A 70,839-nucleotide genomic window follows, 5' to 3' on the forward strand; every position below is an offset into this window, starting at 1 on the left:
AGAATTGGAGTTTGCACTTGGATAATGTTATCACGTTACCTCATTCAGACCTGCAGGTGTTAAGACTAGAAAAATTTTGGAGCCTTGTGACAAGAATTACAAAACAGAAGTAAGCAGAGCATCTCTAGGTGGGTATGGGAAGAAAGAAACGTCTCCATCCCATCTGGAGGCAGATTCTGCCAGGCATCATTCCAAATGACTGCACGTGCAGGGGAGTGAAAATAAAATATTGTCAGATTAAGATCTGTGCTTCGGGCCAGACCGAGATACAGAGATCTGATGGAAAGGTGGCAGAATCCCATGACGCTATTGAACTCTTTTGGTTTTTCTCAAACTAGCACCTTAAACATATGTGGTTGCTGGACAGCAGGACACGGCATTCAACTTCTTCTCTACAACCCTACCTCCCAAATCAGAGCCAAAAAGCCTAGAACCAGGGCAATAAAGCGTTACAACACAAAAAGCAATTTTCTACTCATTTTGTTTTTTAATTCAGTTTTGTCCTTTTCCAGCTAAGTTAGATTCCTTGGAGCAAAACCAGTAACGCTCTAAGGATAATCAGAAGAGAGTCCTGTAGTCCTGGCCATAGAGCTGTGTCAGTACACGAACAGGAGCCCAAGCGCTGCAAGTCCCCCAGCAGGCAGAGTGCTAACCCACGGTCCTAGGGTGGGAACAAGCATGTGTCGGGGTAGGGGCAGAGTTTAGGGCTCGTTTGTCTGTTTGCTTTTTGTCAATATCTACAAGGCTAAAATAACAGAAAAAACAACCCCAAGCACAAACAAACAAACAAACAAAAACCAAACAAAAGCCCACAAAAAGAATACCTGGAAACAGAACATCTGTTCCAGATTGAAATGTTCAAACCTGCGGTCATGTCCTAAAGTTATTGACAGGCCAGCCGTACAACACAGGTAGATCTTTACTGCCTTTTTGGCAGATGCTGCACTTACGTTCTTCTTAATTTGCACTTGTTACATAGTTCTGACAGCTAAATGCCATTGAAATCTTAAGAGACGTGCACCTTTACATTCTTTTCGCAAGCTTCAGCACAAGGCATAAACCCACCCTCTGCACATGTCCAAACAGCTGGGAACATCCACCCTGAGGAAGACTTTGCTAGCATAGATCCATGTTTAGTTTGAACGATCACAAACTCGAACATGGTTCAAGAAGATAAAAAGCCATTCCTGCCTCAACCTGCTTTCAGTGCAGTTCAGGTCACATTCAGGTTCATCGTGATGGCACCTGAAATCCTGCAGCTACTAAATATCGACAGAAGATGCTGCTGCCCTAAGTGTTCCATCAGAGGAGCAGATGAGTCCCAAGTCCTGACAGGACGTTACTGAAAGCAGACCGTATCAAAATACCCTCTAACCACCCGCATGCTCAAGCTCAGGAATGTCTGTGTGGCAGAAAAGATAAGCCAAGACAAACATCCCTTTTTGCGTCATATTTTAAGGCACATCTGATTATAAAAAAGCATACATTATTTAAGAAAAGGGAAAAAATACATGTGTATGCATACCTGCTGTCAAATACACAAACACAAGTAGAAATACATGCTATGAGATATTTAGATCCAAATCACCCCTTTCCACTCACACTTTTTAAGCAATCGTGTTTTTCCCTCAGTTTGTACCCAATGCAACAGAGTCAGAAGTAAAATGTCATGATTGCCGTAACGTGGGTTTTGAAATACTGGAGCCAGCTCCTAGCCTTTCTCTGAGGAAATCCTTCCAGCGCCCTGGAGGTCCCAACTGGAAGCTGTGGATACTTTTGAAGAGGACAGGATGCCAGGCAATGGATAAAACACTGACATCTGTTCATCTAATTAATCCAACCCCCCGACAGTAATCCAGATGGGCAGAACACAGAGTGATTTTGGGGGACAGGAGAATAAGAACCCTAGTACTCCTGAACCACAGATTTCAAACGGCTTTTAGCTTTGCTGCTTTTATACGAGTAAGCTGTTTCCTTATGAACCAGCTCGTTAGCAGGTCCCAGCTGCTCCATTAACCAGTACGGGGAGATTTGGTATCACCCTAAGAAAACAATAAACTGCTACAGAAAGAGCTTTCTGGACCAACGGAGCAGCCTCACTGGCCTCTTCCAGAAGGAAACCTACCTCTCAGACTTCTCCGCAGGAAGGTTTAAAGCATTACAAAGTTCACAGCAGAGTTGAATATGTACATAAATACACGTTCAGATGTATTCACTAAAGCAAGAAGGACTAAAAATAAGCTTACTACACAGTTGAGGCTGCAGTGGTCAGGCTCTGTTCTAAAAAGCAAAAAACCAGTTCCATCTGCAATGCCTTTGATAGTTCACTAATTGATGATCAAAAATGCACGTGCTTCAGCATCATTTTATGCTTTTATATGGATATCTTATTTCATTATAATTATCACAGACCATAGAAGTCTATCAGGGCCAATCATTTCTTAATGCAATTAAATTCCCAGGGGAACAATATGAAGTAGTTTATATTGGGGAAATCTAGGAGAGCTTATAACCAAATGGGAGCCTACTAGTCTACTGCAATTATTCCAAACTAGAAAAGTAAAACGAACTGCATGAATTTTTAACAGATTTTCTGGAATACTTGAATTAAAACAATCAGTAGGTGTCAGAAGTTGCAATATGAGCTCATCTTCAGACTCCTCCTACATCCTCTAGCACTCACCTCTTCGGGGAAAGGATTATGCAGCCGCCTTCTCCTCCTGGATGAAATCCCCCACTCTCAAAAGAGCTCTCTGGGCTATTCGTCTGCTTCCCAGTCCTGTTAACACAACACCTTTAACTCTTGCTCTTTCACAACGCCATGACAATTCCTATTAAAACGAGCCTTGAAAACCACTCCTCTACAACGCAAATAATTATTAGTTCTTTCACCCAAAGGTATTAACATGAAGATTGGAGCAGAGAAACAATAAGAAGTCTCTAGGGATGGATTCTATCTACATACATCTTACCCTGTTCTTTTAGTCATTTTTAGAACACCTCCATCCTGGAGCTGGTAAAACAAATTATTCTCTTTCCCATTCTTTCACTCCCTCTCTGCTGACATCCTGACGGTGATGCTTTTCTTCCTCTGCCCACACAAGAACCTTTCAGGCTTTAGTATGCTCTTTACCCCAAGACCTGCTTAAGAAAAGCGATACATAGCACGCTGATGGGGGCCGGAATGTGATTTATTTCCCATTTCATGGTTTCCCCCGAGGACCCAAGTAATCACTGTGAGAACATCTCGTCGCTGCCACTGTTTTAGTTCCATTTGCTCCCCCTCGTAAGAGCCATGTTTGATTTAACATCTTGCATTTATCCAAGATAATACTGAGGTGTTCTAAAAAATGTTGAATTTTGAGAAATAAATCTTCAGCACATCAATCTACATTGGGCAGCAGTTTGCACAGCTCTTTCCAAACAACACACAGTTCCACTATTCCTTACATCATTTGCTTGTCTAAGCATTTTGTAGTTCCATTGAATAAAGCCCAGTACCTGTTATGACGTACAAGGCTAACTTCATAAAGGAACTTCAAAGACAACTTAGTCCTAAAGAAGATATCTTACCTCTTCTTAACAAACACAGACCTAAGAAAATTGTCTGTAGAAGAAGAAAAGGCAGATTAAGAAAACACCAGCCAGCATTAGCTGAAGTGAATAGCCTCTTTCTCCAGGCACCTACGCCAAGTGCAGAAAGCAGCACACCTCTGCTGGGATATTTTCACCAGGGAAGATTTTATAGCAGGAGTTCAGGAGAGCAGGGGCAGACAGTGGGCACTTGGAGCCAGGAGAGCTTCGCTGCTGTCAGCTGCCAAGCGGGAACAGAGTAGGAGAATCACCAGAGAGACGGAGCAGAAAAAGGTTGGCTTCAATAGAACTCAGCCTTCTCTGATTGTTCCTATGAATTACAGAAGAGAAATATCATAACAGTAAATCATGACTGGCAGTGAACTATTTTCCTAAGTACACTGAAGAGCACAGAATATAAGAATTTCTTCTTGCGTCAATATTCCACGGCAATAGCTTTTCTCCCGAGGCTTAGAGAAATCCTTCCTCCTCTAATCCTGTTTTCCAGTGACAACTTAACAACCGAAATGGCAACAATTACCCCTTTCTAGTGCTAATTAACAAATTGCCAAGATTTCGTGAGTGGCCCCCCCCCTGCCCCACAGACCCCCCCTGCCCCATAGATCCCCCCCCCAGCCCCACGGATGCCCCCTAAGTGACCCCCCCCCCCCTTCTTAGACCTTCAGCCTCCTTCTCACCTTCGTCTTTGCCTTCGATGCCTTCGTCACCTGCCGAGCCAAGATGGCACCCGCCGGGGGGCAGGGTGGGTGTGGGGGGGGATCTATGGGGCAGGGAGGGGTCTATGGGGCAGAGGGAGGGATCTATGGGGCAGAGGGAGGGATCTATGGGGCACACCACCCCCTTTCTCCCCCAGATGCCGACTCCTCCTGAGGCGACGGCCCTGCCCCACGGCGCTGCCCCATAACCAGCCACCCCCCACCCCCCGGCCCAGCCCCATAAGTGTGGGGCGAGCGTCAAGATCTCAAAGCTTCTCCGCGGTCGTGGTCTGTGTGGGGATCTATGGGGCTGGGGAGGGATCTATGGGGCAGAGGGAGGGATCTATGGGGCAGAGAGGAGGGATCTATGGGGCAGGGGGCTCGCAGGCCGCCGTCTGCCCCCCAATTAAGAGCCCGGGCGCCACTTGTGGGGCAGAGGCCTTTATTGGGGGGCGCCTTCCTCCTCCTCCTCCTCCTCCTCGTCCTCTTCTGCTTGGGGGCTGCGGTAGCCCCAGAGGCGCACGGTGCCGTCCCACTGTGGGGCAGAGCCAGAGGGCCTGCCCCACACATCCCAGCCCTGCCCCATAGATCCTCCCCCTGCCCCATAGATCCTCCCCCTGCCCCATAGGGACCCATAGAACCCAATAGAACCCAATGGGGACCCATAGAACTCAATAGGGACCCATAGAACCCAATGGGGACCCCAATAGGGACCCATAGAACCCAATGGGGACCCCACAGAACCCAATGGGGACCCAATAGAACCCAATGGGGACCCCATAGAACCCAATAGAACCCAATGGGGACCCAATAGAGACCCATAGAACCCAATGGGGACCCCAATAGGGACCCATAGAACCCAATGGGGACCCATAGAACCCAATGGGGACCCCATAGAAACCAACAGAACCCAATGGGGACCCACAGAACCCAATGGGGACCCATAGAGACCCCAATAGGGACCCATAGAACCCAACAGAACTCAATGGGGACCCATAGAACCCAATGGGGACCCTACAGAGCCCAATGGGGACCCAATAGAACCCAATGGGGACCCAATAGAACCCAATGGGGACCCACAGAACCTAATGGGAACCCATAGAACCCAATAGGAACCAATAGAACCTAATGGGGAACACATAGAACCCAATGGGGACTCAATGGGGACCCATAGAAGCCAATAGGGACCCATAGAACCCAATGGGGACCCATAGACCCCAACGGAGACCCATAGAACCCAATGGAGACCCATAGAACCCAATGGAGACCCCATAGAACCCAATGGAGACCCCATAGAGACCCCAATGGGGACCCATAGAAACCCCAATAGGAACCCCATAGAACCCAATGGGGACCCATATAACCCTATAGAACACAATGGGGACCCATAGAACCCTATAGAACACAATGGGGACCCAATAAAGACCCATAGAACCCAATGGGGACCCCAATAGGGACCCATAGAAACCAATGGGGACCCATAGAACCCAATAGGGACCCAATAGAACCCAATAGAACCCAATGGGGACCCCATAGAACCCAATGGGGACCCCATAGAACCCAACGGAAAGCACCGGAAGCCGATGGGGCCCCCCAGCTGCCCCATAGCTGCCCCATGGCGCCCCCCCAGGTGCGCACCGAGGCGCTGGCGAGGCGTCAGGGCTGGGGTCCCCAGCAGACGTCGCGCACGCAGCCACGGTGCCGGCTGAGCCGCCGCAGCACCCGCCCCGTCAGCACGTCGTACACTGCGGGGGGGGGACGGGGGGGGGAACGAGGGGGTCAGGGGGTGCCCTCTGCCCCATAGATCCACCCCCTGGACCCATAGAGACCCACCCGGACCCATAGAGACACGCCCCCGCCACCCCTCCATTTTATGCCTTTGCTGCGCTGCGGTCACGTCCTCTGCCCCACAGATTCCCTCCCTCTGCCCCATAGATCCCTCCTTCTGCCCCACAGACCCCTCTTCTGCCCCATAGATCCCTCCCTCTGACCCATAGATCCAATCTGTGACCCATAGACCCCTCTCTTTGCCCCACAGATCCCTCTCTCTGCCCCATAGAACCCTCCCTGCCCCATAGAACCCTCTGTCTGCCCCATAGACCCCTCCCTGCCCCATAGACCCCTCTCTCTGCCCCATAGATCCCTCTCTCTGCCCCACAGACCCCTCTCTCTGCCCCACAGACCCCTCCCTCTGCCCCACAGACGCCTCCCTCTGCCCCACAGACCCCTCCCTCTGCCCCACAGACGCCTCCCTCTGCCCCACAGACCCCTCCCTCTGCCCCACAGACCCTCTCTCTCTGCCCCACAGACCCTCTCTCTGCCCCATAGACCCCTCTCTCTGCCCCATAGACCCCTCTCTCTGCCCCATAGACCCCTCTCTCTGCCCCATAGATCCATCCTTGTGCCCCATAGATTCAATCTCTGCCCCATAGACCCCTCTCTCTGCCCCATAGACCCTCTCTCTGCCCCATAGACCCCTCCCTCTGCCCCACAGACCCCTCTCTCTGCCCCACAGACCCCTCCCTCTGCCCCATAGATCCCTCCTTCTGCCCCACAGACCCCTCTTCTGCCCCATAGATCCCTCCCTCTGACCCATAGATCCAATCTGTGACCCATAGACCCCCCTCTCTGCCCCACAGATCCCTCTCTCTGCCCCATAGAACCCTCCCTGCCCCATAGAACCCTCTGTCTGCCCCATAGACCCCTCCCTGCCCCATAGACCCCTCTCTCTGCCCCATAGACCCCTCCCTCTGCCCCACAGACCCCTCCCTCTGCCCCACAGACCCCTCCCTCTGCCCCATAGATCCCTCCTTGTGCCCCATAGACCCTCTCTCTGCCCCATAGACCCCTCCTTGTGCCCCATAGACCCTCTCTCTGCCCCATAGATCCCTCCCTCTGCCCCACAGACCCCTCCCTCTGCCCCACAGACCCCTCCCTGCCCCATAGATCCCTCCCTCTGCCCCATAGACCCCTCCCTCTGCCCCACAGATCCCTCCCTCTGCCCCACAGATCCCTCCCTCTGCCCCATAGACCCCTCCCTGCCCCATAGATCCCTCTCTCTGCCCCACAGACCTCTCTCTCTGCCCCACAGACCCCTCTCTCTGCCCCATAGATCCATCCTTGTGCCCCATAGATTCAATCTCTGCCCCATAGATTCCTCCCTCTGCCCCATAGACCCCTCCCTCTGCCCCATAGACCCTCCCTCTGCCCCATAGATCCCTTCCTCTGCCCCATAGATCCCCCCTCACCCCCTTTTCCCACGCTTTCCCCTTCCGGCCCCCGTCGCTCCCCGATGACGTCAACCCCCCCCGCGTCGCTCACCGATGACGCCTCCCGAGGCGCACCCCGCCCCCAGCGCGCGCCCCCCGGCGGGCGCCAGGCGGCAGCGCAGCAGCGTGTGCAGCACCACGTGACCCCGGAACGTCTGCAGCGACGGGTCCCCCGGAAGCAGCGCCGCCGCCGCTGGGGGGTGACGTCATCACGTAAAAAAAGGGGGCGTGGCCACGCGCGCGCGCGCGCGCCCCCCCCCCCGCGCGCGGCCGCCATGGCAACAAAAAGGGCGGGAAAGGCGAGGCGGGAAATGGAGCGTGAGGAGAGGGGGCGTTAATTAAAGGTAATTAAAGGTAATTAAAGGGGAATGGGGCGGTTGTTGAGGTAATTAAAGGGGTAAATAGGGGGATAGAGGCGGGATATGGGGTAATTAGGGGTGATTAAGGGCGAATTGAGAGGTTATGGGGGTAATTGGGGGGGAAAAGGGGTAATAGAGGTTTAATGAAGGGGTAATTAGTGGTAAGTTGAGAGGTTATTGGGGTAATTAAGGGGTTAGGGGAGTCATTAAGGGATTAGGGGAGTCATTAAGGGATTAGGGGAGTCATTAAGGGTAATTAACGGTGGATTAAGGGCGAATTCAGAGGTTATGGGGGTAATTAAGGTGTCATCGGGGTAAATAGGGGTGAATCCCAGTCCCCCCTTTCCCCCTCCCAGTTCATCCCAGTTCCCCCTTTCCCCTCCCCAGTGACTCCTTTCCCCCTCCCAGTGCCTCCCAGTGCCTCCCAATCCCCGCCCAGTGTCTCCCAGTCCCCTTCCCAGTGCCTCCCAGTCCCCCCATTCCCCCTCCCAGTTCATCCCAGTCCCCCTCATTCCCCCCCAGTCCACCCTTTCCCCCTCCCAGTGCCTCCCAGTGCCTCCCAATCCCCGCCCAGTGTCTCCCAGTCCCCTCTTTCCCCCTCCCAGTTCTTCCCAATCCCCTCCCAGTTCTTCCCAATCCCCTCCCAGTTCTTCCCAATCCCCTCCCAGTCCCCCCTTTCCCCCTCCCAGTTCATCCCAGTCCCCCCCAATCCCCTCCCAGTCCCCTCCCAGTTCATCCCAGTCCCCCCTTTCCCCCTCCCAGTCCCCTCCCAGTTCATCCCAGTCCCCTCTTTCCCTCTCCCAGTTCATCCCAGTCCCTCCCAGTCCCCCCTTTCCCCCTCCCAGTTCATCCCAATCCCCCCCAATCCCCTCCCAGTGCCTCCCAATCCCCTCCCAGTTCATCCCAGTCCCCCCTTTCCCCCTCCCAGTGCCTCCCAATCCCCTCCCAGTTCAACCCAGTCCGCCCCAATCCCCTCCCAGTGCCTCCCAATCCCCCCTTTCCCCCTCCCAGTTCATCCCAGTGCCCCCCAATCCCCTCCCAGTGCCTCCCAATCCCTCCCAGTGCTCCCAGTGCGTACGGGGGGGGCGCCTCCTCCCAGCGATAGTCCCAGCTCTGGGTGGCCACAGCCCTCCTGGCGGCGGCCACGGCCCCGTCCCCCGCCGGGCGCCTCAGGTCCCACAGCTTCGCCGTCTGGTCCTTGGAGTTGGACACCAGGTGCCGCCCGTCGCCCTTGGTGGGGGGGGACACAAACCAGTATAAACCAGTACAAACCAGTATAAACCCCCTTCACCCCACCCCCCAGGCCCCAAATCCCAGTCCCGAGCTCCCAGTTGCCTCCCCGAGGCCCCTGAAAACCATCCCACCCCCGCTCCTCCCACCCCAGTTGCCTCCCAGTAGCTCCCAGTTCAGCCCAGTCCCCTCGCTCCCCCCGCCCAGTGCCTCCCAGTCCCTCCATACCCCCTCCCAGTGCCCCCAGTTCCCCTCCCAGTTCATCCCAGCACCCTCCTAGGGCCCCCAGTTGCCCCCTCCCCCCCTCCCATTCCCCCTCCCATTCCCCCTCCCAGTGGCCGCATTCCCCCTCCCAGTGCTCCCAGTGCCCCTCCCAGTGCCCCCATTCCCCTCCCAGTCCCCCCAGTTCTCCTCCCAGTGCCCCTCCCAGTGCTCCCAGTGCCCCTCCCAGTGCCCCCCAATCCCCTCCCAGTGACCCCAGTCCCTCCCAGTGCCCCCAATCCCCCCCCCAGTCCCTCCCAGCGCTCCCTGTGCCCCTCCCAGTCCCCCTCCCAGTCCCCCTCCCAGTCCCCCTCCCAGTCCCCTCCCAGTCCCCCTCCCAGTGCCCCCCAATCCCCTCCCAGTGCCACTCCCAGTGCTCCCAGTCCCCCCCAGTGCTCCCCAATCCCCTCCCATTCCCCCTCCCAGTGCCCCCATTCCCCCTCCCAGTCCCTCCCAGTGCCCCTCCCAGTGCTCCCAGTGCCCCCATTTCCCCTCCCAATCCTCCTCCCAGTGCCCCCCAATCCTCCTCCCAGTGCCCCCCAATCCCCTCCCAGTGCCACTCCCAGTGCTCCCAGTCCCCCCCAGTGCTCCCCAATCCCCTCCCAGTCCCTCCCAGTGCCCCCCCTCACCGGGCTGTGGATGAAGGTGACCCCCCCACGGTGCCCGGCCAGGCGGCAGACGGGGCGGTGGCCGCGGTGGCCAAGGCTCCGTCGGTCCCAGAGCCGCACCAGCCCGTCGTCCCCCCTGCTCAGCACCAGCTGCCCCCCCGCGTCTGCCAGCGCCACCGCGTTCACGTCCGCCTCGTGCACCTCCACCTGACCCCCCCAGTAAGCACCAGTTCACACCAGTTCACCCCAGTCCCCCATAACTACCTCCCAGTCACCCCCAGTCCCCCTCCCAGTGCTCCCAGTAGCTCCTACAGCATCTCCCAGGCTTCTGAAGACCATCCCGCCGTGGGTTCCTCCTCCCTCTCCCCCTCCCAGTAGCTCCCAGTTGCTCCCAGTTCACCCCAGCGCCCCGTAACTACCTCCCAGTCACCCCCAATCCCCCTCCCAGTGCTCCCAGTAGCTCCTACAGCATCTCCCAAGCTTCTGAAGACCATCCCACCACGGGTTCCTCCTCCCTATCTCCCTCCCAGTAGCTCCCAGTTGCTCCCAGTTCACCCCAGTCCACCCCAGTGCCCCATAACTACCTCCCAGTCCCCCTCCCAGTGCTCCCAGTTCCCCCCCCGGCATCTCCAGACCTTCTGGCCACCATCCCAGTTCCACCATCTCCACATTCTTTGCGTCTTCTCCCCCCCCGAATTCCCAGATTTTGCTTCAAAATTCACCGTTTTCTCCCCGAATTCCCTGATTTCCCCTCCAAATTCCCCATTTCCCCTCCAAATTCCCCATTTCCCCTCCAAATTCCCCATTTCCCCTCCAAATTCCCCATTTCCCCTCCAAATTCCCCATTTCCCCCCCAAATTTCCCCAATTTCCCCCCAAATTTCCCCAATTTCCCCCCAAATTTCCCCAATTTCCCCCCAAATTTCCCAATTTCCCCACAAATTTCCCCATTTTCTCCCCCAAATCCACATTTTCCTCGCAAATCTCCCCATTTCCCCCCCAAATCTCCCCATTTCCCCCCCAAATTTCCCCATTTTCCCCCAAATTTCCCCATTTTCCCCCAAATTTCCCAATTTCCCCACAAATTTCCCCATTTTCTCCCCAAAATCCCCATTTTCCTCGCAAATTCCCCAATTTTCCCTCCAATTTCCCCATTTTCCCTCCAATTTCCCCATTTTCCCTCCAATTTCCCCATTTTCCCCCCAAATTTCCCCATTTTCTCCCCCAGATTTCCCCATTTTTCCAAATTCCCCATTTTTCTCCCCAAATTTCCCCATTTCCCCCCAAATTTCCCCATTTCCCCCCAAATTTTCCCCAATTTCATCCCAAATTCCCAAATTTTCCCCCTCAAATATCCCCATTTTCCACCCAAATTCCCCATTTTCCACCCAACTTCCCATTTTCATCCCAAACTCCCCAAATTTCCCCCAAATTCCTCAATTTCCCCCCCAAAACTCCCCAAATTTCCCCCCAATTTTGCAATTTTCCCCCTAATTCCCCAAATTTTTCTTGCCAAACCAGAAGGATGGATGCTGACAGGGTTATGGGGGGTCCTGAAAGAGCAAGGTTGTCTTTGAGTTTTTGTTGCGGCGAATGAAGCAAACGGGGGCAGCTTGTATGAAAGTTTTGGAATTCCCACCCCAGAAAGTCCTTAGTTTGTTTTGGCCTGAAGGAGAAACCTCATCCCTTCTCTGGGCAACTTCTTTTCATCTGGCTGTGGAATGGGAATTGTTTTACTCTTGCTATTTTGCACTCTTTGGAAAACGCTTTTGCTTCTCCAGCTGTGTTTCACTTGGGTTCCTCTCTGCTTTCAAGCCTTAAAGTGTCTTGGCAATGGCAGGAAGGGGTATAACCGACTGCAGCCAAATTCCTGATCCAGGTTTAACTTCCAAAGGTGTTCTCGTCTTGGATCTAAACCCATCTAAAATGGGTTTAACGAAACTGGATTTTGTGGGGAGGGGAGAAGGGTGAGGCTGCAGGGTTTGGCTGGTGCAGAAGGAGCCCTCCTGTGCATATCCCCAGCAGCGAGGGGTATTTCTGTGTTTGCTTGCCTCTTCCTTTCTTAAGCCAGGTAGGTTCTGAATTTGGGTACTCAGGAGGCTGTTGGGGGAGCACCGTTTGGATCCTCCATTCTTCCAAAGTGGTCACTTCAGCTTGTGTGCTCTTGGAGTGGAATAAAGTTGAGCTCTGTCAGCTGCGTGCCCTGACCTGGAAATAATCGCTGCAACAGGCAGAAACACAGCAGAGAGCTGAGAGTGCTGCCGAGGGAGGGGCAGCCCAGGAAAGGAACCCTTTCTTGATATTATTTGAGCTCAAAACTGATCATTCTGGCTATCTGTTTTGGGAGAGGGGAAGAGAACCTTTTCGAGTTGAACTTGCTGGTCACTTCAGGCTCCTTGTAACTATTTTTTATTTCCGTTTTCCATGTCGGAATGCTTCTGTTTGGTTTGCATTTTGCCTTTTGAGCTTGTCTTATTGCTTGCCTGGAGAGGGAGTAGAGCTGTGTGCATTTCAGAGCAGGGTGGCTGCACGCTGGGTGCCCGGGCATCACCAGGGATGTGCAGAGAAATGCCCTGGGGAGCCCAGGACCTGGAACACTGGGATTAGCAGGATCAGTGAATGGTGTTTTATGCTGATAGGAAGGTGTTTATCCCAAATTATGCCAATATTGGGAGTTGGAAATATTTTCTTCCTGGCCAAGGCTTCTCTGCCAGCGCTTTTCATTGTATGTGCGATACTGACCATCACTTCTGTTTGGTTGCTTGGGAAGGCTGTGTGTGTGTTTGTTTTAATTCTTAATTTTACTAATAATTTCTCCAGTGGCGAAGGGCTCGGATTGCCGCTTGCAAAATCACCCTCACCTTCCAGCCACCCCATTGATGTGTTTCACACTGCAACCTGCTTCTCTGGGTTGCGCAGCTATTTGTCCATGTGGCAATTTTCTCTCCTCCCGCCCCTTCGTCTGGGTTTGAACGGAGCTTAATCCGCCCCGGTGCTCCAGGAGGAAACTCCCCAGCCCGTGCTGCAGCTCCTGAGCCCAATCCAGGCTGCGCGGAGCCCTCTGCCTCCGATCAGCATCCCTTTCGAGATGATGCCGCGTGGAGCTGCCGATGCAGCCTCGCAGGAGCCTGTGCCGGCAGCGCGTTGCGCTGCGCTCGATGCCGGGCTCGATTCCTGTTTCTATTCTGGTCTCGAGCTGCTCAGCTCTGCTTCCTGCCTGCACGCCTCGCACAGATTCCCCTAACCCCCAGCCTTTCGTTTCCTTAGGAGCGATGTCTGATACGGAGACTACTGAAAAAGAAGACGGCGACCTCCGTGTGGAGGTGGGCAGCAGGGACGCCTGGCAGCTTGCTCGGGAGAGGACGGGCTCGTTTTCTTTTGAGCCTGGCCGGCGTGAGAAGGCGGGTCAGTGTTTAATCAGGGAATTGCTGTAGGGTGACCAGTTCTGGTCTGGGATCCTGAACAATAGCCGTGTGCCCCGTCACACGCATCCCCTGCGCTGCCGCAGCCTGGGAATACGGAGCCACTCCCTGCGCCGTGGCTGCTGAAGCACGCACCTCACTGGTGACCCTCGCTCTTGAGCAGCTCGTTGTTGTAGAGCAGGGAAATCAGTTTGGCCCTTCCTTTTTGCTGCTCACTTGGTGTCATTGGAGACACTTGAAATGGTGCGGAAGCCTCTTGTCAGTCTGTCAGGCACACTAACCTCGACCTCTTCCCTTTCCATTCAAACTTAACCTGCCAGAGGTCCTGCACCATGTGAGGGAGGGAAAGCCCGTGGTGGTGTGACCTTCAGCTACTGCGTGGGGCAGTCGCAGGGGAAAACAAAGGTGTTTAACTTCAGCTGACAGCACTTCATGTGTGTTAAACGCTGCCACAGCTGAGCTTTTGGTTCATGGGAATCATTTTCCTTTTGGCGGGCTGGATTGACTCGTCTTGGAGACGTGCACGATCATAAATGCCCTGGAGAAAACTGCTTCCACATGAAGCTCAAATGTGGGACAGGACAGGGGCCCAGGGCTTGGCTGCTCTGCTCCGTCCTGCAGCGGCTGCGCGGCTCGGATGGGCCGGTGCCTGCGCCCTTGTGGGTCCAAAGTTCATGCCGTGATTTCAAACAAGGCCGGGTAATTGGAGGAGGAGCTGTGTCACTGGGTTTGGTTATGGTTTTGAATAGGATTTTACATGAGAAAATAGAAATGTGTATTGAAAGGAGAAGGGAGCAAGCGGGGCGAAAAAGGAGAAGGGGGAGAAGGGGGCGAAAAAGGAGAAGGGGGAGAAGGGGGCAACTTTTAGGGATTGACTGTTCTGGCACCCTGGCCCAAGGGGTAGCGCTGGGCATACATCAATGTCTGGCATGGGCCAGGTTTCCATGGTTATGCTACCCCTTCCTCTGCGCTGAGGAAGGGTGAAAGGAGAATTCCCTCAGTTCTTTCCTAATGTGTTTGCAGTTTCTCCATGCTCCCTGGGTCAGCAGGTGCATTTTTGCAAGCAGATCCTTGCACACAAATGGTTTTTTCCAGAGCCACCCCAGCTGGCAGTGTCCAGGGTCTCAGCTGTAGCCCCTCAGCTTGCTCCATCACTGCATCCCTGCTTTGGGAGGACTTTGGAAAGGAGCTGCCAGCTTTCAGCTCTCTCCCTAGCAGCTTTTTCCAGCGAAAGGACTGCCCGAGCCATCAGGCAGGAGCACTTGGGCCCAGTCTGGGCTGTGCAGAGCCCTCTGCCACTGCCACCAGTTAATTTCTGGTACCTTCGAAACCTTATTCTCTCCTAAAATCTTTCCTCCTTCTGCTTATTTCAGGAATTCTGTCACTCGGTTGTTTCAAAGAGGCAGGTAACAATACCAAAAGCTGAATTGTCTCAAAATCCCAAGCGTTGCACTGAGCAGACGCCTGTCTAAGTTTGTGATTATTCAGCCTCTTGCCTTTGCTCCGGTACTTTGCCCACCCAAGCTGCTGTGGTTGGCATGGTGGCACCATCACATGCCGAGATAACTCAACGATTTGGAGTCTAAATTGAACATGTTGGAGATGAAAGTGCCTTCCAGAGGAAGCACTGCTGGGGAGTTGGAAGATCCTTATGGCTGGCAGAAAGAGGGGAGCTTCCTGCCTCTTGGGTGATGTAGCATTGCGAAGGGGCTGGAGTTTGTCCTCAGAGTGAAGCGGGGTACTTAAAAACCTTTAGAAGGAAGAGAAAAGCTCTTTAATAAATAAGTGACTGTAGTCTGTCGTCTCCGACCCACGCTAGTCCCTCACAGGCACTTTCCTTTCCAAGGCCTGATACCTGAGCAGCCTTCCTGATGGATGCGATCGACTCTTTGATCCTGTTCTCCTCAGGTGTCCCTACCACGCTCCCAAAAAGCGGTGCTACTGAGGGCACCCAGAGAGTGCAGGGATAGGACAAGGGGGGATGGTTTTCAGCTGGACGAGGGAAAACTGAGGTGAGATCTTAGGAAGAAATATTTTGCTGTGAGGGTGGGGAGGCCCTGGCCCAGGTTATCTGGATAAGTGGTTGCTGCCCCATCCCTGGAGGGGTTGAAGGCCAGGCTGGATGGGGCTTGGAGCCCCTAATCCAGTGGGAGGTGTCCCTGCCCGTGGCAGGGGTTGGAACTGGATGGGCTTTGAGTTCCCTTCCGACCCAAACTATCCCATGACTCTGTGCTGCTGTGATGTTGCTGCTCATTGTGCCTTGGGTCTTCCCTGCCTCTTCCCTGCAACTTAGTTTAGGGTCAGCGTTCCTGTTGAAGCCTCAGGGTTTACCCTTCCAGGTGCCAACACCACTGCTTGGTGGGCAGGCCAACATTTGGAATCGTAGAATGCTTTGGATTGGAAGGGACCTTGACAGGTCATCTAGTTTACATCTAGTTTACGCCCCTTCTGAAGCTCCTGCTTGGAACACTGAGTTGCATCTGTATTTAGATAACCCTAGGAGTGCTTTTTAGAAGCCAGGCATCTTTCAGAGGGTTAATGATAACTCTTTTCTGGGGAGTTTTGCTGCTGCATCTCCCAGGGTCCTGCAGAAGACCTCGGCGCTCCATGTTCTCCAAGTGGGAACGCCAGCCTTCCACAGGCTGGATTTTCCCTTCAGCGACATCTTGTTCTGTGGATGAATCACGTTGCTCCGTCTGTGCTTAGTGCTGCAACCACAGCGCTTGAATCTCTCCTCTGCACCGAGCGAGAGTACAGAATCTTTCAGTGTTCGGAGCGGGAGGCGAGCCCCCTTCCCCCACCTTTTTATTTTAAAATTTATTTGGAGGGGAAGCGATGGAGGAGAGCGGCAGAGGGCAGGAGCAGGAGATGTGATTAAAGCTTGTGCCGAGCGGATCTGTGGGAGTGGAGTATCGACCTCTGAAAAATCAATGGCTGCTGCGGTAGCAGAGCTGGCTGTTCTGCAAGGTCTCCTCTTGCAGGAAGGTAGTAACGCCAGCAGCGCTTCCTTCTGCCGTCCTCCCTTTTCATCCTGTACCTGCTTTCTGCCAAGCAACCAGACTCATCTCGGTTTACTGAGATGGGTTAGAACAGCAGCTTATTTTTGCAGTCAGAGTGAAATTTCTGGTGTGCCGCTCGGCCCCTCCTCCCAGCAGCCTCCTTCCCAAACGCTCTTTTTCCTGCAGTGCAGCTACAGCCGGCAGCTTCCACCAGGCAAAGCTATGAATGTATATGTTATTTCATAAAGCACAGAAGTGTCCTGTGCAGCAGTGATCTCCTTCCTCAGCACAAGAAGCACATGGGTCTATTAGAGTGAGTCCAGAGGAAGCCATGGAGATGATCCGAGGGCTGGAGAGCCTGCCGTACAAGGACAGCCTGGGAGAGTTCGGGTTGTTCAGCCTGGAGGAGAGAAAGCTTTGGGGAGACCTTAGAGCGGCTTCCAGCGCTGAAAGGAGCTCCAGGGAAGCTAGGGAGGGTCTCTTGATCACGGAGGGCAGGGATAGGACGAGGGGGAAGAGTTTTGGGCTGCAAGAGGGGAGATTGAGATGAGATCTCAGAAAGAAATGTTTTGCTGTGAGGGTGGGGAGGCCCTGGCCCAGGTTATCTGGATAAGTGGTTGCTGCCCCATCCCTGGAGGGGTTGAAGGCCAGGCTGGATGGGACTTGGAGCCCCTGATCCAGTGGGAGGTGTCCCTGCCCGTGGCAGGGGTTGAACTGGATGGGCTTTGAAGTCCCTTCCAACTCAAAGCATTCCATGATCTGTGGAAATGTCAGGTCAGCTTTGCCAGGTGCTGCCTTGGATGAGAAGTTTGGTGCGGACAGAGCATGGCAAGATCTCCAGGTCTCTTTGTGTTTATCTCTAAAGTGTTTTGTGAAGCATGAGATGCAAGATTCTGTTTTCTGTGCCTTAGAAGGAGAAACAGGTCTACCCGTTTCCCCAAAATTGCTGCCAGTCAGCTGTGTAATTTGTGATAGAGGAGATTGAGGTATTTTGGGTGTGGAAATAAAGGGGAAGGAAAGGACAAGCTTGTGATTTCCAAGTGTTGATAGTTCTTGAATTAAGTGGAAAAGAAACTGCAGTGAAAATGAAATTGTAATAGAAAGTAGGTGTTTCAATTAGTCAGAGGCAATGAAGCAGCTTTTTTCCCTTTCAGAAAGAATGAGGGAATAAATTTAGCTATTGTTCTCTGGTTTTGCTTGTGAGCGCCTGTATGGAAACAACCGGCCTTATGGAATTTCTAAGCTCTGCCGCATGCTCGTCTCCTGATCATCATTTCCTTGAGTGCTATCTAGTGATCTGACGGCGTCGTCCGGCTCCTTCCCTCGCCATCCACTCTTAGGCTGGAGATCATAGAATCCTAGAATCTACAGGTTGGAAGAGACCCACCGGATGATGGAGTCCAACCATTCCCATCAATCACTAAACCATGTCCCTCAGCACCTTGTCCACCCGTCCCTTAAACCCCTCCAGGGAAGGTGACTCAACCCCCCTCCCTCGGGCAGCCTCTGCCAGTGCCACCGTGACCCTTCACAGTGGGAAGACTGACCAGAAAGCAAGGGATCCCTCGCTGGGGTTTGCAGGCCTTCCCTGCTCATTGGAGAAGAGGAGCTGAGGGAGACCTCATTGCTCTCTCCAAACTCCTAGGTAGTTGGAGAGAGCAATGAGGTCTCCCCTCAGCCTCCTCTTCTCCAATGAGCAGGGAAGGCTGCAAACCCCAGCGAGGAGATCCCTTTGCTTTCTGGTCAGTCTTCCCACTGTTGAGGCTCGGTGGGCTGGGCTGGAGCGGAGCCTTCAATCCCTTCTCCTCGAAGGTTTTGATGTGAAGTATTTCTTGTTGTTTCATCCCTGTTTAACAAACCAGCTGCTATCACATAGCAAACTGGTGGTTCCTCTTTTCATAGAAAAGAAACGTGGCGGTTTCCAGCATCAGGCTCCCTTGGGCTGGTCATGCCAGGACTTGCAACCCTTTCCCTGAGGCGGAAGAACTCCCTGCCTCCTCCGTTGGGTACCGGATTGTGTGATTCCAGGCATGGTTTTTGTTGTGGTGTGAACAGGAGGCGTTAGCTGCTGAGTCCCTGTTTGTCAGCAGCACTGACAAACCCGTGCTGGCATCAGCCAGCGCTGGGCAACCAATCGCAGCTGGAACGATTATCGTTTCAGGGTCCCCGTGGGCTTCCGCTATCAGGTCACATCCCAAAGTAACACTGGGCAGTATTTCAAGGGAAGAAACTCAGGCTTTGGGGCTGCAGCCAGCCGGGAGTGTGAGATTCTGTGTGAAATAGTTGGAATCCCTCCAGCATTTTTGATCTGCAAATGAGCAATAAAATGCATAGAAACCACATTGGAAACACGTGAGGAAATTCTCCAGCCCCTGACGTTTCCTTCAAGTTGGCAGAGTTACGGCTGTGGAGCCTCACCTCCCGGCTCGGCTCGATTGGCTGCGCTGGCGGGAGGAGGGGAGAGGAGAGCCCTTCTCCTGGGGCCACCGTCTAGTTCCAGGTCCCCTCCTGATGCTCTGTGGGAGGCAAATAAAACCTTGCTGGCCCTCTCCTCTTGGGCTCGATCCAGAACCTGCTGCCGGCAGCGGGACTCCATGACTTCAATGAGATTTGCTCTATTTGAAAGGCTTCTCTGTTTCTCTACAGACCATTTTATGGGTAGCCTTGAGTTCTATTTCCCCTCTTGAGTAGATGGGAGCTGGATGGCACCCGTCAGGTTTGGTTAAAAACTCTACTCTGTGCCTTGACGGTCGGCATCCTGGGAAAATTACTTGATAGATGGGGAAAAAAATGACTTGATAGGTTGAAAAGAGTCCCTTATGGATGTGCTGGTTGCTTTTAGGCGTTCCAGTCCTGGCTTCTCACCTTCCCCTTGCATCAGTCTCGCTTCCAAGAAACTTAGTCCTGCTGGATAACACTTGGTAAACGCTGCTGTGCTGGCATCTTAGCTGGGAAATGGCTTTATTGTTTGAATGTGTAAAACTTACTGATCTTTAGAGGTGAAAGTCACTTCACCAGTTGATTTTGATGGTCCTGTTTGTGATCTCAGAGCTGAAAGGCTGGTGTCTTCCTGGGTACGAGGTCCATGATGGTGCGCTAGCAAGGCAGGGATCCCTCGCTTACACGTCTAAAGCAACCCTATATTAACCTGCTTAATTAAACCAGCGTTTTTAAATGACTCGCAGTACTTAGGTTAAGCCTTGATGCATAGGTGAAGTTGACGAGATCAGCTTTAAAGGTCGTTAGCTGGTGGGTTAGGAGGTAATTTTCAAACTGTTTTTAACATTGTTTGGCTTCACATCTTGCAGATCTTTTCCTGGCTGGCGTTACTAAGCTGTATCCCCTCGTTCTGCCTGGTTCATGTATGAATATTCCTGGTTCCAGTGACCCCTCTCAGATCCTGGAGGCAAACCTTCTCCTTTGCCTCTCGGAGAAGCAGGCTGCTCACTCCTGCTAATGGAAGGGGATATTCACGTTTCACCTTGCACCGTTGCTGTGTATCTGTCCTTTCAGGCTTATATTTTCTTTGGTGTACATTTATATTGTGTTTTTTCCTCTGAGCATAGAAATAGCTCATCTCTGTAGCTTTGGGCTCTGCCCCTCTGGGCTTGAGGATTTGATAGCTCTGAAATGCCACGAGCTCTTGGGGCGGGGATTTTAAAATCTCCTGCAAAGGGGTTTGGCCTCCAGCTTTGTTTCAGTGATGATGAAAACCGCATTTGGTGATTCAGACTAAAAATACCTTAATGTGTTTAAGGGAAATACTGTTTTTTACCGTCTCATCTTAGCTTGGACTGAATTGGCTTCTGGACATTCTGATCCCTTCACTACTCAGAGGGGAGCTGAGAGGTGGATCTCACACCGGAGGCAGAATTAGGTGCAGCGAGTCCCAGGGAGAGGAGTGTTTTGCTCTCGGTTGTTTGTGTTGGTTGATGCTTTTTAATGCAAAATGTTGAAAATACTGTCTTTTTACTCCCACTTCCAGTGGTTTCCACGGGAGGAATGTGGGTTTTGTCAAAGTTGACCAGGAGGAAAAGAAAACAAGGAGCTGCGTAAATGAGCAACGTTTTTGATGTTACAATGGAAGGCAGTGAAAATTGCAAGAGATCTTAGACGCTATTTTTAGGCTTTTTAGGCATTTTTTTAGCCTTCATTGAAATAAAACAAAGGGTTTTTTTCCAGGAAGGTAATGTTTGAACAAATCTACCTCCAAGATAGCTGTGCAGGAAGTGATCTCTAACAGAGGCAGTAATGGAGAGGAGGAAGGACGGGCGATGTGCTAAGTCACCCCACTGACAGACTGGCATTTTCAGCTCAAACGTAGCATTTGCCGGTGTTTGTAGAAGCATTTTGATCAAATTTCACTGTTAAAATAGACAAGATGGTTCTGCTGCAACCAACAACAGAATGTGATGCAGCTGGTACCCCCCGTTTGTCCTTCCCAATGTCACTGTCCAACCTCCCCTCTCCACCAGGGGAGATTTAGGCTGGACATTAGGAAAAAATTCTTCACAGAAAGGGTCATTGGGCACTGGCAGAGGCTGCCCAGGGAGGGGGTTGATTCACCTTCCCTGGAGGTGTTTAAGGCACGGGTGGACGAGGTGCTAAGGGACATGGTTTAGTGTTTGATAGGAATGGTTGGACTCGATGATCCAGTGGGTCTCTTCCAACCTGGTGATTCTATGATTCTAAGTGTGATGAGGCGTTTGGGTCATATTTTATTCTTCGGTAACTCCAGTTCTCCACTTTCTAGGATGTGGTGAGCCTAGATGCTGGGGACGTGCTGCCAGAGCCTTTTCCCACATCACCTGGCAGGCAGGTGTTGCAGAGCGATAGGGCTCTTCTGCAGGCTGAGTTTGCGGTATCTTGTATCCCGAGTCCTCCTGTGCTGCACAGAGCTGGGAAAATGCTATCCCAACTGCTGCTAAACAAGGCATCATCGAGTCAGTGTAAACAAGACTGGGGTGTCCAAGCTATTTATCAGTTGGCTCGGCCTTTCTGCTTGGTGTTTAAATGATGTTGGCTCTGGTCATGCTGGTCGGCTGGATTCTGTGTGGAGGGATTTGATCTGAAATTCAGGGCTCAGTCTGGAATGGTTTGGATCTGAGGTTGGTCACTCTGAAAGACTTAGGAAGGACGGGTGAAGTCCTGAGAAGCTTTGGTCTCCCACTTCTTCATCCTTTGAATCTCTGGCAAAGATTTCATTGCATCACTGGAGTAGTTGTGATTTCCCAGCTTTCCATTCAAGTTCTCGACTGCTGCCTCTGTCTTGACTAAGCCTGAACTGCTGCTGAACCTTATTATTGCGCGTGTTGGATCTGCACATCATCATCTGGGAAGTATCCCTGGTTTTCGAGACTTCCCAGATGATATTTGGTGCCATCGCTTTGCAGTTGCTCCTGTGACAGTTTGAGGTTTTAACTTCCGTAAGTTTTTTTATGCTTTTCTACTTCAGGGTGGATACACATGATAGGAAAGGTGTTTTCTAGCCTTGCCCCGGTGAAACGCTGAACTTGATAGGCTGATACTGCAACTGCTAATTTTTGCTGTCTTTGAAGAAAAGGAAGTGGGAACCCTGAAAAGTACTTTATGGTTTTCTTTTAAATCTCTGTTTCGTTTGGTTTTATCCATCGCCAGTGAGTAGTTTCCCAGCTCATCTGAGGTTTATGAATTAATTATGGTGAGGCACGAGTTTTCTGTCTTTCAGAGGCTGAGCCATGTTTTGCTTCCAAGCCATCATCACGTGGACAGTCTCCTCTGTTTGCAGTTCTCTGTGTATCGTTGATGCATTCTTTAATTTCTCGCCTCTAAACTGAATTCTAAGAAGCAAGTAGGAGAATCAGCCGATTGTGTGGACCATCAGCAAGCGCTCGGCAAACCGGCTGGGGAGCTCTTGGGTTTGGAGACAGACAGCAGGATAAGACGCGTTTGGCAGTTACCGGTGTCTACAGCTGCCTTCATTGCTGACAATAACATGAACAGAGTTCACGGATTTCTATTTGTAGCATCCCTAAGGGAGAAACACGCTCTTTCTTACTGATACGGGAGATCACAGTGCCATGTCTGCTTATTTTTGGCCTGATCTGTCTCTCTGTGTGTTGCAGGACCTGTCTGGCTCAATAGCTGATCTCCCCGTGGGTACAGAAGGAGCCCTGAGTCCTGGAGTAAGCACATCAGGGATTTCCAGCAGTCAAGGAGAGCAGAGTAACCCAGCTCAGTCTCCTTTCTCTCCGCATACCTCTCCTCACCTGCCAGGCATCAGAGGACCCTCCCCATCCCCGTTCGGGTCTCCAGCCAGCGTTGCTCAGTCCCGCTCCGGTCCGCTTTCACCTGCTGCAGTACCAGGTAATTCTTCTTGGCACGTGTTGATCTTCTAGTGGGGCTGCCTTGTGCAGCTGAGGAGTGAATTACAACGGCCAGTGGGGAGGAATTGGCCGGTGTCAGTGCTCTGTGGTTATTTGAGGTCCTTTGATCTCACTTGTTGGCTTTCGAACACCTTGAACAGTTAAAGGACGCAGTAGGATGGGTGAGAAGGCTGGTAAACCGGCACTGTCATCTCGCTGGGTTAACGTGATTGATCTTGCTTGTTTTCCTTCGCTGCGGCTAACATACCCTGCTCCTCAAGTTGTAGTCCTGGTGTTTAATACTCTCGCCTCCTGGGCTTTGTGGTGTGGAGTTTTTGTGATTAACCCCTCTCCTGTTTGCCGTGTAGGCAATCAGATGCCACCCCAACCGCCCAGCGGCCAGTCGGACAGTATCATGCATCCTTCCGTGAACCAGTCAAGCACAGCGCAAGATCGAGGTGTGTGGCATGAGTTAAAAGACTTAATTGTAAAGCTAGCTGTGTAACTAAAAACTGCCTGGCCTGATAACGTGGATTCTATGGTGAGGTAGCATTTAAAAGCTGCCCCTTTAAAACCTCTGAATGTTTAGGCACCTTGCAGTAAATTGAGCTCATTTTGGTTGGTTGGCCTCTACCGTTCCATCCAGGCTCCTAGAGTGGCTTCTAAGATGTTTTCTCTGGCTTCTGACTGGCTTTTCTACAAATGCTGTTTGTCCATGACCTTAAGCTTCAAAATGAGGGGCGTTCACAATAATATTGCACGTTTTCCCCCTAAGAGAATAAGGTTGATGTGGGGGGAAAGTCAGGTAAAGCTTCAGTTCTCCTGGCTGAAAGTTGTCACCCTGAGGAGGCAAATAAGCAAACGAAAACTAGCGATGACGAGAAGCCCCCAGGATTTAGAGTGGTGCTGTCTGCTCCTGTGACACTAAGGGCTTTTTTTTCTGGATAAACCAGGAAATTGGATCCGTTATCTTAGCAGATAACGCTGTCTCCTTAATAGCAACCGCTGTAAAATGTGTCTCGGCTGCTGCTGAAAGGGGTTTGTGAGTGGCTCCCAGGGGTTGCTGTTCCCTAAGAACGTGTGTGTCCAGAGGCACCTCTGGATACTTTGCACTAATAAGTTTGCTCCTCTCCCCGGGTGACCAGGTTACATGCAGAGGAACCCTCAGATGCCCCAGTACAGCTCACCCCAGCCTGGCTCAGCCTTATCTCCCCGTCAGTCTTCGGGAGGCCAGATGCACGCTGGAATGGGGCCGTACCAGCAGAACTCCATGGGAAGCTACGGAGCCCAGGGTGGGCAGTACGGACCTCAAGGTGAGGCACAGTCAGCTCCTGGCTCTTGTCCTTGATAAACTGGCTTTATTTGTCCCTTCTTCATGTGTGGGTTATACAAAACAGTGTGCTCCTTCCAAGCTGGAAGGAGCCGTGCTTCATTTGTGTTGAGACGGATGGAATGCAGTGGTTTCAGGGCTAGGTGTAGTTCTAAACCTAGGAGCCTTCCTCCTCATTTAAAAAGAGGTCGTACGTCCAATGTAAAAGATGAGAAGGGCTGGTTTTCTTTGGAGGGGAAGGAAAAGGGTTGAGTGAGCTTTTCAAATCCCCTCCTCCACTCAGTTTTGCCTTGGGAGAGTTTCAGGCAGCTTTTGAATCGATATTGCTGCTTGGCTATGTCAAAACACCTTTTTTTTGTGGCTTATATCGAAGTACTTCGAATTTTTTTTGAGGTGTTAACACTCCCCCTCATCTGTTAGTGATCTTTAAATATTTGCTGATAGAAGATTTTTTTTTTTTATGGTGATTCATAAACTAACTGGTAGAGCGATGTTGTCGTTCTCTCTTTTTATCTGCTCAGGAGGTTCTCCCAGGCAGCCAAACTACAACGCGATGTCCAATGCCAATTATCCCAGTCTGGGAATGGGAGGAAGCATGAACCCGATGGGAGCAGGGAGCCAGATGCACGGGCAGACGGGTGTGCCGCCGTACAGCGGGCTTCCTCCCGGGAGGATGAGCCACGCGGCCAAGGGGAACAGGCCCTACGGACCCAACATGGCAAATATCCCGCTGCAGGTGGGGACAGGGATATGTCCCCCGCCCGCTGGCCTGAATCGCAAAGCACAAGAAGCAGCCGCCACTGCCATGCACGCAGCTGCCAACTCCATCCAGACGAGGTGAGGAACGAGGTTTCTCCTGGTCCCTTTCTTGTGCTGCGTCTCTCTTTCAGAGCTGTGGATGGAATAACCCAAAAGTTGAGTGAGACTTCACATACTTTTCTTGGAAGGTTTGCCCACCTTGGAGACTTGTTCATCAATCTTAAGAGTCTAACGCTTGGACAAGCAGGGTTTTGGAATTCTTCGCTAATGATATACTTAGGAAATATTTAATATTCAGGGAGGTTCTTCTCCCCCTGTACTCAGCACTGGTGAGGCCACACCTCGACTCCTGGGTTCAGTTCTGGGCCCCTCCCCACAAGAAGGGTGTTGAGGCTCTGGAGCGAGTCCAGAGAAGAGCAACGAAGCTGGTGAGGGGGCTGGAGAACAGGCCTTATGAGGAGCGGCTGAGAGAGCTGGGGGTGTTTAGCCTGGACAAGAGGAGGCTGAGGGGAGACCTCATTGCTCTCTCCAGATACCTGGAAGGAGGTTGTGGAGAGGAGGGAGCTGGCCTCTTCTCCCAAGTGACAGGGGACAGGACAAGAGGGAATGGCCTCAAGCTCCACCAGGGGAGATTTAGGCTGGACATTAGGAAAAGCTATTTCATGGAAAGGGTCATTGGGCAGTGGCAGAGGCTGCCCAGGGAGGGGGTTGATTCACCTTCCCTGGAGGGGTTTAAGGCACGGGTGGACGAGGTGCTGAGGGACATGGTTTAGTGTTTGATAGGAATGGTTGGAGTCGATGATCCGGTGGGTCTCTTCCAACCTGGTTATTCTATGATTCTATGATCTCTACAAATAAACTCTTCTCACAGGGCTGAGGTATTTGCAGGTCTGTTCTTCCCTGTAAAGACAACAACTAGAATGAAGTTTGTTTTACGGGTGCAGCAGAACAAGACCGATGGTGAAAAGGTTCAGAATTGAGCTCCCTCTTGCGAGCTAGTTTACATCCCCTTTTCTGTTGAGAATGAGACTCTAGGGCAGCTGAACTGTCAGGTAGCACCAGTCTTTTGCTGGAGAAGGAAGCTGGGGAAAGTCAGTTCTCCACGTCCTTTGTAGACTTCTCTTAGCAAACCTGCTTCTTTTGAGGACAAGGTCTTAATGCTCAGTATTTGGAGTGAATGTCTTTTATCCTTGCTTTCTCTAGGCCTCCTGGTTATCCCAACATGAACCAAGGTGGGATGATGGGCACTGGACCTCCTTACGGACAGGGAATTAACAGTATGGCTGGCATGATGAACCCCCAGGGCCCGCCCTATCCGATGGGTGGGAACATGGCTAATAACTCTGCAGGTAAGCCGGTACCATCTGTCAAATGTTGCATTGATTTCGTTGTCCCATATTGAGAATCGGTGTTAAAGATTCTTCTGACTTCCTAGGGATGGCAGCAAGCCCTGAAATGATAGGCCTTGGGGATGTCAAATTAACACCCGCAACTAAATTGAACAATAAGGCAGATGGGACACCCAAAGCAGAATCCAAGTCAAAGGTAAAATGTTTTCGTTTTTCTAATGACTTCCATCCTTGTCAGCATCCAGGGAGATAAAACCATGACACAGTAACTGGAACAGTGCATCTGTCTAGTGGTGACTGTGGTTCCTGAGAGAACACGATTGGGTTCCTCCTCCTTACCCTGGACAGACTTCTCGCTGTAGAGAAGTTGTCCTTGTAGCGTGTGATCCGATTGCTCCTTGCAACCAGGATTTTAACTTGAGTGTGATGAGTGAGTAGGACACTCATTTCAAAGAAATAATTGTCTTGACAAGTGTGTTTTGGAGAGGGCTCTGCAATAAACCACTAAATCCAGGTGTAATAAGTTCTGTGGAGGAGCCTGAATGGTGAGGCTGCCATACCCACCGACCCTCATTAAGGCCAGGAAAGGGACTTCTCTATCAGAATTCTTGTGTCCTCCCCTCTTTGTGACTCAAGAGTTCAAGCCTCTCTAGAATTCCTGATGGATGCCTGGCACACTTTATTTTTACATTCTCGTTGCACTTTTGGGCCTTTGATAAGTGGGGAGAAGGTACCTGCACAGGTGGACCTGTTGGGTCACCTTTCCCAAGTCCCCGGGTCCTTTGAATACCTAATCAGTGTAGTGTGTGGCTTGAATCCAAAGTGTAAAGGTAGAAACCACCTTGTTGAAGTGCTCAGTGTAGGAAAATTGAATTATACTTGATGTGGCCAGCCCTGGCTGGGCTTGAACTGTACCTAGAACAGATCCATCTTGGAACAGTGGTTCAACAGTGTTTACAAGAGGTTTTTTAGGATTTATGAGGGAACAATTGAGAGGTTTGCTTCTGGATTCATAAACCGTTGAGAAATGAAGAGGAGCATTTCCCAGCCCTTTGGGAGCAATCAATTACACTTGCAAAATGATTCAGTATTAGGAATTATCACCTGCCAGAGTGAAACTGCCCAAAGGAGCGTGAACAACGCGGGGTTTGTTTCTGGTGTAGGCTTGGAGCTACTTGGTTCTCATCTCTCAGCTGGGAGGTGGGACTCTAAAGTGTTACAGTTGTTTCCCAAACAAACCTCTTCCTAATCCTGTATTAAAGCCAGAAGAGGGAGGCAAACAGGTTCTTCAGGGAATGTTTTTCTTTGCATTGCTGCTACCAGTCTCAAAAGAGCCAGCAAAACAAGCAGTTTCTGAGCCCATAGTCTCTACTTGAAGGACAGCAAATGCTCTGGAAGTTTGATACTTGTGCTACCAGCTGCCTGCGAGAACGTTGAGAAGATCTCTCACTTCTGCTCGTGTTATGGCTTCTTAGTATCATAGAATCATGGAATAGTTTGGGTTGGAAGGGACCTCAAAGCCCATCCAGTTCCATCTTGTGCCATGGGCAGGGACACCTCTCACTCAAGACCAGGTTGGATGGAGCTTGGAGCCCCTGATGCAGTGGGAGGTGTCCCTGCCCATGGCAGGGGTGGAACTGGAGGGGCTTTGAGGTCACAGGTGCTTCAAATCTTAGCTTTCCTTTGAGGCATGCATCTCCCTCTTGAGTAGGAGAAGAGGCTGACCAGAGGCAGCTCTCACCCTGGCAGGGTGCAGTAGCCAGGGGGAAACTCCTTTGCAGTTGAATTAAATGTTTTCTCCTGTATTTAGCAAATGAGCCCACAAAGGATGCCTCAAAGAGATGGCTCTCTGCAAGGACTCCTTGAGGTTGGTTTGGTTTCTGTGGCATTCCTGAAACCTTTCACTTTTGAAAACTGTGAATTCCTTGAGTAGCAGCTGATTTTTGAGATACCTTTGTCGAATAATGCCTGCCTGATGTTTGTCTGATACAAGTGTGGGTCTAATATAAAGCTGTTCTTGAGCAGAACTTGGAGCTCTTCCCTGACTGCCTTTTTGAAACCCTCTCTGCTGTAAGCCAGCTGGTTTTGTGCTGCTCACTGCTGGTATCTCTTTCCTTCTCCTAGAAGTCCAGTTCCTCTACTACAGCCAATGAGAAGATCACCAAACTCTACGAGCTGGGTGGTGAGCCCGAGAGGAAGCTCTGGGTCGATCGTTACCTGGCCTTTACTGAAGAGAAGGCCATGGGCATGACAAATCTGCCAGCGGTGGGCAGGAAGCCCTTGGTCCTTTACCGGCTCTGCATCTCAGAGAAGGAGATCAGAGGACTGACTGAGGTGGGTGACCAGGTGTCTGTGGTCAGAGCTGCTTCCTGTCTGGCAGTCACAAGTCAATGGGCCACACGATTCAAAGTAGCTTTGTAGCTCTGGGGTAGCCCTGGCTTCCCACTTACCTGTTTATTTTGCTTTTACTTTTTTAAATAATGCTAATAATAATTTTAAAAATGCTTTTTAATGCTTCCTTAATAGGCTGGGTTGTTCAGCCTGGAGAGAAAAGGCTCCGTGGAGACCTTAGAGCAGCTTCCAGTGCTGAAAGGGGCTCCAGGAAAGCTGGGGAGGGGCTCTTGATCAGGGAGTGCAGAGATAGGACAAGGAGGCATGGTTTTCAGTTGGAAGAGGGGAGATTGAGATGAGATCTTGGAGAAGTGTTTTCCTATGAGGGTGGGGACACCCTTGCCTAGGTTGCCCAGAGCAGTGGTGGCTGCCCCATCCTTGGAGGGGTTGAAGGCCAGGTTGGATGGAGCTTGGAGCCCCTGATCCAGTGGGAGGTGTCCCTGCCCATGGCAGGGGTTGGAACTGGATGGGCTTTGAGGTCCCTTCCAACCTGAACCACCCCATGATTCTATTGACTTTGCATCAGGCTGTCAACTGATCTCATGGCTAATTTGATTTGCAGTCTGTCCCTATTCAAATGATCTCTAGGTGGGGAAGAGAGTTTACTACTAGTTCTGAGTTTGAACACAACTGTGTCTGCCTTGCTTAGCCCTTAGAGCGTCCTTTGTTTTAGCTGGGGAGTGTTGCTTTCTTCCTAGAAAATGTATTGGAGGAGAAGGAACTTGGATATTGAGTTTAGAGCCTCTTGGTTGGTTGTGCAGGTCAGCAAAAACAAGAAGTGGTGTGAGTTAGCCACCAATCTCAACGTGGGCACGTCCAGCAGCGCAGCTAGTTCTTTGAAGAAGCAGTACATCCAGTGTCTCTACGCCTTCAAGTGCAAGATAGAGCGAGGTGAAGACCCTGCTCCGGATATCTTTGCAGCTGCCGATTCAAAGAAATCTCAGACGAAGATCCAGCCTCCGTCTCCAGGTGAGTTCAGACTTGGGTTTAGGGTGTGCAATGGATGCTTGCGCCAGAGGAGACAGTGAGAACTTGGAGGCTTTGTGCCCAGAGAGCTCCACGAGCCTATTACGGGTTGAGTGCTCTAGAATTCAAGCCCTTTCAAATGAGCTGCTGTTTCAGATTTGATGGGAGGCTCCGGTTTTGGAATAATTAAGCATAGTGTTCAATGCAGAAGTTAAAGGAGGACATGAGGTCCAGGCCAACAGTGCCTGCTGTGCATTTTGGTCTTCATGAAGTCTGATCCACTCTGTCTTATTTGCTTTAGGTTCATGACTTGAATCACTGCTGAGCTTGCCAACCCTTTAAGCTTCAGATTTTCCACTTTGTCTTATAAGTAAAACGTTCAGATGCTTTTTTTTCTGGTCAGGAACCTGTTCCTATACGTGAAGTAAGCTTTATCTGCTGTGAAGTTCCTGTAATTTTTGCAAAAAATGCCTTTTTGGTTCAGAAACCCAGCATTACCTTTGTCTGGCTTCTGAGGAAGGGGAATAATGAACCCTTTTTTGATTGTGCTGCAGTTGGGTTTCAGCCCCGCTAAGCCCTTGATCGACAGCGTGCTTGTCCAAATAATCTGTTGGCAACTACATTTATCTGCTCAGTTAGAGTGGTGGTTTTTATAAAGAACTAAATCGTGTTGTTTCGCTCGTCAGGAAGCCTGTCCTGGTGTAGCTCCAAACCTGGTGTATTTTGTGAGATAAAGCAACTTGTGTGTCATTAGAGCGACCTGTCTAAAGCGGTGTCTGAGTTCTGCTTAAACTAGACTACAGATCCATCCCCACCTCCTTCTAAAAACTTTCTTGCCCTCTGAGATGCCAGGAGGTGAACAAAGATGTTCAGAGCATTTGGAGCCTGGGACTTGTAGGATGTCAGCCAAGATGCCTGTCAGGATGGATGAGGTGGTGCATCATATTTTGTTTTGTTTTCGCCAATACAGGAGTGTGTGAAGGTGGTGACTCTGCCTTCAAGGGCCGTGGTGCAGGTGATCTGTGAACTGTTCCCCCACATCCTATCCCTGCACTCCCTGATCAAGAGCCCCTCCCCAGCTTTCCTGCAGCCCCTTTCAGTACTGGAGGGCTGCTCTGATCCTTTAAGCTGTATCAGTCCATGTTCATCCTCCTCTTCTGCTTCCTTTTTCCTCCTTTCTCTCTCGCTCCTCTGGATCAGCCCAAACAGAGGGTGTAGTACACAACACAAATCGCATTCTCAACTTCATCTCCAGACTCCAAAGCCTTCCCTGTTTGAAAGCCAAGTGGACAGCAGCTGAGGCTCTTAATCAGGGAGTGCAGGTATAGCATGAGGAGAAATGGTTTTCAGCTGAAAGAGGGGAGATTGAGATGAGATCTTAGGACGAAATGTTTTGCTGTGAGGGTGAGGAGGCCCTGGAACAGGTTGTCCAGAGCAGTGGTGGTTGCCCCATCCCTGGAGGGGTTCAAGGCCAGGTCGGATGGGGGTTGGAGCCCCTGATCCAGTGGGAGGTGTCCCTGCCCATGGCAGGGGTGGAAGTGGTGGGCTTGGAGGTCCCTTCCAACCCAAACTGTTCCATGATTGTATGATTTTGAAGTCCCGTCACTTGGACAAAGGGCTGAGGCATCCCACGCAGACACCACTTTGTGCTTCTTGCGGACTTTATAATCCATTGGTTTTGATTTTCCTTCGTTCCAGCCTGTTGTGGCCCTTGGAACTTTGTGAATTGAGGATCGCGCGGCATGATTCCACATTGGCTGCTTTTTGAGGCTGCAGAGCATCCAAAGGCCTTGCAGGATAATGCTCTAGGTAGAGGTCTCGGTGCTGGAGCTGTTTTCCATGTAGTGTGCATTCATAACCCTCCAAACCCAAACGTATTCACAGAAGGGCCTTGGCTGGGCCGGGTGGTGCCGCGCAGGCACGTGGCGCGGGTTTCCTGCAGCCCAGCTTGGGTTCCTGCTCACAAACTGCGGCGCGTCCCCGGGGTGCGGAATCAGTCTGCCGTTGGGTTTTAATTCCCAGAGTAATGGAACTGGCCTGGCTCCAAGCGTGTGTGAATTTGTGAGTGGGAGGGACAGCAGGGGGTGGGGACAAGCACCAACTGGCAGCGAGGTGGGGAATGTCTCGAGGCCTCTTCCTGCCGATGCCAGCGTTCCAAACGGTGAATTTCTGGGGGAAGCGAGCGGAGCTGAACGGGAAGGAGAACGGCGGGGAGGGCCCATGAATGAAACTCCCCGCTGAGCTTGCCTCTGCTCCTCCTTCTGCCAAGGCCTCCCTGGGCTGGGAGGGAGCCGTGAAGAAGAGGACAGGGTGCCAGGAAGGTGGGGTGTAAACAAACATGGCCTGGACGTGACCTCGGTGGATTTTAATGAAGAGCTGAAATGACTCATCAAGCAGCAGGGCTGAAGCCGAGGGATATCGCGTGCTGGGGATGGTAACTAATGGAAACATTAATGAAGAGTTCAGCTCTTGCCAGCTGCGAGGAGTGTATGAACCTGAGAGCTGGCAGTGTCACAGTGATCTGGGGCAGGGAGAGCTCCTCGAGCCGGTGGCACAGCTGGATCACACATGATGGCCTGAGATTTTTTCATGAAAGCTTACTGTAGTGTAAAGCAACCTGTATGGAGCCAGGGAACTTGCTGGACGGGTTTGGTTGTTCAGTGAAAGATCCATCATCTCCGGCATTCCCTGTTCCAGGAATCCTTGGGAGTGGTGCTTGAATTGACCTGCATGAATTAACCCCTCTGGAAGGGCAGAGCCTTGTTCAGAGTTAACTTGGTGATTTCCGCTTACATCCTGGAGTTTCTATCACTAAAAAGATGGTGAGGCTTCCAGGAGAGGGCTCGCGCTTCCAGGAGAGGGCTCGCGCTTCCAGGAGAGGGCTCAAACCCGCCTTCTTTCTCGATAGAAAGAGAACATGAAGGTGCACTGTAGAGCATCAGCCTTTGGAGTGAGATGTCCTGGGCAGCACAACATGGTGCCATGGTGGTGGCGCCTTGTGTAAAAGAACGTGGTAAAGAATAAAGTCACAATGAGAGCAAACATGTCCTCTCAGCTTTATGCTACTGCACGTGGTTCTTCTGGGAAGTCTGGCCCAGGTTCTCCTTGCAGCGTTTTGCTCCTTGTACTTCTTTGGCCGTGGTTCATCTCTGTCTCTTGGAGGGCTCTCTGCTCATGCGTTTCTGTTCTTGCAGCGGGTTCAGGCTCCATGCAGGGCCCTCAGGTGCCTCAGTCCACCAGCAGCTCCATGGCAGAAGGAGGAGACTTGAAGCCACCAACTCCAGCGTCTACGCCACACAGCCAGATGCCCCCTTTGCCAGGCATCAGGTATGAAACCATCGCTCCCAGTGTGACTGCAAGGGTGCTGCTGGGTCCCTACCACAGATGGCTCTTGTGGTGGGGCTCCCTGGCTTTGCTCCTTCGTTCATGGCTTACAGCAACACCGTTGGCTCTGGATCTGTGTGAGAATAGTGATTCCTTTGGGTTTGGGGTCAAGGACAGTTTTGTAGAAGGGCAGTTCTTTGTGACTTTGTTGGAGGAGTGTGACTGTGATCCTAGGGGACAGCAACACCTGAGAAAAAACGTGGGGAAAGGTATCCTGAGGAGCATGGTGGACCTCTATAATCCTGTTGTGGTTTTTTTTTTGGATCAGGAGTAACTTGGTGGGCCTTCAGGATGCCTTTGCTGATGGTAGTGATCCTACGTTCCAAAAGCGGAACTCCATGACTCCAAATCCAGGGTACCAGCCCAGCATGAATACCTCTGACATGATGGGTCACATGTCTTATGAGCCAAATAAAGATCCTTACAGCAGTGTGAGGAAAGGTGAGGAGGTCCTCGTGTGCTCCTTTCCCTCATCTTGAGTACTAATCCCTGTCTCTCTATGCTGGAATTAGCTGTAGGAGACCTTCTGCTTGCCCTCCTTCCCCAGGAGACAGGGCCTGTCTACGTCTGCGTTAGAAAGATGTGTTTACTGGTGGTTCTTTCCGTGTTTCAGCTCCTGGAAGCGATCCCTTCATGTCCTCAGGGCAGGGCCCCAACAGTGGTATGGGTGACCCTTACAATCGTGCTGCAGGTCCAGGGATGGGTAATATGGCCATCGGACAGCGGCAACACTATTCCTACGGAGGTCCTTACGACAGAGTGAGGTGGGTGCTTGAACCTCGTGAAACGATCGCTTTCACTTCCCATTGTGACTTTCCTGATCCATTTGAGGAGCGAGGGTGAATTCAAGTTGGACGTGTGCGGTCTTTGTGTTTGCTTCCCTGTAGGACGGAGCCCGGCAGGGGACCTGAGGGCAACTTAGCAAGCGGAACTCCGCAGCCCAACATCATGCCTTCCAGCCCGGAGTCGGGGATGTATTCTCCCAGCCGCTACCCGCAGCCGCAGCAGCAACAAAGGTCTGTGCGGGGTGTTCCCAGCAGCAGCTCGGCCCGGTTTGGGAGCTCTGGGATTGTGAGAGTGGTCACACAAGTAATGCATCTGTTTCTTCTCCAGACGTGATTCCTATGGCAATCAATTCTCCGCTCAAGGCACATCCTCCGGCAACCCCTTCCCTCGCCAGCAAACCACCATGTATCAACAGCAGCAGCAGGTGAGTTGTTGGCAAGCTTCTCGTTTGCTGGACTGAGGGACAGAAGAATCTGTGAAATTTCTTAGAATCATAGAATCTTGAAGGTTGGAAAAGACGTCACAGCTCATTCAGTCCAATCGTTACCCCAACCCCACTGTGCTGACTAAACCATGGCCCAGGTGCCACATCTACGTGCTTTTTGAACCCCACCAGGGATGGAGGGTCCACCACTGCCCTGAGCAGCCTCTGCCAGGTCTTCACCACTCCTTTGGTAAAGAAATCTTCCCTAATATCCAATCTAAACCTTCCCTGGTGCAGCTTGAGGCCGTTTTCTCTCATCCCATCGCTTCTTACTTGGGAGAAGAGCCCAGCACCCACCTGGCTCCAACCTCCTTTCCAGGAGCTGTAGAGAGCAATGAGGTCTCCTCTCAGCCTCCTCTTCTCCAGGCTAAACAGTCCCCGGTCCCTCAGCTGCTCCTCATAAGACTTGTTCTCCCGACCCTTCCCCAGCTTCGTTCCCGTCTCTGAACTATACGCCAGCCCCTCAATGTCCAACTCAAATTTGTGTTGAGGGGAGGATGAAAAAGCTTGGGACTCTGTGTTTATGAATGTGTAGAACTAAGTACTTTATACAGGAGACGCTTTTTTCCTAGTTTCCACATAATTTAGATAAGCTTTAATTAGCGTTCCCAGTGCTAGCAAAACAACGTTCTGAGAACGGAGGCTGTGCAGTTGGCAGGTGTGCATGTTCTGGTCAGGCAGCAGGAGATCAGGAAGCTTTACTGGGCTTCCCTTCCCCCCTGGAACATCCCAAACTCCATAACGCTTGGGGCCCAAGTGGTGGGATGAGGTTGGAGTCAGTTCTTGATCATTTGGGGGAGCTGTGGGTCATTCTGCACCACAATGCGGAGCTTTTTGTTGTCTTTGCCTTGCTGAACCTGCAGACAGAGGCTCCAGACCTGCCTCCTCTCCTGACTGCCCTGCTGCCTCCTACTCCTTGTTCCCCAAACCAGCAGGTTTGTTTCAGGACAGAGTTCGAATGAACATAAATCTCTTTCAAGAATCCTTGCGTGTGACTTGCTCTCTGTATCCGTGCCAAGACCTGTAAATGTTTTTCTGATAATTTTGAGTCCTCTGGTTTAGGAGAGCATGGAGAGGGCACTTGCTGAGCTGTGCTAAGAATAATTCCAACTGCTCTGCAGTTTGGCTCTGCAACCAGAGCCACAGGGCTCCAAGCCAAGAGTTCGAGTTACTCTGGCGCTCGGCATCTTTGAAGCCCTAGAGCTCCATCTGAAGCCAGTCATGACCGTGGAGCTTCCAAGGAGACTGTGTAGCAGCTTGGTCGACCCTTGGATGCAAGAGAGAGCTCGGGTTTTAATTCTATCTCAGCAACTGACTGTTTTCTCCATTTGCACTTAAAAGGAGGAGGAGGGAAGAATCTTTCTGGTTCCTTTCAGGGTTGTGTGAATTACCCTGAGATCACCTCTTAGAACTGGTTTTAACCTTTAGCTGCAGCCCGAGCGCTGCCACGTGTGTATATATATATGACGTTGTACATTGCACATACCCTGAGATCCCCTGCAGTTTTGTCCCCCTCTCCTCCCCCTTTATAGTATGACGAGTTACCGAGTTGATGACCTGCAAAAGCGAGACACAATTGTTTAATCTCTTGCCAGACATCCCTCCCTGGAGGATGCCGTACCGGTCTCTGTGGATAAAGTCATTGCTGTCTCAGCAGCCAATCAACTTATAGTGTATTTTTTTCCTGTTTTTTGTTTTCTTTCTAATCGAGGTGTGAAAAAGTTGTAGGTTCAGTTGAAGTTCCTGATGAAGAAACGCAATTGAGATTTTTCAGTGATGAATTCTGCATATTTGTATTTCAGACAATGTAGCTAAAAACTTGATGTAAATTCCTCCCTTTTTTCCTTTTTTGGCTTAATGAATATCAGTTATTCAGTATGAAATCTTTAAACTATATGTTCCACGTGTTAAGAATAAATGTACATTAAATCTTGGTAAGATGTTTGTAAGGGTTTTTTTATGAGCAGGACAGGGAGGTGACTTCGGTGCCGGCAGGTCTTGGTGCTGTGATGTTGTAGGTCGGCTCCTTGCACGGAGAACCTTCAAGGTCCTGTGCTTTCCAGCAGCTTTGGAGGCTGATAGCGTGTGGTCTGGCTTTGTTTTCTCCCTTTGGCTTGTTTTGGTGATGGAGGCTTTTGGTTTGTGCTGCGTAGGCTCAGGTAGGAGAGGATTTGTAGCAGGAGATGAAGCTGAGGCAGAGATGTGTGCTGTGCAGGGTGGAAAAGTCTCGGAAGGGAGGTGGTTCCCTCTGAGCTCTATAAAATGGACCATTTCATCTCCTTTGCGTTTTCTTAGAAGCTTGGTGTGGACTCTGACTTGAGAGGAGAGGGGGTTTCAGCAAAGAGCTAAAGTCCAGGTTCTTCCTGTCCAAATCTGCTCATTTCCATGGGTGTTTCATCGAGCCTGGAGCTTTATCCTCAGATAGTTGTAGGAGCCGGCTGGCTGAGCCGCACCAGGTTCGGTTAAAGAAGAAGGAAAAGCTTTTTTTGAAAGGCAAAGGTAATTTTTGTTCAAGCAATGTCCTTCTTTTATCCTGCTAGTCCTCTCCTAGGAAGCTCTTGGTTCCCAGAACCATCATTTGACTGTGTTCCCTAAACTTCAGGTTCCTAGAAGTCATGGTCTTTTTCTGAAGGGTCAGCTGGAAGTTCTGGAGTTCTTTGCCTGGCAACATGAATTTCTGAAGAGGCAGGAATGGTGCTGGGCTTCCTTAGCTTTAAAAATATTGAAACCAAGTTAGGAGATAGGAAGTCTGTGGGCATGTGCCATTCTGCAACAATGTTGATTTAAGCACAACTTCTCTCATCACTTCAGTCTGTACTCTGCGAGCTCTGGTTGATGTGATAATGTGAAAATCTTGTAGTGTGTTTTTTGGTTTTTGTTGTTTTGGTTTCTTTTTAACAGAACCTCAACACCAAGGCTGGAGAATCACAGGATTGTGGAATGGTTTGGGTTAGAAAGGACCTCAAAGCCCATCCAGTTCCACCCCTGCCCTGGGCAGGGACACCTCCCACTGGATCAGGGGCTCCAAGCCCCATCCAGCCTGGCCTTGAACATCTCCAGGGCTGGGGCAGCCACCACTGCTCTGGGCAACCTGGGCCAGGGCCTCCCCACCCTCACAGCACAACATATTTCTCCCTAGGATCTCATCTCAATCTCCCCTCTTTCAGCCCAAACCCTCTCCCCCTTGTCCTATCCCTGCCCTCCCTGATCAAGAGCCCCTCCCCAGCTCTCCTGGAGCCCCTTTCAGTACTGGAAGCTGCTCTGAGGTCTCCCTGCAGCCTTTTCCAGGCTGAGCAGTGCCAACTCTATCTCTGTCCTAGTACAGAAATTGCTCCAGCCCTTGGATCATCTTTGTGGCTCCTCTGGGCTCGCTCCGATCAATCTGTTCCCTTGCAATTAGATGCAAGATACTTTGTTTTAATTTAGTTCACACAAAATAATAATCTTGCTTCTTAAGTAATGCTACAATAGCAATTAATGGTTGCAGAGCTCTGGAACAAAGTTTTACCTATTTTTGTATCCTATTAACTAACAGGAGAGGCTGTAGATGAAAAATAAACTCTTTTTCAAGGACTAATGGAAGAAGAAATGGATCGTTGTCAAAGGTGCTTGTCATGGCTTTGGATGAATTAACATCTTACTCTAATAATTGAGCCTGTTTTTAATTTTAAGGATAGTTTAAAAAGCTAACTGATTTCTTTTTACATGTTTTCAATAATAAACAGGACTTCTGTATGACTTGTGTGGTTTTCTCCCTCACTTTTTTCCTCTTGCTTGTTCTCTCTCCAGTTTTTCCTGATTTTTATCCAAACTCTTTAAACTGCACTTGGACAACTGAAGTGTCACCTGGCAAGGGTAAGAATCTAATGGGAGTTGCATCTGCCTACATAATGTCTGTGTTTAAAAAATTGAAACACAGAAACGCAATAAAATCCCTTTTATGTATTAAATTAGTGCTTTCTGCCAGTCTTCTGAGGAAGAATGATTTTGCAAAATAAATATCTTTGAATGCGGTGTTAAAATGTTGTGTTTATTCCGCAAAAGAAACATTCTTTAAATTATTAGCGGAACAAATGTCTTTTAGTCTCTTTTAGGAAAAGTAGAAGAGGTAAAATACATTAAAATAATAGTTACTTATTAAATAGCACAAAAGGTTTGGTGAAAGCTGTGGGTATCCTGTTGGTTGCTCTTCTGCATGATTATTAAGCGTGAAGAAGCAGATTTGATCTGTTGATTAGGAACCTTAGATTTCAGATTTAAATCTGAATTTAAATTATATATATTTAGGCAATACATATAGTAAAGTGGCATTTGGATGCTATTATGTGTGATTATATATATAACTATATATAATAGAATCATAGAATCATGGAATAACCAGGTTGGAAGAGACCCACCGGGTCATCGAGTCCAACCATTCCTATCAATATATATATATAACTATATATGATATATATAACTATATTGGAAGTTTCTGCTGTTTAAAATCTTCTTACAGGCTGGGTTTTTGTTTAAAATGTATATGGCATTTTAAATGTAAATCGTACGAGAAGCCTTTCCATGAAGAACGTTATTCCCTACAGTAAATAATTGTATTTGAAAACCTAATGGAAATTCAAAATTGAAAAAACAGGCATGACTTGAGTAAAAGATTGGTCCCAGAAAATATGAATCTGTATATATGGAAGACTGTTCACAAATCTTGTATCTGTGGGCACTTCCTGGAAGGTTAGAATAAAAGATAGAATTCTGTTGGACAAAAATGCAAAATATAAAACCTGAATACAAAGTCTTAGCCAATTATTAATGTACATCTCCTGGTTTAATAGTAAGACTATGACAGAGGTTATAAATGAAGGAGACATAGAGGAACTTGAATAAAATCTGTACCATACAAATTTGGATTTTCAGAGTGCTGTATACAAATAGCTCTGAATTCCATCAGTCCTCTGAGGGGAGGGATTGATTTACAGCGAGCTAAACAAACGTCCACACTGCACATTTGGATTGGTTAAGCCCGAGTTCTTTCTGCAAGTTTTATTTTCTGCATGTTTTCTTTTCTGTGTGTCATGTTTGGATTCCGTGTGTGACTTTTTCTAAAACTCTTTCTATATACTGTAAGTTTTGCTTTCTGTGTCACCTCTTTATAAAGGAAGAGAAAAAAACTTCCCTTTTAATGCTTGTCTTTTCCCCTTTTTAATATTTTTAAAGGTGTCCAGCTGTTTTTTCACACCTTTGACCTGGAGAGCTCTCATGATTATTTGCTCATTAATGAAAATGCAAATTTTACTGCGCTTTGATTTATATCTGATTTTTCGATTTCTCATGAAGGCTTCAGCATCACATTTTCAGGTAAGAAATTCAATTCTGCTACGTGTCTGGAAACTGTTTTCAGATATTTTTAGTTGTAGATGGCAAAAACTTTATGAAGAATCAGGGAAGAAAAGAGCAATATAAATTATATAGTCCTTACTGTAGAAAATGGGCCAAGGTTTATAGGGTGGCGAACAGATAGACAAGAATGTTTGTTATGACTCTTTTAAGGAAACTCAAGCACATTTTTTGAAAATGTGGTCATATATCTTTTCGTTCACCCTTTATTTGACTTCTTGTTACATTTTTCTTCATATATAATTTGTTTTTTTTAACTCATTAGACTTTTTGTTACATCTTTAATAGAATCCTAGAATAACCAGGTTGGAGGAGACCCACCGGATCATCGAGTCCAACCGTTCCTATCAAACACTAACCCATGTCCCTCAGCACCTCGTCCACCCGTGCCTTAAACCCCTCCAGGGAAGGTGACTCAGCCCCCTCCCTGGGCAGCCTCTGCCAGTGCCCAATGACCCTTTCTGTGAAGAATTTTTTCCTACTGTCCAGCCTAAACCTCCCCTGGGGGAGCTTGAGGCCGTTCCCTCTTGTCCTGTGCCCCGTCACTTTCTTCATATATAATTTAGTTTTTTTAACTCTCTCACTTCTAAATCTGTTTGGGGGTTGAAATGAATCACGAGTTATGTGTACAAGGCTTATAAATAATTAAAGAAAATGATAAACTATTAAAACTTTTAAAGTACAAGCTGATTGCAGTCCTAGAAAATAAGAAAATAAATGCAATGTTGGTGGGACACAATAGACAGCTAATTACCGTAGATGTAGCCATAAAGACACACAGAAACAGGACTGAGTATCAGTAGAGGAGACAACTCTGAAATGCACATTTTCCAAGTGTTCCGTACTGACACAATGCAACTGGGCTGGTTTTAAGGGTCCTTTTTCATATTGTGTGTTCATTCTTTTAACTCTTACCCGGCTTGTTTTGGTTTGGCTTGTTTTGTTTACATTTTAAAACCTGTAATACAGCGTCGTGAACTACAATATTTAAACATAATGTCTTGTTGTTCAAAGTCAGCTCCAGGTCAGCGAATAGTTCTTTTCTGGGAAAAACCCTGGGGCTGGAAAAAACACCAAGTTTTATGAATCCAGTTTTGGTAGCCTTTGGTAGCCTTTTTTTATCCTTTTTGTTATCTTAAGAGACACTTTATGTAGATTAGTGTGAAAATTCGATTTGAAGTTGTAAGTTTCCTTATAGTGAAGGTGGGAAGGAAATAAAAATGAGAGACCCCTCTCTATAAATATAAATCAATAAGTATTGACTTTATTAGTCTAGACATTCCGAACTTTGTTGTTACACGTGTTCTTTTTAACAAGACTGAATTACACCATGAAAGAAAGAAGCAAACCTTTAAGAATCCCCTACGGGATTAGAAAGTTACAGTCAAAAGAACAGCATTTTCTCCATCTTTACCCACAAAATTGTTGATACTAAACACCTCCATGCTTGTGTGGACACAGTGAATTAAACACTGCCAGACCGCGGCCTGTGGTTTTTCTTTTAGATCAAAATGAATTGAGTAAGTGGGCAAAATACGAGGTGTGTATTGTCCCTTGGTCGATATTGTCCCCTCCCGTGGTCTGACAGTGCAGGCAAAGACTTCAACTCCCCACTGAGCTTCTCGGCTGTGGTCCCTCCGGCTCCCAGTAGCTTTGCACGTATGTAGCTCAGTGCACTTGCCCTGATTATAGCAATCGGTAATTTATTGAGGTCACGCAAGCTTGGCCACTGTCTGTGCTCCATCGCCCCTACGGTCCCTCAGGCTCCTGGGGGGTTAAGTTAAGCAGCACTTTGCCGTCTCTTCCACCTGCTGCTACCGTGTTGTCTTTGAAATCTGCTAGTCCTTTAAATTAATTAATGCTGCTAGAAACTTACTCGCTGCCATCAAATCGTGGAAGTTCACTGTGTACTGCATGAAGAAGTCATTGTTTTTATTTCTTTGAAATCCACATTCTTAATTGATTAATGAAACATCTGGTTTCATTAAGTGCCCTTTGCTCTAACAGTGCTGGTTTGATGAACAGTTTTGCAAGCTTGCTGTCCAATACCTTCATGATTTTGTAAACTTCGATCATATCCCTTCTCAGCCTTCTCTTGTCCAAACTGAGTCTCTGCTTCTAAAACATAAACCCCTCAACAATTGCCCGTGTCTGTGATTTCTGCAGCTCTGCTCTGTTCTTCCACACTTGCACAGACAGCTCAAGAAATGGGCACTAAAAGTCAATAAGCAGAGGCAAAGAAATGCCCACCGTTTTGTTTTTAAACCTCATTCCTCTACAAACTCTCATATTTCAGGGCTAAATCATCTTTAGGACTAATTGTCAATTTTGTTTGTACACGTGTGAATTGATGTTTTCTCCTTCATACAAGGTCATGTATTTTTCTTCTTCAGAAATTTATCAGAAGTCACTATTGCGTTCCTTCTCCATTTTGTTTTTTAATTTTTTTTTTGCAAAGAAAGTAGCCTTTTAAATATCAGTTAGGCAAAAGGAAAATGTCTTATGGTCTACAGCACCTAGTTTTTCAGCAAAAACGAGTTCACTCTCAACTGACATAACATAATCCTCCCCTCCCTTTTGGGAGAGCTGTGGGCTTCTGAAGTTTTCTTCCTTACCTTTTTGTATCCTAAATATGGGCACAATATGTTATAAGCCTGAGTTTTCTGTCTTGTGTCTGCACAGGGGAAAGTCCCAAGATGACCTTGCAGGCAACTTGCAAGGGATGCACTAAGGATGCAGAATATTTATAAAACCTCTGAAGGAAAGAAGCGTGAGGAAAGAATCTTGATAACGCCAAGGTCAACTCAACATGAGTGTCTTACGGTGTATATAGCATCGCTATTAGTTTGAGACAGGAGCACTAAGAATTCCGTGAGGACGTAATTAAGAGATTTTGGAATATATATAGGAAGGTGCATAAAAATGTCAGGAGGCTATACAGGAATTATCCCTCAAACCATAAAAGCTTTTAAAATACATTCCCCTTTGGGATGATTTTATGCCATTAAAATCTCTGCAATCAAAGAAAATTGAAAAGTTTATTTGTAAGTAATTTCTCTTTACTGTCAGAATGAGAAACGGGAATTGAAGAAAATCCAGCCAGCCTTTCCCTCTCCTTCAGGGGAGGGTCTGATTTTATATTCTCACAGCAGATGCAGAGAAATTAGCACCGTTACTACCTCAGGAATAATTGTAGCACTGTCCTCGTGCCTACATATTTTGATCCCAGCAGTAGAGCAAGCACTTCCCTTTCAGTTCATCAAAAATAACACTTGCAAGGGTGTTTCTGACCTCAGTAGGAATGTGAGGGGGAGTCAAAACTCATGTTTTCAAGGAGAATTCAGGCAGGTTAATGACTGAGTAGCAGGCAAAGTTTTCTGCAGCTGTGGCAAAGTCTGTACTTGAATTAGCAGGGAAGAAATCTGAACTCAAGTAAAGAAATAGAAACAGAATCACCATTTTGAGGCATATGGCAAAACTGAGTACCTGGATTATCTGTTTATTTTAAACCTTATCCTTTCTCATCACTAACACTTCAGTTTCCCGATCTCCCTGCTGTAATTCCCACTCGAAATTTCATAATTCTTTAAAGTGGCCACTTACAGTGAAATCTTTATAATGCAATCGCTGTGAATTTGTCACAGGTAAGAGGAAAACCAGGATGTTATTCCACGTCTTTCATCTATTTGGCCATATAGACCTTCTCTTTGTGGTCATGACAGAGAAAATAGTAATCGTAACATGTGAATGTCAAATGGATCCTAAATGAGTTAAAAATGTGGGATCTAATAGTGATAATGTCTAGATTCATGTGTTAAATGTGTTCTCCAATTGTCTAATTTACTTTCCCAGGGGTGATTCAAGCTAGTTATCAGTTTAGTCCACGGAGATTCAATGCAATATTATTTCAATTACTAGACTAGACATGTGCCTACTTATATCTGTAATGTTAACAACAACTGGATAAGTGTCCCCAGTTAAAAATTGTTAGGGTTTTTTGCATCTACTGTCATATGATACGTCTTATCTCATTTTTACTTCATCAAACAATGTTTTCATTTGTGTCTGGATTCATCTTGAGAGATGCAGTATTAGAAAACTGTTGGAAGAGGATGTCTAAGGAACAGTGTTAGTCGTCGGCTGATTTGGGGTTTTGTCTTTTCTATTTTAAGGTGAAGAAAAATCACATTTTTAACATAGTTGTGATACTTTATTAATGACTACTAAAAATAGATTATTCCATTCCTCAATCCAAGTAAATTTTCTCTGTGTTTTTGCATAATATGTGTGACCAGGATGTTATTAAACAATAAATCTTACGATGAACAAATGCTTACTTATTTTGTACAGTGGTTTTACAGTTCTGATAAATAAAGTGTAATCAATCCATGAAAGATCTGTAGTTCTGGCCTAGGACAATGGTAGAAGCCAGGAAGCATTTTTTCAGATGCTCTTAGCACAGCTTAAAGTCATATTTCTGCCTACAGGTAGACATTAAATACGTGTTAGTGCTGGCACAAATCTTAAATACAATTGATTGTCTCTTCTGAGAGCTCATCCACGTGGCCTGATATAAGACAATCTTTCCTTAGTAATAAAGACAGAAAGCATTGTTCAATTAATGGCTAGCATCATGTATTATTTTTCAAAAGATTCTTTTATGGAAGGTAGTTATTTATATTTGTTTATGTTAATTAAACTAAATTTAGGCTTTTAGCTTAAAAAAAATCTCTGTGCATGCTGGCTTTATTAGTTTATTTTGCTAGTGTCAGCACTGGAAATGAATTAAGAGCTTAAGATACTGCAGTTGTGTCTTTTATACTAGTTATCTGCGGTCACTCTCACCTGTATGACATCAGGGTAAATTATCTTTTATTTCATATTAGAAGAAAGCTGTTCAGACTGATTCTTTGCTTTTCCATAAGCATTCCCATGATGCATGGTATATGCTTGGAATTATGAAACACACTTCATATTTGTTTATTTTTCCATGATAAAGTACAGGTGATTTATTTAATTTAAAGAAGAAGTTATCTTTTTTTTTTTAATTCATTTTGATTACAAAACAAAAACCCAAACCCAAACAAACAGAAAAACCCTTAGAGGACTGTTTCGGTACTTTATGGCTTTCAAGGTTTTGCAATAAGCAAAACTGAATTGTCAAGCCCTAGCCAATTCTTTGTGCTTGTCGTGTGCTGGTGAACAATCTAAAGAAACTCTTATTCATTCTGTGACTGGAGGTTAATAGTGTTGATTTTGTCTCTCATTGAAAGTTTTTAATAAAATAACATAAGTAAAGGAGATCATCTCCACACTTAGGCTGGAAATAGACTCAAACCTTTATTAAGACCTTTCTTTCTTTATTAAAACCTTTAGTAAGATAAAAAGTTGCTGTAGGTTTAGAGTCTGAAATAAGCAGTGACAGATTGACTTTAATACGTCTCCCTCAGCTCTGGTGTTAATATCTCCGGACACTAGAAAACAGAGCAGTTACTTACTTCAGTGGTGATTTCAGAGGTCATGCTTCTGTCAGCCTTTGTGAATAATCTTGATAAATAATTTGATTTTATGAAACCTCAGAAGGTGGGCTTGCTTATAAATACTAATTCCATTCAAAATGGCCTCACAAAACTGAAAAGGAAAAAAGCCTGGAAAACATCTTAACAGTGACAGAATATTTTATATTTCACTGAACTGCGTAACCAAGCCGTATGTACCTGACACAACGGAAACCGTGATGCTTTTGGAGAAACTATTGGCCGTACAGAGCCGACTTTGGAAGTGTTGTATAAGGATAAACTCATATTTTTCAGATATTTAGATAAGATGTCCAGTTCAATGCTATTATTTGTTTTCCACAAGGTGTATGATGGAAAAGACAGTTCTGCGCACTCTCTGGGAGCCTTCACCAAAAATGACTTGATGGGAGTTATGCTGAATAGCACCTCTAACTGTTTGTGGATAGAGTAGAATACCAACAGATCTGATACTGCCCAAGGATCTCAGCTCGCTCACACAAGTAAGTAGCTCACAAAAATGTTCTGATCGACTGTTAAGTGGGGAAACGTGTATTTCCAGCTGCAGTGATTTCTCATGGAATGGTAAAGATAATATCCTAGAACGTACTGAAGTTCAGAGTCTGAATTTTACTTGTCTACACGTGTGGATAAGTTTCAGTAATTAGAGAGCATTACTAAAAGAAAAATTGTAAGCTTTCAAATATAGAAAGCATTGTTATTTTGAGGATTTAGCAGTGGGGTTTGAATAAGAGTGCATTGTGACATCTGTGGGTTGAATATATTAGTGTTGTACTGTAGCAGTTGCAGAGCCAGGTATTATATTTAACGTTTAATTCCTGCCGACAAATTAAAAAATACAAAAGAACAAATGAGAATAAAAAGAATGCAGTGTGCCTGAGTGAACTCTCTGTATGTCTGCTTGTCAGGATCAAGGTGAAGTTTGCTGGAAGGAGAGCTGAGTAAAAAAGTTTTGACAAGGGGTGCACTTGTCCTACAGCTTGGATGTAATTAATTGAAGTACTTAAGCTGGCAAAACAATGAGTCTTTTGGAAAGGAAAACTATGGGGAGAGCTAGTTTGTTTCCAACACACAGAATGAAATTTTGTCCACCTTTCAAGGAATCTTCAAGTTCCCTTTGCCTTCAATTTGTCGTCTTTTATATCAGTTTCCGTGAACCTCTACTAAATCCTTCGGAGTAGAGCAGCACATCATAATGTGACATAGAAATGGAATCATGGCTGTTTCTAATATCTCTGCTGATTTCCCTTTGGATTGGAGCCAGCTGTGGAATAAGCGGAAATATTTTAATAATGTGGAATAAGCAGAAATAATAAGCAGTGTGCCCAGGTGGCCCAGAAGGCCAGTGGCATCTTGGCCTGTATCAGAAGCGGCGTGGCCAGCAGGTCCAGGGAGGTTCTTCTCCCTCTGGACTCGGCACTGGGGAGACCGCTCCTCGAATCGTGTGTTCAGTTCTGGGCCCCTCCCCCCAAGAAGGATGTTGAGGCTCTGGAGAGAGTCCAGAGAAAAGCAACAAAGCTGGTGAGGTGGCTGGAGAACAGGCCTGATGAGGAACGGCTGAGAGAGCTGGGGGTGTTTAGCCTGGAGAAGAGGAGGCTGAGGGGAGACCTCATTGCTCTCTACAACTACCTGAAAGGAGCTTGCGGAGAGGAGGGTGCTGGCCTCTTCTCCCAAGTGACGGGGGACAGGACAAGTGGGAATGGCCTCAAGCTCCACCAGGGGAGGGTCTGGCTGGACATTAGGAAAAAATTTTTCACAGAAAGGGTCACTGGGCACTGGCAGAGGCTGCCCATGGAGGGAGTTGAGTCACCTTCCCTGGAGGTGTTTAAGGGACGGGTGGAGCTGAAGGGACATGGGTTAGTGATTGATGGGAATGGTTGGACTGGATGATCCGGTGGGTCTCTTCCAACCTGGTTATTCTATCTAAGAATGATTTTTAATGCTATTATAAGCTTCCCAACAGCCATATCTCCACTGAATTGTACCAGTTTCCTTGTCTGCCCAACTATACATTCCTCAGAGAAGGAAAAACTATAAACAAAGAGGAAGGGATAACAGGAGACCCGTCTGCTCAGCACATACTGTAGCTGGCACAAGATGTTCACTTTCCTAGTGAGAAGACTGGCCGAAAAACAGAGGTGTCAGGGAGGTCCAGCCCAAAGCCAGCCTCCAGAACCTGCTTCTGTCTCACAAGAGCCAGCAGGGAAGTGTCCTCTTTCTGCCAGGGCTCCCTCAGGGGAGGGTTGGGCCCTGCAGCTGCAGGAAGCACCATCCCAGGGACAATGCCAGAGTGGCCAAGGGGGATGTCTCTCCTACATGGGTGCCAGGATCCCTTTTATCCCTTCCCACAAGGGAAGCTCAAGCCCTGCCACGACCTTTGAAGGCAATTTTTGAGTCCAGCATTTTCCAAGGAGCAGAGAGCAGACATCCCCCAAGAGGTGGAGGGGGAAAGCGGAGGGTGGCCGCTGCCTTCTCCCAAGGGATGAGCTCTGTGGGGCACGCCATCTCCCACAGGCAGAAGTTACCCATGTCCAGCTGGTCGTCAAAGCACGTGCCCCTTTTCTTTTATGTAGAATTGCTCCTGGAGCAGAACGAAGGTGCCGAGTCCTGCGACCTGGACCCCTTGCCCAGGAAAAAGACAAACCGGCCGCTGGGGAATACACTGGTTGTTACTGGTGCTTATTATTGTTAGGGTCCAGACTCTTAAGAACGAGACGGCACGGCAAGCTGGTACAAAAATAAAGTACAGTATTTATTCTCTTGCGCAAGAGGTTAAAAAACCAGACTGGCCGCCAGGGACGCTCTTCAAGGGGAGCGACCCCGGCTGTGCCTGTGGAGTTACATTTATAGTAAAAGTAGGCACATACAAAATAGTTAGTTGCAATCTTCTTGGCTGGTCTAGGGGTACATTCGGTGTAGTCGTGTTACATTCTGATGGACTCCAGCAATCTCTTATTGTCTGTGTATTCTTGCCCCAGGGGGTGTGTGCAGCACCCTCCCATCCAAGCATCATCTCGGGGCGGAGATGTGCCAGCAGCTGCCAGCCCGGCCGCCCCCTGCCAGAATGGCTTTCACATTCCTGCCTTTTCTTTGCTTAAGGACCCTCACAATTATTTCTCCCGGGCTGCAGGGAATGCCAGAGCCTGTCCCTGAGAAGTGGCAGCAGCAGGCAGAGCGGCTGGGAGAGAGATGGCAACAGGGTGAGAGGCTGGTGGCAGAGCAGCCTGAGGAAGGAGATAAAGCCTGGAGACACGGGTGTCCTGTCTGCCACAAATGGGATTCTAGATTGTCACAGTCTCGTTGTTGCTTTTTCCAGGTGACTGAGTCATGGCCGGATTCCCCAGCTTCGAGACGTGAGTGAAGCCTCTTATCACAAGGTGGCCTTTTCCTGCCCTTCTCTTTGCTTTTTGATGTGACGTTTGCAGAAGGTGCCTGCTTGTGACAGGCTTGGCTCCAGCTCCTGCAGACCCCTTGGTGACTGGGCTCTGTGGTCCTTTCAGGCTGCGGGGGGCAGTGGTTTCCTTCTGCTAGGGGACGAAGAAAGCCTATTTTGCCAGTGGGACATTGCGGTCCTGATGTGCACTGGGCTGATAGAAATAACCTTCGCTGAAGGCGGTGGATCTTGCTGGAGTCAGCTCCCATCCCAGTTACCGTGGGTAAAGCGCAGTGCTGGGGGAAGACCAGGGCAGAGCACAAGGGCATGAGGACCCTGCCAGTTTCCATCCTCTTGCTGAACGTGTGAAATGTCTGGAGTCAGGACTCCCTCAGGGGGAGTAGCCCTGGCCTCTGGAGGGGATTGCTGCAGGGACAACTGCCTGAGGAGCAAAGACCTTTATTTAGGCTTAATGGCTCCTTTACATATGTTAACTGGTGAGAACAGGCGATGTATTCTTTACAGTGAGTGGGTTTTGCTACTTGTTCCCCCCCTAGGTCAGGAATATTATTGGCTGAGATGAACTGTTGCTGCGCCGTGGTGTTTCTTCTTGTTACTTTGCTTGTCCTTCTCCCAGCCAAAGTCTTTTCAAGGACAGCCTCCATTTGCCTGTGTCCTTCAGCCTGCAAAAACCTTCACAGCCTCTGAAGGCTGTAGGCCCTGTGATAATTGTTTAAGATTTAACAAAACGAATTGCATGAGTGTTTTGGGTTGGAACAAGGTGTGGGAGCCTTAGAAGGGTGTTCTGGTTGCAGCCTGCGGGATGCTGCCAGCTCTATGGGGGAATCGCCCTGGGCAGAGCGGAGTGGATGTGCTTTATCCCGATCACTGGTTTCTCAGATATCTGTTTAAATCTGCTTTTCTCACATGACTGCTGGGTGTCCAACCGTGTCGATGACTGAGGTGGGCTCTGGAGCAGAAAATTGCCAGCGAAAGACCTGTAACAATTGGTTAAGGATTGCCCTGGGCTGCCCAGGAGCTGGGGAACACATCAGACAAGCATACAAGTAACTAGCAACATGCTGCAGCCACTGGCATCCTTACAGCGGCTGATTTAAGGCTTTCAGAGGAAAAATCCAAGTCTTAAATTTACAGACATAATGAGAGGCTGCGAGGTAACGTTTACAGGTCAGGAATGAGACCAGCGATTCCAGCAGAGGCTTCCACAAAAGCGTAAGCTCACTCCTTAAAGCCCGGGTGTTTCACCCCTAGCAGGGGCAGTACAGGTGGCACCAGGCTGCCGTGTATTTGGCAGCGAGGCTGTGTGTGTGTGGGGGGAAGGTGGCGGAGCCCAGGTACCCAAGGCCCTGACTGGAGGGGCCTGTGTGAAACGATTAAGTAGCCAATGTCACACGACTCACACCAAGGCAAAGATTCCTGCTTCATTATCTAAAAGAAACGTGGAAACTTGCAGTTGAGTCCCAGGGACAAGTTCGGACAAGGTCCAAAAGCCTTCTCATAATTCACAAGGTGAATGCAGCGCCCAAGCGGTTACTTACAACAGAGTTTCACAGATATTGTACCCGCTCCTAACCGCCACATTTGATGGCCTTCTCTCTCATGCCGATGACCTGTGATTACAAGGGGACTGTCAGACAAAGCCCATGAGAAAGGGCTATGTGAGCACTCTGGAAAACTCTGAAAAAAAAGCACCGAGGAAAGCTTCCGGTGAGAAATGAGAGAAGTACAAGACAGAGCAACTTTCTAATGATACAGAGAGAAACCTTAAAGACAATGTGTCCTTTCCAGTGATTAATTCTTTTGCAAGGCTAGCTTTATTCAGGTGCAAAAGGTGGGTTGTGCACATGAAAATATCCCTGCCCATTTTGATCTGAAAACTCCTCAACAGCTTGTCTCATATGATATAGTGTTAGAATCATAGAATACACCCCAGGAACACATGGACACCCACCCGCAGGACAGCCCACCCATGAAGCACACCCCCCTCCACCAGGTGTGGATTCCCACCCCCGGGACAGCTCTCCCCCAGCAGACACTGATGCCCACCTAGAGGCCACAACCCCCCAACAGACACAGACACCCATCCATGGTGTAGGAAACCAAGGGACATGCAGATGCCACACAAGGGCACAAACACACACTCATGCTTTCATTTCAACTTGATTGATGGTCATGGCATTGCAGTGTCTGTAATTCTCCAGGACACTGCTTCCACAGACACCCAGTGCTGGGGTCAGCGGCGACGGGTGCGTGTCCTCGGCCGGCGCCGGTTCACTCCAGCCTTGGATCTGGGTGCCCCAGTCGGCCGGCGCCTCCTCGCATTCTGGCGCTGTTCAGGATGACCCTGGAGGCGCCTTGGGCTGCGCTTCTATTTTGCCTGATTCCGGGCATTTGTTTGCTTCCACAACTTCCTCTTGACGCTCAAAGACAAGTACAAAAGACAGAGTTCCCTGCAGTACAGGAACCTAAGGAAAATGGGGCACATTCAACCCTCGTGTCATATGCAGTATCTGTTCTTGCCTTCTTTGCTGGTGGCTCGTCAGGGTCCGGCGGAGCGGACCCCAGACACACTCCAGCAAGGAAGACATTCTGCAGGAAAATGTAACAAAGACTGCTCTTTATGCAAATTCAAACAAAGACAATTAGATCTTTTAGTTCTGCATTAATTCGTTACCCGTCAAACACAAAAGATACTGCCACTCCGTCTTCCGCATTGTGACAACAGCAGTTTCAAAATTTCTTACTCTTAAATAAAGCTTAACTTACTGTTCATCGAAATAAAAGCAGTGTTCGGGATTTTCTTTTTAAATCTTAAATATTTATATTTTTTTTTCCAGAAAAAAATAAGTGTTTCACAGAATAAGTTGTGGGTTGCCCATGTTGCTCAAACTGATACTAATTAGTATTTCAGCAGAGATGGAGAACACCGATGATAACAATTCCCTGGCAACAGATCGCATAATTAATTCACGTGACAAGTACCATTTCTAAATGCGTGCACAATCGGTTCTATAAAAAATGGACAGAGGTTATTGCAGAACTATACTAATGGCTTTTAGTAGGCATTTCCTCTTTCTTTTTTCCACTTTACAGTCCATAGTTAATTACCCACATTCAATTACTTACAATTAAGTTTCCAATTACTCTAGACTCTCCTAAATGCTCCACATTCTAGAGGAAACATATTTTGTTAAAGCACAATGCTCCGTAATAGTCGTGCAAGAATAAACAATACAAGCAGGTATGCCAAAGTTTGCAACCCAAGTGTTCTCCAGCAGTAAATCAACCTGCTCGTCTCACAGAGACTGTGAGCACAGGCTGCTGAAAGGAAGAACGGCAAAGCCGTGAGCAGTGTCGGATCAATCTAAGACCAAATAGCTTAAGTTTCCACACAGTGTAAATCAAGATGAAGGGCTTTGAGATGCAAGTGGGTTTCACTTCAGGGAAGAATGATAGGCACACAGCTAATACTAGGAAAAAAAAACCAAAACCAAACACAAAAAAACCCTGCATGAAAACAAACAAAATAACCCCAAACAATAAAAACCCACCAACCCCCATAAAACTACATAACTGAATCCAATTCACAGAAATATGTTTTGGAGGAGTAGTAAGGGTACTACTGTAAAAGAAAGGGATTGACAAAGACATTAATTGCCACATTGAAAGAATCTCCCCTCACATCATAAATTCACATTCTGGACTGCAAGGTCCAGAAGAACAGAATTGGAGTTTGCACTTGGATAATGTTATCACGTTACCTCATTCAGACTTGCAGGTGTTAAGACTAGAAAAATTTTGGAGCCTTGTGACAAGAATTACAAAACAGAAGTAAGCAGAGCATCTCTAGGTGGGTATGGGAAGAAAGAAACGTCTCCATCCCATCTGGAGGCAGATTCTGCCAGGCATCATTCCAAATGACTGCACGTGCAGGGGAGTGAAAATAAAATATTGTCAGATTAAGATCTGTGCTTCGGGCCAGACCGAGATACAGAGATCTGATGGAAAGGTGGCAGAATCCCATGACGCTATTGAACTCTTTTGGTTTTTCTCAAACTAGCACCTTAAACATATGTGGTTGCTGGACAGCAGGACACGGCATTCAACTTCTTCTCTACAACCCTACCTCCCAAATCAGAGCCAAAAAGCCTAGAACCAGGGCAATAAAGCGTTACAACACAAAAAGCAATTTTCTACTCATTTTGTTTTTTAATTCAGTTTTGTCCTTTTCCAGCTAAGTTAGATTCCTTGGAGCAAAACCAGTAACGCTCTAAGGATAATCAGAAGAGAGTCCTGTAGTCCTGGCCATAGAGCTGTGTCAGTACACGAACAGGAGCCCAAGCGCTGCAAGTCCCCCAGCAGGCAGAGTGCTAACCCACGGTCCTAGGGTGGGAACAAGCGTGTGTCGGGGTAGGGGCAGAGTTCAGGGCTAGTTTGTTTTCTTGTCAATATCTACACGGCTAAAATAACAGAAAAAACAACCCCAAGCACAAACAAACAAACAAACTAACAAAAAACCAAACAAAAGCCCACAAAAAGAATACCTGGAAACAGAACATCTGTTCCAGATTGAAATGTTCAAACCTGCGGTCATGTCCTAAAGTTATCGACAGGCCAGCCGTACAACACAGGTAGATCTTTACTGCCTTTTTGGCAGATGCTGCACTTACGTTCTTCTTAATTTGCACTTGTTACATAGTTCTGACAGCTAAATGCCATTGAAATCTTAAGAGACGTGCACCTTTACATTCTTTTCGCAAGCTTCAGCACAAGGCATAAACCCACCCTCTGCACATGTCCAAACAGCTGGGAACATCCACCCTGAGGAAGACTTTGCTAGCATAGATCCATGTTTAGTTTGAACGATCACAACCTCGAACATAGTTCAAGCATGCTCAAGCTCAGGAATGTCTGTGTGGCAGAAAAGATAAGCCAAGACAAACATCCCTTTTTGCGTCATATTTTAAGGCACATCTGATTATAAAAAAGCATACATTATTTAAGAAAAGGGAAAAAATACATGTGTATGCATACCTGCTGTCAAATACACAAACACAAGTAGAAATACATGCTATGAGATATTTAGATCCAAATCACCCCTTTCCACTCACACTTTTTAAGCAATCGTGTTTTTCCCTCAGTTTGTACCCAATGCAACAGAATCAGAAGTAAAATGTCATGATTGCCGTAACGTGGGTTTTGAAATACTGGAGCCAGCTCCTAACCTTTCTCTGAGGAAATCCTTCCAGCGTCCTGGAGGTCCCAACTGGAAGCTGTGGATACTTTTGAAGAGGACAGGATGCCAGGCAATGGATAAAACACTGACATCTGTTCATCTAATTAATCCAACCCCCCTGACAGTAATCCAGATGGGCAGAACACAGAGTGATTTTGGGGGACAGGAGAATAAGAACCCTAGTACTCCTGAACCACAGATTTCAAACGGCTTTTAGCTTTGCTGCTTTTATACGAGTAAGCTGTTTCCATATGAACCAGCTCGTTAGCAGGTCCCAGCTGCTCCATTAACCAGTACGGGGAGATTTGGTATCACCCTAAGAAAACAATAAACTGCTACAGAAAGAGCTTTCTGGACCAACGGAGCAGCCTCACTGGCCTCTTCCAGAAGGAAACCTACCTCTCAGACTTCTCCGCAGGAAGCTTTAAAGCATTACAAAGTTCACAGCAGAGTTGAATATGTACATAAATACACATTCAGATGTATTCACTAAAGCAAGAAGAACTAAAAATAAGCTTACTACACAGTTGAGGCTGCAGTGGTCAGGCTCTGTTCTAAAAAGCAAAAAACCAGTTCCATCTGCAATGCCTTTGATAGTTCACTAATTAATGATCAAAATGCATGTGCTTCAGCATCATTTTATGCTTTTATATGGATATCTTATTCCATTATAATTATCACAGACCATAGAAGTCTATCAGGGCCAATCATTTCTTAATGCAATTAAATTCCCAGGGGAACAATATGAAGTAGTTTATATTGGGGAAATCTAGGAGAGCTTATAACCAAATGGGAGCCTACTAGTCTACTGCAATTATTCCAAACTAGAAAAGTAAAACGAACTGCATGAATTTTTAACAGATTTTCTGGAATACTTGAATTAAAACAATCAGTAGGTGTCAGAAGTTGCAATATGAGCTCATCTTCAGACTCCTCCTACATCCTCTAGCACTCACCTCTTCGGGGAAAGGATTATGCAGCCGCCTTCTCCTCCTGGATGAAATCCCCCACTCTCAAAAGAGCTCTCTGGGCTATTCGTCTGCTTCCCAGTCCTGTTAACACAACACCTTTAACTCTTGCTCTTTCACAACGCCATGACAATTCCTATTAAAACGAGCCTTGAAAACCACTCCTCTACAACGCAAATAATTATTAGTTCTTTCACCCAAAGGTATTAACATGAAGATTGGAGCAGAGAAACAATAAGAAGTCTCTAGGGATGGATTCTATCTACATACATCTTACCCTGTTCTTTTAGTCATTTTTAGAACACCTCCATCCTGGAGCTGGTAAAACAAATTATTCTCTTTCCCATTCTTTCACTCCCTCTCTGCTGACATCCTGACGGTGATGCTTTTCTTCCTCTGCCCACACAAGAACCTTTCAGGCTTTAGTATGCTCTTTACCCCAAGACCTGCTTAAGAAAAGCAATACATAGCACGCTGATGGGGGCCAGAACGTGATTTATTTCCCATTTCATGGTTTTCCCCGAGGACCCAAGTAATCACTGTGAGAACATCTCGTCGCTGCCACTGTTTTAGTTCCATTTGCTCCCCCTCGTAAGAGCCATGTTTGATTTAACATCTTGCATTTATCCAAGATAATACTGAGGTGTTCTAAAAAATGTTGAATTTTGAGAAATAAATCTTCAGCACATCAATCTACATTGGGCAGCAGTTTGCACAGCTCTTTCCAAACAACACACAGTTCCACTATTCCTTACATCATTTGCTTGTCTAAGCATTTTGTAGTTCCATTGAATAAAGCCCAGTACCTGTTATGACGTACAAGGCTAACTTCATAAAGGAACTTCAAAGACAACTTAGTCCTAAAGAAGATATCTTACCTCTTCTTAACAAACACAGACCTAAGAAAATTGTCTGTAGAAGAAGAAAAGGCAGATTAAGAAAACACCAGCCAGCATTAGCTGAAGTGAATAGCCTCTTTCTCCAGGCACCTACGCCAAGTGCAGAAAGCAGCACACCTCTGCTGGGATATTTTCACCAGGGAAGATTTTATAGCAGGAGTTCAGGAGAGCAGGGGCAGACAGTGGGCACTTGGAGCCAGGAGAGCTTCGCTGCTGTCAGCTGCCAAGCGGGAACAGAGTAGGAGAATCACCAGAGAGGTGGAGCAGAAAAAGGTTGGCTTCAATAGAACTCAGCCTTCTCTGATTGTTCCTATGAATTACAGAAGAGAAATATCATAACAGTAAATCATGACTGGCAGTGAACTATTTTCCTAAGTACACTGAAGAGCACAGAATATAAGAATTTCTTCTTGCATCAATATTCCACGGCAATAGCTTTTCTCCCGAGGCTTAGAGAAATCCTTCCTCCTCTAATCCTGTTTTCCAGTGACAACTTAACAACCGAAATGGCAACAATTACCCCTTTCTAGTGCTAATTCACAAATTGCCAAGATTTCGTGAGTGGCCCCCCCCCCGCCCCACAGACCCCCCCTGCCCCATAGATCCCCAGCCCCACGGATGCCCCCTAAGTGACCGCCCCCCCCCTTCTTAGACCTTCAGCCTCCTTCTCGCCTTCGTCTTCGCCTTCGATGCCTTCGTCACCTGCCGAGCCAAGATGGCACCCGCCGGGGGGCAGGGTGGGTGTGGGGGGGGATCTATGGGGCAGGGAGGGGTCTACGGGGCAGGGAGGGGTCTATGGGGCAGAGGGAGGGATCTATGGGGCAGAGGGAGGGATCTATGGGGCACAGAGAGGGATCTATGGGGCACACCACCCCCTTTCTCCCCCCAGATGCCGACTCCTCCTGAGGTGACGGCCCTGCCCCACGGCGCTGCCCCATAACCAGCCACCCCCCACCCCCCCGCCCAGCCCCATAAGTGTGGGGCGAGCGTCAAGATCTCAAAGCTTCTCCGCGGTTGTGGTCTGTGTGGGGATCTATGGGGCTGGGGAGGGATCTATGGGGCAGAGGGAGGGATCTATGGGGCAGAGAGGGGGGATCTATGGGGCAGGGGGCTCGCAGGCCGCCGTCTGCCCCCCAATTAAGAGCCCGGGCGCCACTTGTGGGGCAGAGGCCTTTATTGGGGGACGCCTTCCTCCTCCTCCTCCTCCTCGTCCTCTTCTGCTTGGGGGCTGCGGTAGCCCCAGAGGCGCACGGTGCCGTCCCACTGTGGGGCAGAGCCAGAGGGCCTGCCCCACACATCCCAGCCCTGCCCCATAGATCCTCCCCCTGCCCCATAGATCCTCCCCCTGCCCCATAGGGACCCATAGAACCCAATAGAACCCAATGGGGACCCATAGAACTCAATAGGGACCCATAGAACCCAATGGGGACCCCAATAGGGACCCATAGAACCCAATAGGGACCCAATATAACCCAATGGGGCCCCCATAGAACCCAATGGGGCCCCCATAGAACCCAATGGGGACCCACAGAACCCAATGGGGACCCCACAGAACCCAATGGGGACCCCAATGGGGACCCATAGAACCCAATGGGGACCCATAGAGACCCCAATGGGGACCCTATAGAGCCCAATGAGGACACTATAGAGCACAATGGGGACCCACAGAACCCAATGGGGACCCCATAGAACCCAATGGGGACCCACAGAAACCAATGGGGACCCTATACAGCCCAATGGGGACCCTATAGAACCCAATGGGGACCCATAGAAACCAATGGGGACCCATAGAAACCAATGGGGACCCAATAGAAACCAATGGGGACCCAATAGAAACCAATGGGGACCCATAGAACCCAATAAGAACCAATAGAACCTAATGGGGAACCCATAGAACCCAATGGGGACTCAATGGGGACCCATAGAACCCAATGGGGACCCCATAGAGACCCCAATAGGAACCCCATAGAACCCAACGGGGACCCATAGAACACTATAGAACCCAATGGGGACCCACAGAAACCAATGGGGACCCTATACAGCCCAATGGGGACCCTATAGAACCCAATGGGGACCCATAGAAACCAATGGGGACCCCATAGAAACCAATGGGGACCCATAGAAGCCAATGGGGACCCATAGAACCCAATAAGAACCAATAGAACCTAATGGGGAACCCATAGAACCCAATGGGGACTCAATGGGGACCCATAGAACCCAATGGGGACCCATAGAACCCAATGGGGACCCCATAGAGAACCCAATGGGGACCCCATAGAACCCAACGGGGACCCCATAGAACCCTATAGAACCCAATGGGGACCCAATAAAGACCCATAGAACCCAATGGGGACCCAATACAACCCAATGGGGACCTATAGAACCCAATGGGGACCTATAGAACCCAATGGGGACCTATAGAACCCAACGGAAAGCACCGGAAGCTGACGGGGCCCCCTGGCTGCCCCATAGCTGCCCCATGGCGCCCCCCCAGGTGCGCACCGAGGCGCTGGCGAGGCGCCAGGGCTGGGGTCCCCAGCAGACGTCGCGCACGCAGCCGCGGTGCCGGCTGAGCCGCCGCAGCACCCGCCCCGTCAGCACGTCGTACACTGCGGGGGGGGGGACGGGGGGGAACGAGGGGGTCAGGGGGTGCCCTCTGCCCTATAGATCCACCCCCCGGACCCATAGAGACCCACCCGGACCCATAGACCCCTCTTCTGCCCCGTAGATCCCTCCCTCTGCCCCACAGATCCCTCTTCTGCCCCATAGATCCCTCCCTCTGCCCCACAGACCCCTCTCTGACCCATAGATCCAATCTGTGACCCATAGACCCCTCTCTCTGCCCCACAGATCCCTCTCTCTGCCCCGTAGATCCCTCTCTCTGCCCCGTAGATCCCTCTCTCTGCCCCGTAGATCCCTCTCTCTGCCCCGTAGACCCCTCTCTCTGCCCCGTAGACCCCTCCCTGCCCCATAGACCCCTCCCTGCCCCATAGATCCCTCTCTCTGCCCCATAGACCCCTCTCTCTGCCCCGTAGACCCCTCTCTCTGCCCCGTAGACCCCTCCCTGCCCCATAGACCCCTCCCTGCCCCGTAGATCCCTCTCTCTGCCCCGTAGACCCCTCTCTCTGCCCCGTAGACCCCTCCCTGCCCCATAGACCCCTCCCTGCCCCATAGATCCCTCTCTCTGCCCCACAGACCCCTCCCTCTGCCCCACAGACCCCTCCCTCTGCCCCATAGATCCCCCCTCACCCCCTTTTCCCGCGCTTTCCCCTTCCGGCCCCCGTCGCTCCCCGATGACGTCAAACCCCCCGCGTCGCTCACCGATGACGCCTCCCGAGGCGCACCCCGCCCCCAGCGCGCGCCCCCCGGCGGGCGCCAGGCGGCAGCGCAGCAGCGTGTGCAGCACCACGTGACCCCGGAACGTCTGCAGCGACGGGTCCCCCGGAAGCAGCGCCGCCGCTGGGGGGTGACGTCATCACGTAAAAAAAAGGGGGGCGTGGCCACGCGCGCGCGCGCGCCCCCCCCCCCCCCCCCCGCGCGCGGCCGCCATGGCAACAAAAAGGGCGGGAAAGGCGAGGCGGGAAATGGAGCGTGAGGAGAGGGGGCGTTAATTAAAGGTAATTAAAGGTAATTAAAGGGGAATGGGGCGGTTGTTGAGGTAATTAAAGGGGTAAATAGGGGGATAGAGGCGGGATATGGGGTAATTAGGGGTGATTAAGGGCGAATTGAGAGGTTATGGGGGTAATTGGGGGGGAAAGGGGTAGTGAAGGTTTAATGAAGGGCTAATTACTGGGAAATTGAGAGGTTATTGGGGTAATTAAGGGGTTAGGAGACTCATTAAGGGATTAGGGGAGTCATTAAGGGTAATTAACGGCGGATTAAGGGCGAATTCAGAGGTTATGGGGGTAATTAAGGTGTCATCGGGGTAAATAGGGGTGAATCCCAGTCCCCCCTTTCCCCCTCCTAGTTCATCCCAGTTCCCCCTTTCCCCTCCCCAGTGACTCCTTTCCCCCTCCCAGTGCCTCCCAATCCCCCCTTTCCCCTCCCATTCCATCCCAGTGCCTCCCAGTCCCTTCCCAGTGCCTCCCAGTCCCCCCCATTCCCCCTCCCAGTTCATCCCAGTCCCCCTCATTCCCCCCCAGTCCACCCTTTCCCCCTCCCAGTGCCTCCCAATCCCCTCCCAGTGCCTCCCAGTCCCCTCTTTCCCCATCCTAGTTCATCCCAGTCCCTCCCAGTTCTTCCCAATCCCCTCCCAGTGCCTCCCAATCCCCTCCCAGTCCATCCCAGTCCCTCCCAGTGCCCCCATTCCCCCTCCCAGTTCATCCCAGTCCCCCCCAATCCCCTCCCAGTCCTTTCCCAGTTCATCCCAGTCCCCCCTTTCCCCCTCCCAGTTCATCCCAGTGCCCCCCAATCCCCTCCCAGTGCCTCCCAATCCCCTCCCAGTCCCTCCCAGTCCCTCCCAGTGCCCCCCCTCACCGGGCTGTGGATGAAGGTGACCCCCCCACGGTGCCCGGCCAGGCGGCAGACGGGGCGGTGGCCGCGGTGGCCAAGGCTCCGTCGGTCCCAGAGCCGCACCAGCCCGTCGTCGCCCCTGCTCAGCACCAGCTGCCCCCCCGCGTCTGCCAGCGCCACCGCGTTCACGTCCGCCTCGTGCACCTCCACCTGACCCCCCCAGTAAACACCAGTTCACCCCAGTCCCCCATAACTACCTCCCAGTCACCCCCAGCCCCCTCCCAGTGCTCCCAGTAGCTCCTACAGCATCTCCCAGGCTTCTGAAGACCATCCCGCCGCGGGTTCCTCCTCCCTCTCCCCCTCCCAGTAGCTCCCAGTTGCTCCCAGTTCACTCCAGTTAACCCCAGCGCCCCGTAACTACCTCCCAGTCACCCCCAGTCCCCCTCCCAGTGCTCCCAGTAGCTCCTACAGCATCTCCCAAGCTTCTGAAGACCATCCCACCACGGGTTCCTCCTCCCTATCTCCCTCCCAGTAGCTCCCAGTTGCTCCCAGTTCACCCCAGTCCACCCCAGTGCCCCATAACTACCTCCCAGTCCCCCTCCCAGTGCTCCCAGTTCCCCCCCCCGGCATCTCCAGACCTTCTGGCCACCATCCCAGTTCCACCACCTCCACCTTCTTTGTGTCTTCTCCCCCCCCGAATTCCCAGATTTTGCTTCAAAATTCACCGTTTTCTCCCCGAATTCCCCATTTTCCCCCCAATTCCCTGATTTTCCCCCCAAATTTCCCCATTTTCCCCCCAAATTTCCCATTTTTCTCCCCAAATCTCCCCATTTTCTCCCCCAAATCCCCATTTTCCTCGCAAATTTCCCCATTTTCTCCCCAAAATTTCCCCATTTTCTCCCCAAAATTTCCCCATTTTCTCCCCAAAATTTCCCCATTTTCTCCCCAAAATTTCCCCATTTTCTCCCCAAAATTTCCCCATTTTCCCCCCAAATTTCCCCATTTTCCCCCCAAATTTTCCCCAATTTCCCCCCAAATTTTCCCCAATTTCATCCCAAATTCCCAAATTTTCCCCCTCAAATATCCCCATTTTCCCCCCAAATTCCCCATTTTCCACCCAACTTCCCATTTTCATCCCAAACTCCCCAAATTTCCCCCAAATTCCTCAATTTCCCCCCCAAAACTCCCCAAATTTCCCCCCAATTTCGCAATTTCCCCCCAAATTTCCCCCAAGGTTCCCCCCAAATTTTGCAATTTCCCCCAAATTTTCACAATTTCCCCCAAATTCCCCAAATTTTTCCCCAAAATTTGTGAAATTTCCCCAAAATTTGCCAAATTTTCCCCAAAATATGCCAAATTTTCCCCAAACTTCCCCCCAAATTCCCCAAATTTCTCCCTAATTCCCCAAATTTCTCCCTAATTCCCCACATTTCCCCTAAAATTTCACAATTTCCCCCAAATTCCCCAAATTTTCACCCAAGTTTGCCAAATTTTCCCTGAAATTTGCCAAATTTCCCCCAAAATTCACCAAATCGTCTCTGAAATTCCCCAAATTTTCCCCAAAATTCCCAAATTTCCCCCTAAATTTCACGATTTCCCTCAAATTTTCCCCAAATTCGCCAAATTTTCCCCAAAATTCCCCAAATTTTCCTCGCAATTCCCAATTTCGCTGACCCGGAGGACGCGGCGCTGGCCCCCTCGGTCGTAGACGTAGACGCAGCCGTTGTTGGCGCCGCCCCAAACCTCCTGCCCCCCCGGCCCCACGGCCAGAGAGAAGAGCGCGAAGCGCCGATCCGGGGGGCTGGGGGGGGACACAGGGGGGGCTGCCCCATAGAAAGGGGACCCTGCCCCATAGCGAGGAGATCCTGCCCCATAGCGAGGAGATGGGGCCCCGTAGAGGGGGTCCTGCCCCATAGAGGGGTCCTGCCCCATAGAGGGGGTTCTGCCCCATAGAAGAGGGGTCCTGCCCCATAACTCACCGCAGATCCATGGCCATGTGGGTCTCGTCCTCCCCGTGGATGTTGAATGTGTGAACTGGGCGGGGGGAGAGACCCATAGGGACCCCCCGGGACCCATAGAGCCCATAGGGACCCGTAGAGACCCCATAGAGACCCATAGAGACCCGTAGAGACCCCGTAGACCCCATGGAGCCCCCATGGAGACCCCCTTGAGCCCCGTTCCCGCCCCCCTGGCTGACCGTAGGGGGACCAGCTGCAGTAGAGGCCGTGGCGGCCGTCGGGGGTGAAGGCCACATCCAGGATGCTCCAGCCCACGTCGCGGCCCCGCGTGGAGCGCAGCAGCCGCAGCCCCCGCCCCGCCGCCCCGTACACACGCAGGGAGTGGTCTCGGGGGGGGGACAGGGGAGCCCCCCGGCGGTCAGCGGGGACACACAGGGATCAATAGGGAGTCATAGGGATCAATAGGGAGTCATAGGGATCAATAGGGAGTCAAAGGGATGAATGGAGACCCATAGGGATCAATGGGAACGCCATAGGGATCAATGGGGACCCATAGGGATCAATGGGGACCCCATAGGGATCAATGGGGATGCCATAGGGATCAATAGGGACCCATAGAAATCAATAGGGACCCCATAGGGATTCTCATAGAGATCAATGCAGACCCTTAGAGATCAATAGGGACCCATAGGGACCCACAGAGACCCCATAGGGATCAATATGGACCCATAGGGACCCCATAGAAGCCAATGGGGACCCACAGAGATCAATAGAGACCCATAGGGAACCAACAGGGACCTATAGAGACCCTGTAGGTATCAATGGGGACCTATAGAGACCCCATAGAGCCCCATAGGGATCAATGGGGACCCATAGAGGCCCATAGAGACCAATGGGGACCCATAGAGGCCCATGGAAACCAATGGAAACCAATGGAATCAATGGGACCAATAGGAATCAATAGGGATCAATGGGAGCCCCATAGTGCCCCATAGAGACCCATAGAAGCCAATGGGGACCCACAGAGCCCATAGAAGCCAATGGGGACCCATAGGGACCACGGAAACCAATGGGATCAATGGAACCAATAGCGATCAATACCGATCAATAGGGACCAAGGGAGCCCCCCAGGTACCTTGGCAGGCGGAGACGAAGAGGGAGCCGTCGCCGTTGAAGACGCCGCAGAAAGCCTTGTGGGGGTAGGTGGCCGCGAACACCTCGGCGTTGGGCAGGAATCTTTGGGGGGGGCGGGGATCGATCACCCCCTGCCCCACGGATCAATAACCCGCCCCCCACCCCCCCCCCCGGCCCCAGAGATCCCCTCACCGAGAGCTCAGGCGGTTCTGCTCCACGGCCGAGAAGCTGCGGCCCCACTCGCGCTGCGGGGAGAGAGAGACCCCCAGGGACCCATAGAATCCATAGGGGCCCATAGGGACCCCGTAGGGACCCATAGAAACCAATGGGAACCAATAGAATCAATAGGGATCAATAGAGACCCATAGGGACCCATAGAAACTAATGGGAACCAATAGAATCAATGGGAACCAATAGAATCAATGGGAACCAATGGGAACCAATAGGGATCAATAAGGACCAATAGGGATCAATGGGAGCCCCATAGTGCTCCTAGAGACCCCATAGAGACCCCATAGAGACCCCATAGAGCCCACACAGAGACCCATAGACCCCCTAGAGACCCCCTAGAGACCCCATAGGGACCCATAGAGCCCATAGAGACCCATAGGGAACCCATAGAGACCCATAGGGACCTATAGAGACCCCATGGAGACCCCATAGAGACCCATAGGGACACATAGGGACCCCACGGAGACCTATAGGGACCCCACGGAGACCCATAGAGACCCACAGGGCACCATAGAGCCATAGGGACCCCATAGGGACCCCGTAGAGACCTATAGGGACCCATAGAGACCCCATAGAGCCCATAGAGCCCATAGGGACCCATAGGGGCCCCATAGAGACCCATAGAAACCCCATAGAGACCCACAGAGACCCCATAGGGACCCCATAGAGACCTATAGAGACCTATAGAGACCCACAGGGACCCCACAGGGACCCATAGAGACCCCATAGGGACCCATAGGGCGCCATAGAGACCCATAGGGACCCCATAGGGACCCCATAGAGGCCCCGCCCACCTGTTGCAGCCTCCGGGTCACGTGATCGGGGTGGGGCCCCGCCCCCCCGCAGCTCCAGCAGGAAGGGGGAGGGGCCTGTGGGAGGGAGTAATGTGGTTAGAGGAGGGGGCGGGGCTTGCAGAGGCCACGCCCCCCATCAGCCCCCCACCCCCCCCACCCCCCCTCACCTGGATCGGCCCCTCCCCCCTTGGCTTCCAGCTCCGGGGGATCCACCGGGACCTATAGAGAACAGAGACCTATAGGGGCTATAGAGACCCATAGGGACCCCATAGAGACCCCACAGAGACCCAATAGGGACCCATAGAGACCCCATAGGGACTCTATAGGGGCTATAGAGACCCATAGGGACCCCATAGAGACCCCACAGAGACCCAATAGGGACTCATAGAGACCCCATAGAGCCCATAGAGACCCTATAGACTCTATAGGGACCCCATAGAGACCCCACAGAGACCCCATAGAGGCCATAGTGACCCTATAGAGCCTATAGGGACCCATAGAGACCCCATAGAGCCCATAGAGACCCCATAGACCCCATAAAGCCCATAGTGACCCGTAGAGCCCCCATAGAGCCCCCATAGAGACCCCATAGAGACCCCATAGAGACCCCATAGAGCCTATAGGGACCCATAGTGATGGGAGTCTGTTACAGACCACCCAACCAAGGAGAAGCAGCTGATGAGCTCTTCTATAAACAGCTGCGGTCAATCTCTAGATCGATGCCTCTCATTCTGGTGGGAGACTTCAATCTGCCTGATATCTGCTGGGTGTACAATAGAGCAGAAAGGAAGCAGTCTAGGAGGTTCCTGGAGGGCGTGGGAGACAACTTCCTCGCACAGTTGGTGAATGAACCAACGAGGGAGGGTGCCCTCCTGGACCTGCTGTTGGTGAACAGAGAAGGCCTTGTGGGGGATGTGGCCGTAGGTGGACGCCTAGGACTAAGCGACCATGAGATGATAAAATTTTCTGTTGTAGGTGAAGTGCAGAGGGTGGTTAGCAAGACGGTAGCATTAAATTTCCAGAGGGCAGACTTTGATCTCTTCAGCAGGCTGGTTGGTGAAGTCTCATGGGAGACAGTACTCAAGGGCAAGGGAGCCCAGGAGGGCTGGGAGCTCTTCAAAAGGGTGGTCCTAGCAGCTCAGGAGAAAGCCATCCCCGTGGTCCGGAAAAAAAGCCGGCAGGGGAGAAAGCCAGCTTGGTTGAACAGAGAGATCTTGAGGGATATCAAGAAGAAGAGAAATGTTTATGGGCTCTGGAAGAGGGGATGGGCCTCTTGGGTGGACTACAGGAGGGAAGTGAGATTGTGTAGGGAAAAAATCAGAAGGGCTAAGGCTCAACTAGAGATTGGATTGGCCAAGTCAGTGAAAGATAACAAAAAATCCTTCTGTAAATATATAAATAATAAAAAGAGGACTAGGGAGACCATACAGTCCCTATTGGACACAGAAGGAACAACAGTAACAGGGGATGAGGAAAAGGCTGAGGTACTTAATGCCTTCTTTGCCTCAGTCTTTAGTTGTAAGGAGGGTCGTTCCGTCTGTGTACAAACCCAGGAGCTAGAGGAGCATAATGAGGCTCCCGTGATCCAAGAGGAGGTGGTCAGAGCCTTGCTAGCCCGACTGGACACCCACAAGTCTATGGGGCCGGACGGGATTCACCCTAGGGTACTGAAGGAGCTGGCGGATGTGCTGGCCAGACCCCTTTCCATCATCTTCCAACAGTCCTGGAAGACTGGGGAAGTCCCACTGGACTGGAGGCTGATGTTGTGCCCGTCTACAAGAAGGGTCACAGGGAGGATCCAGGAAACTACAGGCCGACTGACAGCCGACTGAATATGAGCCAGCAGTGTGCCCAGGTGGCCAAGAAGGCCAATGGCATCTTGGCTTGGATCAGAAACGGCGTGACCAGCAGGTCCAGGGAGGTTATCCTCCCTCTGGACTCGGCACTGGTGAGACCGCTCCTCGAATCCTGTGTTCAGTTCTGGGCCCCTCCCCACAAGAAGGATGTTGAGGATCTGGAATGAGTCCAGAGAAGAGCAACAAAGCTGGTGAGGGGGCTGGAGAACAGGCCTGATGAGGAGCGGCTGAGAGAGCTGGGGTTGTTTAGCCTGGAGAAGAGGAGGCTGAGGGGAGACCTCATTGCTCTCTCCAACTACCTGAAAAGACGTTGTAGAGAGGAGGGAGCTGGCCTCTTCTCCCAAGTGACAGGGGAGAGGACAAGAGGGAATGGCCTCAAGCTCCGCCAGGGGAGGTTTAGGCTGGACGTTAGGAAAAAATTCTTTACAGAAAGGGTCATTGGGCAGTGGCAGAGGCTGCCCAGGGAATTGGTTGAGTCACCTTCCCTGGAGGTGTTTAAGGCATGGGTGGATGAGGTGCTGAGGGATATGGTTTAGTGTTTGATAGGAACGGTTGGACTAGATGATCCAGTGGGTCTCTTCCAACCTGGTTATTCTGTGATTCTGTGATTATTTCCTGTTTTGGGCAAATTCCTCCACAACACAAGAATATTCCAGAGAGATTCCAGCAGAGCCTTGATTTTATTCCCATTTGTGGGGGTTTTTTTGGTGTTTCTTGCTGTTTCAGGAGTTATCTCAAGACTCGTTTGGGTCCCAGGCGTCGTCTGCTCCCTCAGTGGCTTCCAGTAAAGGGCAAGAAGATATGAACTTGACTCTTCAGTCCAGGCCTTCTAGCCTGCCGGTGAGTGGGGAGCTGATCTAGAAGTGAACGGGGCGAGGGCAATCAGAAGCACAGCAGGATAAATTAGCACTGGTAGTATTCTGCATGGAGATGGGAATGATGGAGGCTGCCTGTGCTTTTTACTAAGTCATTAGCTTCTGGCTTCCCACTGGAGATGAAATGTAATTTACAGAAGTAATGGATTTGCGAGTAACGTTTAACCCTGAATGGTCTGGTCTGCGTGTTGGAGCTAAGAGGGTGTCTGAGCTTTGTTTGCAGTGTCTGAAGTACCTGACTGCTGTTGGAATAGGCCCTGACCTGTGGTGATGGCATCTCGTTTATGTCCCACTCGGGTTCCTTGCCCGGTGTCGCAACGGTGGGTAGCGAGTGGCCGTGTGCTTCCCTGTCGGTGTTGTTGGATCCTTGAACTGCTGGTTTCAGCTGCTTTGGCCCAATCTAACGGAACAATTGTTGAAAAAGACAAGTTTCTTAGTACCCAGGGTGAGGAAGATCAGCGCCAGGTAGAACCTTCCTTGGCGGAAGGAGAATTAAGTTGTCTTTTCTGTACTAAATCTGCTTGCTGTGTGTATGGTGAACAGCTGGGTGTGAGGTTGGTGCCTGATGTCCTAGCAGGTTTGGGACTTGGGTGGCTTGAAACTTCACCAAGAAAACAGAGCAGGATTCAGAGTTGGATTGATTTGCACAGGCTAGTCTGTGCCTCTGCCTCAGAGGATGAGTTTTGAGCTGTCGAGTTCCGATTTTGCTGCTTTCTTTCATAGTAACCCATAGAAAGTGAGTGAGCTTTTATTTTTGTGTTTCAGCGCTGGCTGAGGTTTCAGAGCTGCAGTTGGATTGGGCAGAGGAGAGCGAGCTGTGTACATAGCAAAGTTATTTTTGCTCACGGCAGCAAGAATGGCTTTGTTGTGAGCCCCTTCAAATAACTCCTTCAGAGTGTGGGTACAAATTGTCACCCCAAATACAAAGTGATTCTGGTTCTGACCACCTAATGGGACTAGTTGTGGGTTGTTTCTTTCTTTCTTTTTCCTTTTTTTTTCTTCCTCCTTTTGGACCCTGATTACAAAGATTTAATTTGTTCTGAGGCCTAGGGAAAAAGAAATCCTTTTAAATAGCTTTTCTTTCCACTCTGCCTCTGCACAAGTTCTTCCATGTGACCCATCTTCTGGTGAAGAACGTAGGAAAAGCGAAGCTGCTGAAGTAATTGAAGCAATTGCTCTAGCTCAGAACGGTGGGAAGTCCTGTTCAGCAGCATTGTTGATGGAGCCTTCCTGAATCCTACCAATCAGCGCCCTCTGACTCAGATTGTAGGAGTTAGTTGCTCTGCTTAGCAGAAGTGGCTCCTTCTAAGTACCAAGTGGGAGTTTGTTTTATACCTTGTGGTTTAATATATTTGGCCCCTTTCAAGTTTTCCCAAGCAGTTTAAGAAAAGAGCCATCTCCGCTGTAAAGGTGAAGGAACCTGGAAGTAAGGGAATCTGATCCAGTTTAAATGTTTGAAAAGTCCACCAGTTTTTAATAATGCGCTAAAGAGGTTTGCAAAAAAATCAGTGCAGCTTTTAGACTAGCATGGCTGTAAAGCTTATTTATGTTTCAAACAGGCTTTCTTTCCAGTTATCTTCTTTTCTTGGCTTTATCACCAAATAATTTGCATTTGAGGATCATAGAATGATGGAATGGTTTGGGTTGGAAGTCCCTCAAAGTTCCAACCAGTTCCAACCCCCTGCCATGGGCAAGGACACTTCCCACCAGATCAGGTTTTCAGCTTATAACTGCTTGCCCTTGTTTTATCCCTGCCCTCCCCAGCTTTACTGGAGCCCCTTTCAGTACTGGAAGCTGCTCTAAGGTTTCCCCGGAGCCTTCTCTTCTCCAGGCTGAACAACCTCAATGCTCTCAGCCTGTCCTTGTACAGGAGGTGCTCCAGCCCTTCAGGTCATCTCCGTGACCGTCAAGACAGAAGCCAGATGCTCTTTAGCTCACCCTGCCCCGTTGTGCTTTTGGGCCTTCTCTTCCACACTAAGTCAAAAATGGGAAAAAAAAGGAGCCCCTGTGCAGAAACTCCCCCTTATTCTTGCACGTGTTTCATCGTTCCTTGCCCTCCAGCTGCGATCTGGTAGAACAAGACCAACACTGTGTGTGTAAATGGAGAAATGGATCAGAGGGCGATGTCGTGGAAGGGGTGACCACCGAGGTGTGTGTCAGCCAGCTCTGTTTCAGGCATCGATCTCTTCACAAAGTTTGGCTTGTGGGTGCTTAGAAACAAAAGAGCGGTGGGGAAGGGTGCTATCAATTTCTTTTTATCTTCCTTATATTGCTCAGACTGTCTGGTTTAGAAAGTTTTATCCTACTCAGGAGGCTTCCTTCATCCCTGTTCTGCTGTTATGTCTGACTTACAGAAGCACAGTTCATTTGTGGGCTTTTAATTTTTTTTTGTGGTGTTCTTAGGCCTTTTCTAAGCCTCGGAATAGCTCGTTGGATATCTTGGAATCGGGGTGAATTGTGCCATCCATCATCTTTAATTAAACATGGATCAGCTGCAGCAGGGGAAGGAGATTGCTGCTTTTTAGGTACTTAGGAAGCGTTAAATTAATGTGCCTGGTGCCTTTGCGAGTCTTTGGCCTTAACATGTGAATAATGTACAGCAACATTAATGTTGGAGTTCTAAGCAACGAAGCGGGGACTCTTTCCATCTTGAGTTGGTGATTTGGATGGGGATGTGGCTGGTTGTTCAGGTCCTGCTCTTGCTGCTTTTGTTAGGATCTGCTTGAGGGACCTCTCGTTGGTTGTTCTGGGTGGGTGGCTTCAGGTATCTTCCTGGTGGTGATTTTTGTATCAATCACTCAACTTTTTCCTAATGATGTTCCCATATTCGGTCTTTGAACAGCAGAAGAGTCAAATTACTGAGCTCTCAAACGCTTTGTCTGTAAGTAGCAAAATGTCTGGTCTCCCATTTCTGCTTGTGTTGTCGGCTGTTCTGGCTGGGACGTTTCCTCCCTCGTTTGTTCCCTCTCTGAAAATGATCCTTGCTGTGTTTTTGGGGATAACACTGCTGCAAACTTAAACTCCCTGGTGCCTCTTAAAGAGCAATGAATCCGTGCGAGTGTCCCGGCTGCAGCTCTTCTCCTGTAATGCGCTAAGGGAAGGATTTGCTGTTCCCTAGGGAGGCTCTGTCAGGATTGCAGCTCAGCTGCACTGAGATTGCTGTTGTGTATGGGAGAAGTGTGTTCTTTGGTGTCTGGCTGTAACCGAGGAACAGTAATCCTTAGTATAGAATCTTTCTCCCAAGGGATTCCCTAGTCTCTTCTCTTTCGCAAAGAATTCTTCCTGGTGAGTCGTATCCGGTTTCTTTGGTGCCTTTACGTTTCGAGGCTTGGATTCTGCGTCTGTAGGAGTCAGATATTTCCAGCTGTTAATTGCCTTCTGCTTAGACGTGGAAGGCGCTGGCAGAAGATAGAGGGGAAGCAAACAGGGTGCTAGGACATCCATTTGGGCTTGGCAAAAGAACTGATTTACAGTCCAAGTTCTCTGGAGTTCTAGGCTTGTTGGGAGGAATTCTGTGTCTCGTGATGGAAGAGGCGACAGGTTGGTATCTTACCCCAGTCTCCTTGTCTTTTATGGACTGCCTGGAAGGAAGTGAATGTGAGAATTCCTGATGTCTTTGAGGGGGATGTGGAGCAGAGCATCAAGGCAGTGGTTGCCCTGCCAGGCTGTTTCCATCCACCTTCCCCACCGCAGAGGTTGCTGGCTGTGGCATTAGGACATCCAGGCTGGCCCCAGAAGCCGTTTATAATGCAAAGCCAATTTGATACCAGCGAATACTGGATCGTGTTTGCTTTTTGCTGCATCTTCTGGGATTCCTCTGAAGTTTCCCTTGTGGGGGCTGTGGAAAAAAAACATTAGTAAGAGGTGTTCTCTTAAAGGTGGGTC

The 70,839-nt window shown here is 49.5% G+C and overlaps 1 protein-coding gene across 1 annotated transcript; it reads left to right on the forward strand.

The window, feature by feature from the left end:
- Nucleotides 1-13,106: 13,106 nt before the first annotated feature.
- LOC138732424 (AT-rich interactive domain-containing protein 1A-like) lies at nt 13,107-56,560 on the forward strand. Its single transcript, XM_069879036.1, has 17 exons — nt 13,107-13,145; nt 13,283-13,420; nt 22,541-22,781; nt 23,149-23,238; nt 23,926-24,093; nt 24,632-24,947; nt 26,073-26,218; nt 26,305-26,414; nt 28,343-28,552; nt 29,371-29,578; nt 32,770-32,902; nt 33,228-33,400; nt 33,573-33,723; nt 33,847-33,975; nt 34,073-34,169; nt 56,307-56,391; nt 56,544-56,560. Exons 1-17 carry the CDS (start codon nt 13,107-13,109, stop codon nt 56,558-56,560), a joined length of 2,451 nt encoding a protein of 816 aa, XP_069735137.1.
- The last annotated feature ends 14,279 nt before the right edge of the window (nt 56,561-70,839 follow it).

This window comes from Phaenicophaeus curvirostris, chromosome 31 (genome assembly GCF_032191515.1).
Source record: "Phaenicophaeus curvirostris isolate KB17595 chromosome 31, BPBGC_Pcur_1.0, whole genome shotgun sequence".
Lineage (NCBI taxonomy): Eukaryota > Metazoa > Chordata > Aves > Cuculiformes > Cuculidae > Phaenicophaeus > Phaenicophaeus curvirostris.

Coding starts and splice junctions, on each gene's coding strand:
- LOC138732424 (XM_069879036.1), top strand. CDS start 13,107: ATGCCGCGTGGAGCTGCCGATGCAGCCTCGCAGGAGCCT. Junction 26,415..28,342: donor AAGCAGAATCCAAGTCAAAG/GTAAAATGTTTT, acceptor TCCTTCTCCTAG/AAGTCCAGTTCCTCTACTAC. Junction 32,903..33,227: donor CCCCCTTTGCCAGGCATCAG/GTATGAAACCAT, acceptor TTTTTGGATCAG/GAGTAACTTGGTGGGCCTTC.